We start from the raw sequence: 72,089 nt of genomic DNA, 5'->3' as shown, positions 1-72,089 counted from the left end.
CGCGCAATTAAAAAGTTGAACTCTCGCTATCATAAAAAGTGCTTAATTGAGTTGCCGCGGAGCGCACGAAGCGGTTACGGCATCTATGAATGCAGCGTAGACATATTAGCTGTACCAGTCGGTTTATGTCCAAAATTTGTGCATCTTTCTAGACATTCCAGATGCTGAATTTGCCATGTCAGAAAGGACGCTGTAACTGGAATAGAGAAAACTTGAAGTTCGTACAGCGTTGTAACACATGTACATCGTCTGCTTGTATACTTTTTTTTCTGTCTATCTACATATAGTTAAACTTGTATAAGCGACCTGCACCAAAAACGTTTGACTTTCTCTTGAGAATCTTTTGTTTTGTCCCCATTTTCACGGAATACGACCATGACCTCCAGAATAATTACTAATTTAGAGAATGCGACCTAATAGAGTACTCTCGACGTTTTTATTGACCACGATGTGGTGGTGATCCGGTATAAACATACTATCAATCGCGTGCACTCCACGCGTGCGCAAATCCGCTACCCTCTGATCAATGCCTCCAAACCTTTCTGAAATTACTTTCAATTTTTTTTACACGATGAACCACTTTAACCAAGTCAATGTCAGCTTCTGACCTCGACAATTAATGTAACTAATGAGAGCAAACGATATTCCGCTGTCATAGAAAGGTCAATCTGCAGAAAGCTTACCCCAGCAAGGTATTTAACAAAACATTTACCCAGTCTAAAATTAGCAGAGGCGGTATTTACTTAGTCATACATGTGCAGACAGTACGCGCTTCGATAACCTCAGTGCAAGCCATAAAAATACCTTTGCTGCTAAAAGGCAGGAATCGGTCCAAATGTGACCTTAAATCAAAATCGATGATGACACGTTAAGCCGATACACAGAACTGTTTATATTTTTATTCGAATAGACTATGTCAGAAACAACAGATGATTTACAGGTTTTTTTTTTATTTTCATGCTCCAATGCATGACGTAAACATTTACAAACACTGCGAGTCGACCAAGTGCATAAGACTGAAAATATCATTTGCTTTAATTGTGGATTGATCCCAGCTATTTCGTGTTGAAAACCGTAAATGGGTGCTTCTGGAGTAAAGATGCAATGGCATTCCTATAGGTGTTTGGCTGGAATGTGTTTCTGGTGACCTTCCTCGTATATCCAGTAGCTGTGGTAGATTTACCGTCCCTGGGCCTTGACAAAATGCATTATGTCGCCATGGTCTAAAATTGGAAAAGAACCGAAAAATAAAAATTAGCAAAAAGTGTAAAACTCACTGCCACATTTGATCACGGTTGATTAAGGAAATACTAATTATACTCCCTTTCAATGAAAAAAAAGCCTGACAAAGCGTTGCTTTGTAATCGAACGTACTTGTACTCAGGACCAGAATATCTACAGATGTTAAATATCACCCAACTACATATATACATTTATATCTACATTCTCAGATATTCAGATGGAAAATCGTTATATGACCGGTGTGCAAAAGTGTTTGGCGGCTGCTCTTCCGCCACGATTTGGAATAAAAGATCCGTTCCCATAACTTACAATTCCCCAACTCACCGCAAAACCTCTCCCAATCAGAAAATACTGACACATTCTCCATCTGTAAGCCTCTCGTCACATGATAGAGATTAACTCAATACCGGTCCGCAGGGCATTTTTATATTGACCGCTAGAAAAACAAATTTATGTGACTGCCTTGTGTTAAATCATTCACCCTTCCATATCGCGGTCGCAGGGACAAGCTGCCCCTCGACCTTAATACTATGCAGTACTGGTGTACGGACTTCTAATCTGCCATTTCTCTGTACTTCTTTACACCTCATTTAAACAAACAGCAAACGATCATCTCAGAAATCACCATGGAGACTATATGACTCCATGTACTTTATTACTGTCAAATATTATGTAGTGCCACTGGAGTGTGGCGCTAGATTCCTGTCACAAGAAAGTAAATCAACACTGAAGCGCAAGAAGGTTCAGTGATGTTGCTTGGCGACACATGGACACATTTGAAACAGTTCATTACTAATCGTTTTATACATGCTTTGTCTAACGAATATATGTTGGCGCAACTAGCGATTGTCAGATCTTCATAGCGCACACAGAGGCTTGGCTAGTCGATTCGCATATAGGTGATTCGCAAAGCGACTACACAGGCGACTGTGATGCATGGCGTGACTGCAGGGTTGCAAGAAGTAAGACATATTGGAAAATAGCTGGGCAGAGCGACCGAAAGCTGTTGAGTGCATGTTCTACCATGGCAAGTATTGCCCTTCATCCAGTCTGTAAACACAAACAGGTCGCGGTAAACAAATGAGCTAAACGATGATTAATAAGATAGCGCAAAGGGATACAAACAAAACTTATCAGTACTTGTCACAAGTTGAAGATTTATATGGCGACACATTGATGCTTAAAACTGTTTCAATGAAAACGCCCCGCTCCTTCAGATAAGGCTGACACATACTGGTTGTGTGTTCCGTTTATAACTGAGAAACAAAAACACGGTATTTTACCACTATATTAAAGAGAGTAGACGCGCGTCCGCCCAATTACATATACATATATTTTAGACTATTCATTTCCAGTTTGGGTGTGCGTCGTGTTGTACGCGCGTCAGCCCAATTACAACACGACGCACAGGCTAACTGGAAATGAATAGTCTAAAATATGATATTATTTTCATAATTTTCAAAATTGAAAAATGGAACTGTGAATCTTCTTTATATACGCTTAGTATACTGGACGCCCAGGCCGGCTGCCCATGCCATACACAACTCACATACCTACAGCGATTTTATCGACTATTGCTCCGTAGGAAGGAAGCTCAACCCGGATGATGTACTTATTGTATTTTAGTGATATAAATGTTATATAATTACGATTTATTATTTTTAGTAATTATGAAAATAACATAATATTTTAAACTTTCCATTCCAAGTTTGCCTGTGCACGACGTTGTGCGTTGCAAGGCGCCTCCGTCACTACTTAGTGTAAGCAGAGTAATATACTGTACACACTCATTTGACTCAGGGTTAACGATGGTGATGTTATTAAATCAGTCACTTATGACTACTGTGAGAATCAACAGTAAAAGCTCAAGCGGGCGTATGGTCAAATTATTAATCTAGTGTCTCATTTCATTAAATAGGTTTAGTCTCTAATTGAAATACTTGATTTTCTTTGTATTTCATTTTTTGGACTCAGAGACATGATAAATGAGATATTTATATTTTTATTTCACACATAGTTGTACAACTGATGTCCGAGAATGTAGGCATTAGACTTTTTAACACAAATCCATTGTGAGGATAATTTAAGTGTATTTTTATCTTTGACAGGTGAAATGTCACACTGCTTTGATCTCAGTGCAAATGCCTTTCCTATTCTTGCCATGTTGTCTTAGTAAAACAGACTATTGTGAAAAATTTGATGTCATTCAGCACACAATAGTCATCATAAAATCGGGAAAAAATGAAAATGGCATATAGATAGTACATGATTGACCTCATAGCTTATAATTATTTTAGGTCAAAGGATATTCTGCCATCGGTTATTCTGATGTAGATCACACTAATTTACAAGTTCTGTGCATTAGATGTTTAGGAGGTGATAAAATAACCTTGTACTTTGCCTTGCTTTTTTATTTTTTTATTTATTTTTTTAGTTTGAAATGAAATTCCAAAAGCTATTACGCTGAAGCTCTCATGAACGTGATTGGGTTTTCTTTCTATACTTGCTATTTTTTTTTTCTCGAGAAGGATAACTTTTCCAAATATCGCACACTATCTTAGTGTTCTCTGTTTCGATTAAACCTAGTCACAGGTTCCCTAAATCGTCCGCCTGGCTGTTCCTTAATACGAGCGTTGCTAGGTGCCATCCTATGTGTTTGCTATGCTAGTTTAGCGGTTGGTTAGATTAGCTGTAAACAGAATGTAATACCACGATACCAACACAAAATCTAATGTCAACATAATTTTTTTGTCCACAGTAACAGTGCAACAACGGTTAACATGCATTACATTTACTGCTAAGCCATAATTACTGCTGAAGACTTTTCAATAAATGCCGCTATATACATGTACTAGTCTGAGAATGGTTATTCACTACTGCATCAAGGTTTGATCAAGTGATCACAGATCTTTTTTTTTACTATAGGTAACTGCGACCCGATTCAAAATTGTAATTTTGCTAAATGCTGTATTGCTATTTTGTCTTGACATCTGTAGCATTGATGAAGATTAAACTCTATTGAGGGGCGTGTACATTATCAGATAGTCGTGTCAGCTTTTGACTCAATGATGGAGCATTGAGTAGTAAAGTGCCTTGCTCAGGGACACAACAGCGGGCTGAAATCGTGAACTCACCGTCCTCAGACAGTGAGACCGTTACTCTGGACCTACCGGGTCTTGAACCGGGTCTCGAACTCACCACCCCCTGATAGTCAGTTCGTTACCCTAACCACTGGGCCACGGTGCCTCCGAATTAAACTGATTAAAACACGGTGAGCTGAGCAGCGACCTATTTATCGCTTTTGTTTGTTCATTTTTTAGGTCGGCAAACTATGCCATAAGGTAAAGCTGTGTGGCGGTCTCGTAAATTATCACACTGTAATTATTTAGTTGTTTGTACTGCGGTTTGATAAAGTATAGGAATGTCATACATGGTAAAGTATAGTCATACACACCATTGCACAGCAACATGTATCATCAGTACACTTTAAAAATGGAGGACTCACTAAACACAACTCACAACTTTAGTTGTATCACAGCTACTCATGGAACTCGTAAATGTTATCAGGGGCCATTGTGTTACTAAAGCTAGTATTTATTAAACATGGCTCTTTCAATATAATTTTTAAAAGTACTTAAGATATTGTAACCTTAAATAGGATTCTCAAACTGGTAGAACACATTTTAAATCCACAACATGGGGGTTACTATTTAAAGAGCATGGAGTAAAGAAAGTTTTCGCTGCCTTAAATGTCGAAAATTTAGACTACCGAAAACATATTTTAAATATCAAATACAAGTAAATTTCATGCATTCTGTGTATCTGATATCAACATTATTCTCTTAGTGACCCTAATACATAGTTTTTTAAGAGAATGTTACTCGTTTCCGTTATAGAGTTGTAGCTATGCGCATTTAAACCGCTGCGCACTAACCAAGTTCCTCTAATTGAACGGGCCTTGATAGCCGTCTTTAGGTCATGAACTATACAACTGTAAAACGGCCTGCCTAATGTTCCACTAATGGGTTCAGGGCTATCAGTACGCCTGACACCGCTGATCCAAAATTGCCTTGGTCAATAGAGTCAGTTTAAGAGTGCCCTAACCCACGAATTTGAGAGAATGTGTCATTTGCACACTTGCCAAATAATAATTAACTGAGTACGATGACCTATATTGAGTATAATATCTCCGAAGAGGACAAGACAGGACCTAAACTTTGTGAACATCTTACAATACTAGGAAGTAAAAAAGGGAATGTAAGATTCCTTAAAAGAACACTAAACAAACTTTTTGTTTATGTGATTTGTTCAACAAGTAAAGAATTTCTCAAACAGCATGAAGTTGATCTAGCTGTGAACAAATATCATCAATTTTTCTGTCGAATGATTCATTTGATATCAAGTAATCTTGATGAGACAGAACTGGCATTGTTAGCAACAAACAAATAGAAGTACGAGCCTTTTATCATTTACAGTTTTGACCCGTGTTTAGCATTCTTTACGTGCCTTGCCAACGAACTTTAGTCTACAGTGATTGCAGCTAACTATTGTACAACGTATTTTATCGCGAAATTATTAACTAGGAGTCAACGCACTTACCTGGCTGATCGGTTGCCTTTTACAAAAGATTGAGTTACAAGACGCCCTCACAGTTTGAGGTAAATTTTTTTGTCAACGATCGTTATCGCAGCTATCCGGACAATATAAGCAACATTCTGACGTGAAACACTCTGTGCAAGGGAAGAAAAACATTAAAAACCTTAAAATGCAAATACCATATGCGTATATAGACTGTGCGTTGTGATAGCAAATACATTTAATGTTTTCTGTATGCACTCTGTCTGGTCAGGGTCGGATTAAACTCAAGTCGGCTCAGACTGAGTATCAAAAAATCCACTTATACATTTAACAATGAATAAACTTAAGAACTTGTCTGAAGAATATGACTCTACAAGGTGCTGATAAGAGGAGTCACACATCCGTGAGAAAGGCTGCGTAATACATGCTTATTTTTTCTACGCGTGAATAATTAAAACATGTATGCTGCTATATGAGGTTGGGGAGTTGAACAACTTTGATCATGTAGTAATCACAACAACATAAGAAATACCAGTCACCGAATTGGTGACAATGCTTGTAAAAACATGTAATAAAGCAGTAATCCATTTCTATATATTTTTTCCTCGATTTGTTCCATTGATATCAGCTGTAATTTGATGCTATAGTATTCCTCATGCTTGCAAAGCATAGACATCATAGCGACAACGGTTATCTATAGAGTACGATGTAGGCGTCTCTTGTCAGGTACTCGGGGGCATGTATAGACATGTTTAGCGTTGTTTATCTATCTTGTCAACGACATTGGATCAACATGTTGTTATAGGTAACCTTGATACAACGCACTGTGTTAGACTATCGATGCCTTAGTGAGTGTGAAATTATTTAGTAGATAGAGGAGTCCGACCAAAAGGCCCTCGGAGTTTCCGGTAAGATATTCATCAACGACAGATTTGACAACTTTCCTGACAACATGAGCCATATGTTTAAAGCCCCATTCGTCTTGCAAAGAAAATCATCATTTGTATTTAAAAACTCCACAAATGTACCATTTATGATAAGTAGTAATGCTGTACAACGATGAAACAGGCTTGTAATTGTTTTGCCTTTGGATTCCTGTATTTGCTTGGAGCCAATGTCACAATATACATATTGCCGATGTCTAGCTCCTTTGCTTTCCTTAGAAAGGTTACCGAGAAATGTTGTCTGATAGCATATACCATTTGTCCTCAAACGTGTACCTTTAACAATTGAAGTCTATTGATTAATATTTCTTATACACTCATAACATAAAGGTTAAAGTGCAGGATAAAACTACGGTGACAGTGGAAAATTAAAATTGCATCACCCGTTTTCCTACCGATGACTGTGAACTTAGAATTCTATTTACTGGGCATTATTGCAACATACTTTTAATTAATGGCGATACTGCCAACGTTGAACAGCACTGCATTTCTGCAATGCTAAAAATCGGTCCCGGGCGGCCGGTACAAGATTTAAACTTTGTCATTAAAACACACATTGTCTAAATTTTATCCATTTGTGTTGGTGAGTTATTTCAGGTACTCCGGTAATAAGGGTAACATGGCAATACCAGTCACTGTAATCAGGACAACGTTGATACAAAAACAACTTTGAGTTGATATGGAAGAAGACAAATGTTATTGATTTTTGACGACATGTACCTTAATATGACAGTACTACTCCATTGCAGCGTTACTAAATACTAACATAGGAATTGTGACCTTCAAAGTATGTTGCACGCGTCTATTATCAGTTACCGGGGACATGTCGGGGGCATGTAAAGACTGTTATCTATCTTGTCAACGAACTTTGGTTCACACAAGCTTTATATCTAACCATGGTACAACAAACTTTGTGAGAGAATAGAGGCGTTCATTTTGGCATTATAATGTCACGTAGCGTGGCTTGTGATGTGGCTATCTGAACGTCGGGGCAGGTAGGCGTATAAGAGACGGCAACGGTACACAGGAATTCTCTAAGTCGCAGTACTTTATTCAGCTGAGTAACACTAGTTACACGGTAAGCTTCTATGACCTACACTAGTTGTCAGGGTCACGGTTGAACGTCGTCTCGGGGCGTCGTCGGTAAAGTGCGTCTAACAAGTCAAAATGCACAGTTTATATTGGCTTTCAGAAACTGCAAAGTCATGGGTCTATAATTAACTAAAAACAATCGGGTCTCAGGATCTGCAAAGTCATGCGTCTATAATTAACTACGAACAATCGGCAAAGTCAAATCGCTCTTGGTTAAGTACAATGTCAAACAGGGGTAAAGGTCGTCCAGGCATTGATGATAACTTCAGGAGTTGAAACAATAAAAGGTCACGAAAACGAACACGGTGTTACTGTCGGTCATTACAGTCAAATTCAAAAGGTTAAATTCTAAGCATATGTATGGCTACGTTACACCTCCCAACCAAGATCGAAAAGCGTCCTCGCTCGATCTAAAAATCAAATAAAATCAAATCATATATCATAATAAAAGTTCTATGGAAAATGATGCAAAGTTCTAAGTTCACTAGTCTAGAGTTCGTTATGTCCGAGATTCATAATCAGTAATCAGTCCTTTGTCCAGTATATTATCAGGCGGTTCCCACGTGTCATCTTTAGGGCGGTAACCTTTCCATCTGACACGATAGCGGGTTTCATGACGACCGTCCGAATTAGTTACAGTTCGGTGATCGACAATTCTCAAGGCCTGATACACATCATCAGTTTCGTTGTCATCGCCATTACTTCCGGTAGTATCAAGTATGGGATTCTCATTAACATTATCACGGTCAATAATGTCATTAGTGTCTGTTACAGTGTCATTATTTTCCGTAGGGTCAATTACAGAGTCAGTATCGGTATTTCCATTGTCAGTGTCCGGCAATTCATGTGGTCTATTGTTAGGGTCCGTATATGGTTTCATTCGATTCACATGCACAACTTGTTGCTTGCGTCGCGAATCACACGTGGCGAGGCGATAGTTCACAGGTGTTACTTTTTCCACAACACGATAGGGACCATGCCATGGGTGAAGTAACTTCGGTGATAATCCTCGTTTCCTAACAGGTGTATACAACCATATTTTATCTCCAATGTCATAGTTAATGTCCTTAGCGCGCTTGTCATACTGCATCTTCTGCTTTTGCTGCGCTAACTGAATATTATCGTGGACAAGTGGCTGAATTTCACACAATCGTTGAACCACTGTCTCACCATAGTCCTTAGGGTCAGTGAAGGTCGTTGTCGGCTTAGTGAGGGTAACATCAATCGGTAATCTCGGTTCTCTTCCGTACAATGTATAGAAAGGCGACTCCTTAGTCGATTCCTGCTTACATGTCCGGTACGAAAACAATGCCATTGGCAAATAAGATCCCAATCAGTCTGATTATGATTGACGTACATACTTAATATCGTTAATAATACTCCATTAAATTTTTCAACTAATCCGTCACATTCGGGGTGATAAGCCGATGTGTTTACCTTTCTCGTGCTCATTAATTCACAAGTCTTTTGCACCAATGTCGACAGGAAGTTTCTACCACGATCAGACAACAATGTCCGAGGCGCAGAATGTCGGGCAATAATCTCATCGACTAACAGTCGGGCAACAACATCCGCAGTTGTCTTTTCAACGGCAAAGGCTTCAGGCCAACGTGTAAGATAATCCGAAAACACAATAATAAAGCGATTACCTCGTTCAGTAGTTGGAAGTGGTCCTAATACGTCGACAGCTACACGATCAAAGGGGCCATCAACAGGTATAGGCTGTAACGGTGCAACTGGTAAATTCTTTGGAGTCTTTTTCGTAGAGCAGTCAACACACGATTTACACCAGTGTTCAATGTCTTTAAACATTCCCAACCAATAGAATCGTTCTTGTATCTTACTGTACGTCTTGTGGAACCCTAGATGACCTGAGGTGACCTCGTCATGGCATGACGTCATCACTTCGTCCTGCAGGGCGCGAGGAATGACAAGCTGTTTACGCACGTCTCTTCGCCGTTTCCCTGGGGCGGGCATCCACAGATGATACAGTACACCATCGTCGATAACATACTGGTCAGCATACAAAACAACTTTCCTAGCTGTCTTCGTATCGATGGGAAGCTCATCATCGATCAAGTACGATATAAGCGGTTGCAAAGTCAAATCACGTCTTTGCAAGTCTCTAACTCGGTCTAATTGAAGTCCAGGGCTGTCGGTCGCTGCGATGATAAAGTCACGTGCACTTTTGTCTTCATCATCATCTTGCGGTCGTCTGGAAAGTCCATCTGCATTTCCATGTTTTGTCCCTGGGCGGTGTTGAATTTCAAAGTCATATTCTTGCAAGGTCAATGACCAGCGGGCGAGTCGTCCTGTAGGCTCCTTAATAGTCATTAACCATTTCAGTGGGTTGTGGTCAGTAATAACAGTGAAGCGTCTACCATATAAGTATGGTCGGAAATGCTTAATCGACCAAATTATGGCTAGAGCTTCTTTCTCAATCGTCGAATAGTGTTTCTCATGTTTTGTCAAAGTTCGGCTAGCATAAGAAATAACAACTTCTTTCTTATCACGTACCTGTACTAAGCAAGATCCAATGCCAGTGTCACACGCATCTGTATGCAGAACAAAGGGTTCATCAAAATCAGGGTATCCGAGTATTGGTGTTGAAATAAGCGCTAACTAAAGTGCAGAAAGCGTCTTCACATTCGGTACTCCAATTAAACACATTGTCCTTCATCAACAGTTTGTTTAGCGGTGACGTCACTTTGGCAAAGTTCTGCACAAATCGTCGATAATATGATGCTAATCCAAGGAAACTTCGTAGTTGACGAACATCCTTTGGGCGCGGATAGTTCTTTACTGCATCAATCTTCTTCGGATTCGGTTTAATTCCATCTCGGGTCACAACATGTCCCAAGTACTCGATTTCAGTCTTACAGAAGTGACATTTCCTACGTTTCAATTTCAGTCCGGCTTTTCGAAATCGATCGAAGACCTCACGCAAATGGCGGAGATGCTCATCGAATGTTTTCGAAAACACAATGACGTCATCAAGGTAAATCAGGCATATTTCCCATTGAAGTCCAGCAAGTATTAATTCCATTAAGCGTTGGAAGGTACTCGGCGCGTTACATAATCCAAAGGGCATAACATTAAATTCATAGAGTCCGTTGTATGAAACAAAGGCGGTCTTTTCTCTATCTTCCGGCGCGACCTCAATTTGCCAATATCCTGATGCTAAATCCATAGTCGAAAAATAACGTGCTTGCCCGAGGGCATCCAGACTATCGTCGATGCGCGGCAGCGGGTAAACATCCTTCTTCGTAACATGGTTAATCTTTCTAAAATCAACGCAGAAACGTTGTGATTGGTCCGCCTTGGAGACAAGAAGAATCGGGGCCGACCATGGGCTCGTCGAAGGTCGAATAATGTCATTGTCCAACATAGACTTAATATGTTCTCGTACAACAGGTCGTTGACTGGCGGGAACGCGATATGGGCGTTGCTTAATCGGAGGATGCTCACCAGTGTCAATACGATGTTGTACAATATTTGTCTTTCCCAAATCGTTGTCATTCTTCGCAAATACATCGTCATATTCCAATAACAGCTCGTCCAGCTGTCTTGTCTGCTCGGCAGACAAATCTGTCGTCTCGCACAGATTCACGCGGCTCCTCGAATTACCACCATCGGGCAACACCTCATCCGGGCCGGTTGCCGGTAATTCGCCTGGGTCGCAATTTCCTCGGTCCTCTTGAAGGCACGTCTGCCTAGAACCGGCATTCACTGGGTGATCATCATTATTACACACGTCGTCATTTTCAGCACCCATATTTGCAATACACGCAATAACATTATCGTCGTCAGCAGTTTCAAACACACCAAGGTTTGTACATCTGTATATCTTCACAGGCTTATCTCTTGGGTTTACAACTAGAACAGGGGCACGCCCATTATTTACAGTCACGAAGGCCCTTGCCAAGCCAACGCCCAACTTAACATGATCACGTGGGCGCGCTTCCACAAGGCCACAATGTCCATCGTCTACATCTATGGCTGCCATGAACCTCTTTTGTGAACGGGCAGGAACTACTAAAGTTTCTAAGGCGACTACCGAACAGTCTTTCACACGACTTTTACTACGGCCACCATTAACTTCCAGCGGGGTATCACATCCCTCTACGGTGGCTTGTTGTCTAGTGAACATGATGTCAAGTCCGATATCATTCATTAAATCAGCTCCGATCAAACAGTCATACATGGAATTTGCGATAACATAAGCAGGATAGGGAAATTTCTTACCGGCAATCTCGAAGTCGACTTCTATTCTTCCCACGATGTTTAGTTTGTTTCCTTCCAATGTTTTCACACAAATTCCAGATGTCTGCAACAGCGGCTTATTCCTCAAACTAGGCAAAGTTTGACGTAACTTTTCACTTATTATCGTAGTTCCGGATCCAGTGTCCGTTAACATCTTGACATCATCATCACCAATCTTTCCGTCAATACTACAGCTATGATTAATTGTTCCAATAACATAAGTCCGTATTTCGTCCTCATTATCATCATCGGTGTCTACTTCTTTTGTATCTATTAATCCGGGGACATCATCAAATTTAACATCTGCCATCCGGGTATCCCCTCGTCCGACGGCAGTTTCTAGTTTGACAAATTCTGCTGTTGTCGTGGTTGAAATTGACTTGCTTGCTGCTGTGCGGGAACCAGTCGGTGGGTTGAATTGTGCAGGCTGCTGTGGCTGAATAAATGGATATCCAGCGGTCGGCTGCATTTGCTGGGACATTTGCGGCTGTTGTCGCTGATGTTGGCGATCAGGACAATGACGCTGCACATGCCCAACACGGTGGCAAATATTACAGATCGGCAACCCATCGGTGGTTCGCTGGTTTCTGCCGGGCGCACCTCTATTACGTTGAAAACGTCTATCTCGATTGGCTGTGCGGTTAGCTGGGGCAGATTTATCAGCAGAGTCAGAATTCTTTTCTAACGGGGCATTAAATTTCTCCATCTTTTCGTCTATCACTGACTCCATTTTCTTCATCAAAGTCTCTAACATCGATTGCATTGTATTGTCGGAAGTGGGCGGTTGTACAGCAGCCACGGTCGTGTCTTCTTGGCTGGCTGATTTAGCACTGAAGGGGTCTAATGCGGAGAATAACAAAACATCACTCTTACCGTTGACAAGTTCTTCGTTGCATTCTTCGGCTTTGGCGACACGTACGGCCTTTTCAAATGTAGCAGGGTCTTTTGACATCACCATTCGCTTCAGAGACGGGCGCAATCCACGGATGAAATGTTCTCTCATGAGCTCAGACTGAAACTCACGGGGCATATCCATGTGAGCGCGCAGAGTCAGTCGCTGTATAATTCTAGCGAATTCCTCCACAGGCTCACCTGGTTTCTGATTGCGATTATACAGTTCGTTGTAGAAAAGTCTCTGAGTTTCTTTTGGCAGGAAATTTTCTCTCAGGGCCTCAGTAACACGGTCATAGTCGTACTGGATTTGATCGTCTAAGTCGTTCCAAAAGTCGGCTGCAAATTCTCGTAGATAGGCGGGCAAAATCTCGGCCTTGCGTTCGTCTGACCACCTATTAGCTCTGGCGGCTCGATCAAATTCTTTCAGAAAAGTTTCAACGTCGTCACCAAGTCTTCCATAAAATCTTGATGGAGTTACAACAGTTCGGGCTTCGGTATATCCGGCCATATCAGGATATCTTGAAGCAGGAGTGTCGATTGATCGTTGTCTACGGCCTGGCATTATAATACTAGCAATGTTCGAGCAACAGAAATGTACGTACCAATCCTTTGAACGATGAGCGGCACCAAAATATCACGTCGAGCAGAAGGCGCTGGCTTGAGTCGATCCCAACCGCTGCACACCAAATATGTCACGTAGCGTGGCTTGTGATGTGGCTATTATCGGGTTCGTACACTGAACGTCGGGGCAGGTAGGCGTATAAGAGACGGCAACGGTACACAGGAATTCTCTAAGTCGTAGTACTTTATTCAGCTGAGTAACACTAGTTACACGGTAAGCTTCTATGACCTACACTAGTCGTCAGGGTCACGGTTGAACGTCGTCTCGGGGCGTCGTCGGTAAAGTGCGTCTAACAAGTCAATATGCACAGTTTATATTGGCTTTCAGAAACTGCAAAGTCATGGGTCTATAATTAACTAAAAACAATCGGGTCTCAGGATCTGCAAAGTCATGCGTCTATAATTAACTACGAACAATCGGCAAAGTCAAATCGCTCTTGGTTAAGTACAATGTCAAACAGGGGTAAAGGTCGTCCAGGCATTGATGATAACTTCAGGAGTTGAAACAATAAAAGGTCACGAAAACGAACACGGGGTTACTGTCGGTCATTACAGTCCAATTCAAAAGGTTAAATTCTAAGCATATGTATGGCTACGTTACAATAATAAGTAGGGGCCAATGTACTTACCGGGCTGATCAATTGTCTCTTGTAAAATGTTGGACATCAGGGGCACGAACGCCCTCTGCGTATAAGGTAAAGTGCTTGTCAACGATCAATTTTACCGCATCGTCGTAAACCACGCGCTTCTTTACGGCAACAGCTTAGCGCTACTCGTTTAGATGCGTAGGTCAGCGGAGCGGAAATTATGCTCTGGCTCGCGAGAACTGATGTTTCACTGCCTCTCGAGCAACACGAATAAGCCAATGATGCCCCTTACCAGATGTTTTGCAAAGAAATTCATTATTTTTTTTTATTTCAATCACACAAAAAAATTTAAACTATATATCCGTAATGACATTGCTGTACAGCGTTCAAGCAGACATAAATGTAATTACACTTTTGTCCCAGTATTTGCATGGAGTCGACATCACACTGTAGATGTGTCCGATATTATCTTTGCCTTTCTTGTAAAAGTTACCGACGAACGCTGACTGCTGACATATACTGTGTGATTAAAAACTGTCACATGAAGCCATAGAAATCTATTAATTTCTAAATCTTACGCATTAATAAAATATCAATAAGTGGCAACATATTGGCTGCTATATCTTTGCGACAATATTTATTTTGATTACACTCTTCATATTCACCGAATACTTATCAATATACTCACATTTGATATGATCATTTCCTTTGAGTATTGGGACCATGTTGCGAAGTGTTAAATATCACCGTCATCAAAAACACATGTTTATATACTACAATTTCTAGGAGTTTGGAATCCAGGTAGTCTTTCAATAATCTATTTTGTATCGAATTGGTTGAATGTTGCTGTATTGAATACCTCGCTGTGCTGGTATACACAGGAAGGGGCAAACCATAACCTGCAATATATATGGGCGATGGCGTCCTTTACTGACAATTATATACATGTTACCATACGACATTTCAATATATATGCGCAAGTCGGTGACTTTATACGAATATTCCTGTGTTCCATTTTGTCGCCTTAGCGTCTTTCTCATTTTTTTAAATTTATTTCTTTGTGTTCTAAGAGCACCGAGCAGCTAGCATGACAGTGATAATGGGACAATAAATTGCATTGACTGTTTCTTTATTGATGACAGTGAACTTAGCAAGTTATTTAAATTGACGTTATCGATACACGACTTTAATATATCGTGATGCTCTCAACGTTCACGGGCTGCACATTTCTACAATGCTGCAAATAAATCTGGTCGGACGCATTAGACATTTCAACTGTATCATTTATACAGTGTAATCGATATGTATCCATTCGGGCCGTTAGCTTTTACAGGTATTGTAGCCATTTGAACTTTAAACAAAATAAGAACACCCATTACTGTAATCAGGACAGTGTTGAGAAAAAACTGCTCTTAGTTGATAAAGCAGTGAATAGATAGTATTGATTTTTGTCGATTGATTCACTTGATATCAGATGTACCTTTATGCGACAGTACTACTCAATTGTATCGTTAATACAGATAAATAGAATAATGATGACCATCAGAGTACGATGTACGAGTCCGTTATCAGCTACCCGGTGACATGGATTAAGATGTATTTAACATTGTTTATCCAGCTTGTCAACGAACTTTGGCTTACTTTAGGATTATAGCTAACCATGGTTCAATGGACTTTGTACGAGACTAGAGGCTGCATTCACTGTGAAATAATTAAGTAGGGGCTAACACACCTTGCCGATTAATAATTGCCTCTCGCAAAAATGCAAGAGACCGGGGACAAGAACGCCCCCAGTGTTTGAGGTGAAGCGCTCTGACAACGATTGTTTTATAGCCGTCGGAACAACATAAGCCAGCAATATGCGGTCCAGGTATTCGTGCAAATGTGCCCACTTTACATGCTTGAATAAAATAACTTATGCACTGTTTGAATTGATGTAATATATCGTGTGTCTGCATTCTGTTTTATCACTGAGTTCGTTTCCCAAAAATTAGCAATATCGTAATATTTTAATAATATCACTTAAAGGAAAACCTTTCAATCAATAGTAGCATAAGTGATAATCGTCATATGACACATAAACATGTTTATATACTTTGGTATTGAATCTAATTAATATTTGAATGCCTCCCCAATCTCCGGCCTTTTCTGCCCTCATTTCAAATATTTTCTGAATTTTGGTTTAACACGGTCTAGAGAGTAGATAAATCCCATTGTACACTGTAAAATAGCGGACGCCAGACGCGTCTTTACGCGTTCAAGATGTAGATGTCGGTGTTCGAATTTTAACGGATAGTGTTCATATTATTAACAATGATGTTCTAAACCTGAACTCGTAGGGTTAAGAACAATCTCCTTCAAGTGTTCAAAAACTCAGCATTACAGAAATTTTGCAATACTGTAAAACAATTAACAATCTTTAGTGGTTTTTACTTAACTATGGCTATAGTAAATTTACTACTGCATCGCTGTTAGGCAAAAGTACAGGATTTTTATATAACGAATTTCCCACTATGTGAAAAATATCTCCGGTCTAACATTACTGAAAGCATGTTTTTTCTAGAAAAGAAAGTATACAAAATAATTTTACACGTTTATTACGGGTTGAAATTTTGAAATTTGGAAAAGAAAATCAGAAAACCACCATGAACGTTTTAATTTTAACATCGGCGTGCAAGAGGCGTTCTACTCTTTAACACTTGGTGTTCAAGTTTGGTGCCTCTTCTTATTGCGTCATGCATCAAAACGGAAGTTGCGACATTTTTCTTGTAAACGCACGCTGAAGTCGTGATCGTGCGGAAGCAAGACCAGAAAGGGTAAGTTTTCTCTCCAAAATAGTAAAAGGTGTTGAATTTTGACGCATCTGTATTACTATCCTTCGAAATTATTTGTGTAGTACTTTGGAATAGCTAAAATACATAAAGAAACCTTTTTTTTCTTTCAGTGGCTGGTATACCATACACTAGCTGTCAATACGCAGCGGTGTTTTTGGCCATGGCGTATCGATTTCACTCGGGTCAAGGGTCACCACCGCAAAACTGTGGCGATGACCCTTGACTGGAGCGCGATCGATATGCCACACGCCGCTGCATAATCACAGCTAACACATGTCTTTTATTAATCCCGATCGCATATAAAACATTAGTTAAACATCGCAGAGTGTACACTCTATTGTTTCAGCATATGAGAGTTGGCCTTTCTTTTACTTTTCATCAGTTGATGACAAGAAGAAGCCAATATTTTGTAACAGTATCGAAAAGAGGCACTGTATACCAAAGTCACCCCTTTTCCTTAACCTAATAAGGCCACCTTGTCTTTCATTTAAAGTCTCATGTCGCCATATTACCTATTGTTGCATTATTTTCAGGATGTGAAAAGTTGGATTTACCTGGTAATCGAAGAGTTATTACAGAAACTGATGGGACAGAAATTGAAGAAGATGAGTGTACAAGTAGCTGCCTGGAAACAAGCTTGAAAACCTCAGTTCATCTCTAATGTAGATTTAAACTTCCGAGGGTCAGTAACTGAATTTTGATAAGTTTCTGTATTTTTGTTCTGAATTTATCTAAGCTTTGGTAGAACGCTATGATCAACTAAATGTTACTGGAGAATAAGTTTTAAAATACGTGTAGTCTCCCTTATCATATGCAATGGTGGAATGAAGAATTAAAGCAGAAAGCGACAGAAAATTCAGAGTCAAAAATGTACACTCTTCTGAATTTCTGAATTTTCTGAAATTTTCACTGTGAATTTTCTGTCGCTTTCTGCTTCAATTCTTCATTGCACCCTTGCATCTGATAAAGGAGACGTCACGTCTTTGAAGGCTTATGCTCCAGTAACATTTAGTTGATCATAGCCTGCTACCACTCTTAGATTATTTTGTACTGTAGATCAACACGTCTTTTGTTCTCGATTTTGTTACTTTTTTTAGCTTAGCTTTTAGCGACGCAGAGCTTATCTAATAGGTGAATGTGAGGCATCGTCCTCAAATTTTTACATCCCAAGCTTTTCAAGTTTTCTTCAAAACGGCTTGTACGATTCCTTTAATATTTGGAGTACAGGTTCCTATAGATTACCCTAATTCAAGTTATGATATAATACGCAAATTTGTATTTTTGAGGCGTATTTTGCTATTTTTTTGTAAAAATCTTCTTCTCTCTTACTGGTAGTTCGACGTCTTCAATATTTGGTAAACACGTCCCTTAGAATGACCTTCGTAAAATTTGTGCTAGTTGTGATGAAATATTCAAATTTTTATTTTTCATGGCAATTTTTTTCCTTTTTGGTCAAAAAATATTTAAAAATCTTCTTCAAAACTACTTACAGCTTTGATATTTTTGACATAAGTCTCTGCGGATAGCTTTTTCAGATTGTTCAAATGATTCAGAAATATGCAAATTTGTATTTTTTAGACACAAAAGACATTTCAGAGATTTTTAGGACATAGGGAATGTGATATATTCAGAATGTGATATATTCGAGTTATGATGAAATCTGCAAGTTTTTATTTTGGGGTCAATTTTTACGATTTTTGGTCAAAAATTTTTATCTTGAAAATTACCCGTCTGATAGCTTTGATATTTGCTACACATATATTTTGGGATGATCTCAATTTGATATGTCCAAATTATGGTGAAATCTTCAATTGTGTATTTTTTGCAGCTATTTTCTCATTTTTTGGTGAGGCCATCCCGAAGTGAGCTGTCAGAGATCCTTTACATAATACTGCGAGCTCTTTCGACGTCTAAGTTGCTTGTTGGATTGCTATATTGGTGTTGAACAGGCTAACATTTAGGTTGTTGCCATTGGTTTTAGACTGCAGTTTCCCTTTACAGGTGAATTTTAGTAAGGACTGAAATGTCCAGGTTCAATAGCAAATGCTTCTTGACATACAGAACAAAACTTATGAAAATAAGTAAAAATTAGTTAATGTGTTTTTAATTGTGTTATATCTCTGCTAACATGCTTTTGAAGAAAATTTTCTATGTGTTCTCAGAGTGTTAAATGTAATTACTCTTTAAAGCATATTGCTGTCAATTGTATGGTGGTAACTTATGGGTCAGCTATAATAAAAGCGCCCTGAAACAATTGAAAGTTGCTTACAATAATGCTGGTCGCATACTTCTACGATATGACAGACGCAGCAGTGCTAGTACTATGTTTGTATATAATAGGATTGACACTTTTGATGCTTTGCTTAGAAAGCAAATCAATAGTTTGATGAAAAGGGTTTCTATGAGTGAGAACCTAATTATACGTAAGGTGTATGATGTTGTGTACTTCACTTCTGACTTGAGGAAAAGATGGATAAATTCAGTCTTCTAATCTGTGTTCAGAAATATGTCTTTATGGTCTAACCCATAAATGAATATTTCTTTATGTAACCTTTTTTTGTATTATTCTTTTTGCCAATCCTGTAACCATTCATATATATGGACATGCTCATTGTCCGAAATAAAGAATCAATAAAAAAAACAATAATTTCTGAGAAGTAGAGTTTTGAAATGTCACTAAATTTATTTCAGAGTTTATTAAAAGGTATTACAAACAAACAAATCTTTTCGTTCATGGAGGACTTTGTTGGACAAGGAAATGCGGGTTTTACACCTCCAACGACTCCTTTACACACTTTCTGCATGTTGTGTCTTACTGTGATACTTTGTGACGATTTGACATGTTGTGTTTACTTTAGTGTAGACAACTTTGTACCATGTGCATCAGAGAAGCCGTGACTTACCTTTCTCCAAGTTTGCAATTGTCTATACAAGAGGAAATGTCTTAAACTATCTTACAAAAACGGAGTAAACGTTTCATACGAATACGTGTTTTCAACACTATAAGCCAAATTTTGAGCTTTTTCAAAACAGATATTTTTGTACGTTTTTCCAAGTATGAACATATAACGTAATCCACAATATTGAAGTTAAACCTGTTTTGTCATTACTTTGTTCATATATTTTGAAAACAATCGACAGTGTTTATAAAGATTTTCTTTTATTTATGTTTTGATAGGAAGGTTGTTTACACCGTTGGTGTTATCCTCTGACAAACTTTACAAAGTGGCCGTGTTTATTTTCCCATTTTACACTAAATAATTGTATTTTACTCAACTAATTTTTGTGTATTTTAGAATAAAATAATTTTACTGAATATCAGTGGTCCGTTATGTTATTTCCAGGCTTGAACACCCCCTGAACGCCAAATGTTAATGTGTTCAACAAGTGCATATCATGTGTTCAATCCTGTAACACACTCATCGTTGAACGGCGTCCATGCGTTCAAAAAGTGTTACAGGCCCTTTGAACGCGTAAATGCGTTCAATTTTTTGAACACATTTCATGTGCAACATGTGTTCAGATATGAAACACCATGTGTTCAAAATAATGTCTGATGACCACATAGTGTTCAAAATCTGCACACGTGTGTTCAAAAATTGAACGTTGTTGAACACGTAGTGTTACATTTTTGAACGTCTGGACGCGTTCAAAAAGTGTTACAAAAAGGCGTTTAATTGATGTTCTATCCTTGAACACTTAACTTTACAGTGTAGCTCAAGAGCATTCTAACATGATACATTTTAGTTTGCCTTTGGATTCCTATATTTGCTTAGCGACAATCATACTATCCATGTTACCTGATGCTCTCTTTGCCTTCCTTAGGAATATTACAGAGAGTGTTTCCATATTACTTTTTTGCGATTTCGGTTTGATTTCAAGTAATGACCACATTTATTTACATTATGAATTATGTATTCATATATTCTCCATATACCAATTGGTCTTTTTTTCTCAACGGGCTAACGTGCCCCTTCGTTGAAATTTCTCCTTCAACAGAGAATTGTGAAACGCACAAGACCTTCAGAGTCATAGATTATGTGACGGCATGGTAAACGTTTAGTTCATTCCAGAGAAGAACGAACTCACTAAATCTGGCGAAAAATATATTTCACGCTGCCTTTATTTCAAGGTGCATCAGTATTATCATGGCAAACTGCCCGAGGGGCAAAGACGTTTTCAAACCAAGCATAATGAATAATCAGACAGAAACATAAAAAAAACAATGTGCGCATAACAAAGGAAACAAACAACAGAAAAGAATGAAAATAAATGACACACAGTTGTCCGATACGTTTGTGGTGTAATGTGTGCAACGGCTATTTAGAACTACTTTCTTTTGCTACAACAGCATGATAAGTGGTATTATCAACAAGCATGTGCAGGGCCGATCTCCTTAACATGAGGTCCGACGAAGTCTTTTTGGAGGGCTTGCTGTATATTCTACGGGAGTGCTGGCACGAGTTATCAAGATTTGAGACAACAGAATGAACAGCAAACCCGAATGGAAATATTTCGAGTACGAAGTGCCAATACTCACCGTGTTGTTCTGTTATTACATACATTACAACTGAAACAACAAAACAAAGCAAAATAAAAAACAAAATAAAACAAAGACAAACATACTTTACCTTGAACGCCATATTTCGTCATCTAAAACGTTGACGGGATATCGATTTCTTATTCTTCTAATCAGGTTTGGCGTACGATGATTTCATTAAAATCTCATAGGCTGATTGCGCGACATCCCCGCTCATGGTTGGATAGTGTGTTGTTTGCTTGTTTACATGTCAAAGGCTAGTTCGGAACCGTTCTTACCGAAGTCTTTCGTTGCAATTGCAGTGTGAATGAACTACGCAAAAACATCATATGTTGCCATCACCGTCTCGCTAGGTATTAAGCTTTCCCTAGTTATCGTCTACTTTATAGTCCATGCACTTGTAGACGACAAATTTTGGTTTGCTTACAAAAATTATGTTTCCTCAATACGGAAAATATTTGCGGTTATGTGTGCTGATTACCACAAGGTCATGGCACAATGTTTTCGGTATTTGCACATCTGTACAATAGCATTATCACAAGTGAACTGTGGTACGTAAATACTAATTCAAGAATTGTACTCAGCATTCTAGTAACAACGACGCCGCTGCTGACACATACTTCAATAGATTCCAAAATAAACACAATAGCGTGTGCTCTTAATGTGTCAGTATTAACATTTAGTAAAGTGTGACATTCATTTATGGCAGATGTCAATAATGAAGACAAGAAAGAAGAAGAATAAACAAACAAGTCAAAACAAAAGAAAAAAAACAAAACAAAGCAAAACGTAACAACAATAATGATTGATGTACTGAAGTCCTGGTCTGTGAGGAGGAGACAATGAGATTAATTTCGGAATACACGTATATTTCGTTTAACACTGTATGACATAATGGAAATCGACATACAAGTGTTGCGGTTACGTGACAACGAAGAGCAAACATTGCACGAAAATAAAGGCTGGGTCAACATAGTCTTAGTATTGTGGTCCAGGTCTTCCCCTAACATAACATTTATCACACATAGTTGACTTCTCATTGTACCGACTTAAACCATTACTGGGTCCGTTGTGTTTCACTACCGGTCCCTTGGTTAACCAGTGAGCGCGATGAGTGACGATTATTGATTACAACTACTGTAGTTATACCACTCTCCGCCTCGTGCCCATTGTTCTAACCATGCTTTTTAATTTCCATAACCGAATATTTTATTATTACCACCTGGCTTTCTTTTGTTTAAAAAGTGTCCGATTGTTTAAAAGTGTCCGATTTACTCGTAAGTCGGACAGTTTTTTGTTAAAAACTCCGGTTTACTAGTAAATCGGACACTTTTAACAAAACTTGTAGAATGGACACTTTTTAAGTAAAAGAAAGTCACGTGGCGACGATTAAAACAAAACAATTGCGAAATATTAACCAGTAGAAATGTATTTCACCATCAAGTACAGAGTAAAGAACTTTAAAAGAATCACCGACTGAATTAATTTTGAACGACTGTACATCTCAAAATCAATTACAGGTCACCGTGAAATAACGGTATTGATTGCAAATATCACTTCTGTGTTAAAGTTATTGTTATCACGATCATTCGAAGCTGAAATTTAAGACTTCAAAGTCAGTTGTCAAACACTGAATGTGGAAATTTCACTCGCCTTTGGTAAAGTTACATCTAGCTACAGGCAAACACACACGCAGTCCCACAGTGATTGTGAATCTAGACACATTGTTTTTTTCGTACTTGCAGTTTCTGTTGCTCCTTTCTCTGACGTGGCTGTGTAGCTTGGTCTTCCGATTGTGGCCATTAGCACTGACGTGACAGGGGGACTTTTCTTTTCCATCTTTGGCTTTGGTAGTTGAAGTGCACCGGATACAGCTTTCATTTGTACTTCATCCGCTGCGCCATATCGAAATATTTATAGCGACTCGGCAATTGCGTGTATGCTGCTCAAAGTTTTCGACCCAAATGAGCAAAGAGTGACTCTAACGTCGATCTGCGAACACATTTTCGCTTTATTCAACCAACCAATCAAGCAAACATAATATTCATACAATTCAAATCAAACCAGGTGCTTAACCACGTCATCGCACTACAATAGCAACACATGTCAACTTTGTTTTATCCAATCATGGGTTATTTTTATTTTATACTTTCGTTCAACAAGGTGTCAAAACGCGTCAGTGTTTTCCTGCCAAAGTTTCAACTTGCACTGCACTAAATTACAAATAAAAACTTTCGGCGTGCAAACAAGCTTCTTAAACTCGTCAAATTCGTGGTATAACACGGTAAGCGAACTCGTTGTTGGCGGTTTACGGAATTTAACGGTACAGTTTGCCATAAACTCCTTGGCCCTGAGGGCCTCGGAGTTTAACTGGCAAACTGTACCGCTAATTCCGTAAACCGCCTCCTACTCGTCCGCTTACCTATAGGAAATCCTCTTTATTACTGATGACTCTTCAAGCTTGAGCATCTATGGCTCTCAATTGTTCATGATTGACATGTGCATGTCAACCTCAATGGCGCTGCGAAGCATTGGTTGTACGTCACACACGAACATGGACAGTTCGAGGAATATTCAGCAATGATAATATGGAACTATGCAAGTATATGGTGTGAACATTGCCCGTGAATGCCATCACCTTGTACGTGTAACAAATTCATGTTCACAATGAGGACAGCGTTGGTGAAGAGATATTTCTCTTAATTGTAATTTACAAGATGAATATTTTCAAAATAAATAAAACGATATAATTTTATTCCAACAAGCATTTAGATGTCAATTAGCATTGTCGACTGTAAACAGAAGTGATGGTTTAATACTTTCCACAGTGCTTTTACTTTTTCTTTAAACTTCCTTGTAATGTTTTTCCTTGATCAAAGCTTTTACTTCTCGATGTGAAATTCAAATCTGCTTGAGCTTTCTCTTCTGATATGCTGTTTAAATATGTTTGAAATATCTCAGCATAGAAAAGAATGTGTAAGTAAAAGTAAAACTTAAATTGATTGAATATTGTTGTAACTTAACCTAACAGTCTCCCTCTTTCTGTCTGCCCGCCTGCTTGCCTCTCTCACTTTCTCTCTCTCTTGTTCTCTCTCTCTCTCTCTCTCTCTCTCTCTCTCTCTCTCTCTCTCTCTCTCTCTCTCTCTCTCTCTCTCTCTCTCTCTCTCACACACACACACTAATATAATAGTATTTTGAATTTCACTTGCTTTTAGACACATCTATTGTAAATTCAGTATTCAACGCACACAATCGTTTGTAGTACACCATCGGATCGTTTTCATTCCATAGTGCAGTATAAAATATTGAAATTTTGGTAGCTCGCGAAGAAAAATGAATTGCTAGAGGTGGACCCTTGTATTTTATTTTAAACTCAAAGATTAGTTTTCAAAGTTAAGATTATCAAGTTTTTAAAACATGTGTTAGCTGTCTGTTCTCATGGGCAAGTAGGTGTCCCTTTGCTTGCCAGCTTTGTTATATTGATATAATTTTAAACGTTGGTATAACCGGTAATTTGTTTTCCTGCAATAACATGTTTCAAAAAAAGATTGGCATGTCAGTGTAATGAGTTATAACTGGGCACTTTATGCCCACATGCATAGTTAAAACCGATCTTGTGTCTCCGTTAATGTTGTCCTCTTTGCCAGCTAGCTACAGCTGAAACTGATTACTGTAAGCAGTTTTATTGTAGTTCACTGTAGCTTCGCTGTCCAATACTGGAAATGGATGTATTGCGTTGAAAGATTTGTTTTTAAAAAGAGTCATTGTTTTAAATGACTGGGAGGCGTCAGAGGTAATATCCCTCCATTCAGCCATTTCAAACAATAATTCTGTTTATTATAAAAACATCCATTGGGGGCTTTCAACTTCATTAAACCAGTGCTTTGCGCTTCGAAAAGAAAATACTGAAAAAATCAACTAAAACTTTCTCAAGCAAACTTTTAACCTTGCATTTTCTGTCCCAATCGGAAAAAAAGTAGGGATCACTTTTTAATTTTTGTAGAAGAAAAGAGAATTACCCAACATTAACTTATATTAGAATATTCAACATGGAAACCATTCCTGTGTTATGTGTAGAGGGATATAATTCCGATTTTCACAAACATTGGCTTGTCATCACATTATGAGACCCAATATTTTGAGAGGTGCATTCTACCTTCAAGGGGACATAGATGTAACTTCTATCTTTCTTTAATATTTTTGTTTTGTTTACGTACTGCATCTTATTTTCTACTCCAAAAATCAAGTTTGCTCTTTTTAAATTTCACTTTTTAACACTGACATGCTAGCATGCTAAAACACATATTGGAATATGACTGTTTAAACGTTTTTCATGTTCTTTCTAAAATATCGTCTCTGAAACTAAAATTGCAGTTTACACATTTCGAGATTGAGTTGCCGAGTAGAATGTTATGTATCCCATCATACTGTTGGTATGCAGAGCGATAAAAAGTAATGAACATTAACACCGAAATTATTGGCAATGACTCTTTAATTCCTTTTGAGTGGCCTTCATGCTGAAAGTGACAGCCTAACGGAAATTTGTGCTCATTGTTGCTCAGAAGCAGATGCAGCAATACCGCAAGCCGCTATTTCATGTGGACATAATATGCAAATTCCAACCTTTTGTTTATAATTTTTATTCATGTTTATCCATAAACAAATGATTGCTGTAAGTTTAACATTGGTACACAAGTATGCGACTTATATATTGCTTTTCACAAGGGCAGGGTGTTGAAAAGTTGAACATTTCCAGTTTTGATAAATAAAAAAACTTTAAATTATGTACATGTTCACCATTGAGTGTTTTTAAGTAACACAACTCACTTGTTGTTTTGTTGTCGTAAAGGTTTTATATTGCTACAGCTTTCAAAGCAGACAAATGAACGCATACATCGGTAGGCTCATCCTGTTGATAAAAAATTGCTCCGTACATATGTAGGGAAGAGAACGATAGAGGTGCTTCTATTGCACAATGAGAACAGAATGACAGATTTGACATTATTCGTCGTGGCGGGTAAAGCATGGTGAAATTTTGTGTCAACTTTGACTGGGTGCGGAGCATTATTGAATACTATGAACCTTCAACTGGGGTGAAAATCATACATAAATTTATGTTTTTGATATAAATTCCCATCCATTAAAATTCCAATCCCTATGCAAATGCTTGCACGGTTTCAATGCTCTTCACATAACTTACGTATTGAAAGTGATAGACAACATGGGATTGAAAGAGATCAACGATTGTGCACTTTCTGTGATTCAAACGAAGTAGAAGACGAATATCATTTCCTGTTAGTTTGCTCTCTTTTCCAGAATTTGCGGAGGAATAATTTACAAAAAAATATTATTTTGAATCGCCATCATCAGAAAAGTTCATTGAATTACCTTCCCAACAAAATGATCAAATCTTACAAAGTTTAGCTGCTTTTATATTTCATGCTATGAAATTACGTAACGAGTTAAATGATTTGAATAGTTAATTTATATACTTTGTTTAATTTATTATACTTTGTGACACAGATAACATATTTTGAATGTACCTTCCTTTATTTTTATTGTTGTATTATAGGTCAAAGGCCTTGGAATGCAGAATAAACCAACCTACCTGCCTAAAAATGTTTTCGATATAGGTACTTGTTCATAATAAGTTATGCAGATTAACATTCATCACTCGGTCTCCCTATAGACATAGTATGACCAAAGCTCTAGCGTTGATTACGATTGCACCCATTCGTGAAAGAAAATATTTTTGATTACAGTATCACCATGGTAAAGTGTTGAATTGTTCAATATTTTCTGTCGTGATAAAACACTCGTATTTGTGTACATATTCACCATTGAGTGACGGTCCTGTTTCTATTGTCATAATGATCATCTTTTACTAAAGGTTTCAGGATAGACATATGTGTGCATATATGGATAAGCTCATTCTGGTGCATGCACATACACGTAATCCCTTCATACATGTGTTTGGAAAGAAAATAATGAAGTTGCTGCCGATCCAGAGTGAATAATATATCACATTTACTTCATTTGGGGCAGGTTAACATGGTTAAATTTGGCCGAAAACTTTGACGCAAAAGAGGAACGTTGGTATGAAACAAAAACAACTAATTGCGCGGTGAGATCGTATGATCCAGTCTCAAAATACTAGAAAAGAATATGCTTTCATCAAAGTCTCTGTCCCAGTCTCGCCATTTGGTCAAACCCTGATATTAGATGATATTATACAAGCGAATTTGATAAAAAAACTATTTAGACATTGTAGGTTTATTGACGATTTCATCACCTTTTCATGCCGGGTCGACTTTAACTTGTTTGATACTCTCTTTCTTAGTGTGCTATAAATTGTTGTAATCGTTTCCTACCACCCTTCTCCATTTCCTACCAATTCATCTTTTGTGACTTTTGTGACTTTTCTGACACTTGGCTGACAACTTTGACCCAAAAGAGGAACGTTGGTATGAAACAAAAACAACTAATTGCGCGGTGAGATCGTATGATCCAGTCTCAAAATACTAGAAAAGAATATGCTTTCATCAAAGTCTCTGTTCTAGTCTCGCCATTTGCTCAAACCCTAATATTAGATTATATTATACAAGCAAATTTGATAAAAAAACTATTTAGACATTGTAGGTTTATTGACGATTTCATCACCTTTTCATGCCAGGTCGACTTTAACTTGTTTGATACTCTCTTTCTTAGTGTGCTATAAATTGTTGTATATCGTTTCCTACCACCCTTGTCCATTTCCTACCAATTCATCTTTTGTGACTCCCTCCCTCGGAGCTCGGCTTTTCTCAGCAGCAGTTATTGGCTGGCCTAGCCAACGCGTTAACCACACGGTCTACATAACAGCATAGCACTAACACCATGGCTGCAGTCTGCTGTAGATCATTCCTTCAACTGATTCTGTATTGATATTTATATGCCCACAGACTTGGATCAAGTCCATAGGGAACGGGGACTCCCTAACACATCTTCTGCATAGGTTCCTTGCCCTTTAACCTTCAGTGGAAATTCAGGATATGATGCCACCATGCAACAACTCTAAAATATATATTGTCTGTAGAAATTTGTGATTGTCTTATTTTCTGCATTTTTGTCAAAATTAACCAACATACAGACAGGTCATTGTAATAATTACTCTTAACTGCTGATTCTGGACTGATTTCGTATTACCCTTGACTTTACAAACGTGAAACATGTTGTTTGTACGGCAAGTACACTTGTACTGACGTGGTGGAGTCCTTGAATTAGAGATTGAGGAGACAAAGTGTATTTCTGTGTAGACGTATTAGAGTATATATCACTGAGTGTTAGAACTTGTTGGAACGTTGTCGTAGTTATAATCCCAGAGCAACACGTATGTTTGAGAAAGGTCTTCTGTTGGCGTATCCTAAGTGTTGCTAGTTCGATGAGAAAGGGCCGTTGACAGTTTTCAAGCCAGCATGAGCTGTGACAAGGATTTTGCGAAGTGAACTCAACAGTCTCATTCAAACCTTCGCGGCTGGAGTTCAAGAGGGAGTCAGCGTCGACGTGGGGGGGGGGGTCATATACGTACTTTGAGTGTCAAGGGTGAACAGCGTTCGTTCATGGGAGCGCCGCAAAATGATCTCGTAACGCTAAATAAGGGACTTTTTCGAATTTTTCGAAGTAGATAACCTCATGATTCATTGCACAATTTTGATTTCTATTTTGTTGTCTAAAAATGAAGGATTTTGCTCTATATGACGAACATAATCACCAAACGCTTAGGTTAGGATCGACAAAGTACTGTGGAGACTATTACGAATTCAAATGCCGTCAATTATGAGGAGTCACGTGAACTGTGAAAATTTATGAACGCTTGCCAAGCAAACATAACACTTTACTCAGTCAATATGTTCTTAGCATTACGTCTCTTCGCTATACGAAAGAATGAGGTACACCGATTGTAGCGGTACCGTGCACTTCTGATGAAGATCATGTGAGTAGAACTAGATATTGGTCTTTACTGTCATAAAGTATCGACTGTTGTTGGTGTATGTATTTTACGCACAGAAAAGACTTCGTTTAACGAATATTGTCGCCCTCTTAATTTGCCTATTTCTCAAAGGTATCATTCAACGTTTATAAAACTCTGATACTTCTCATTATTCTTGATATGAATAACAGTGAAATGTGTGTGACATGATAAAAGTTGTGACTCTGTTGTTAGGGTTCTAGGTAAGCTTAAACATAAGCCCCTCGTAGCATCTAAAATTTACTCCTTCTCAAGAGTGGGGTAAGCTTAAACGAGTGGGTAAGCTTAAACCTCGTACATAGAATTGTAATCTGCTACTGTATATTTCACGTTTGATTTCAAACGTAAAAAGTTCATATATTTTTCGCTTCACGCCACGTTCGATTTTATCAATTTGTGTTACTAGCCATGAAGACCATATAACACTGCAGTATTCCAGATGGCTTCTAACGTGACTCACATACAAAAGCTTCAGTGTAGAATATTTGACAGGTAGCAGAGGTACGCTTAAGGAAACCCATCATTATAAAAGCTTCCCTGACAATACTTTCAATATTAGTATTAAAACACATCAGTGAAGTGAAAAAAATACCAATATCTTTAACACTATGAACACTGGATAGTTGCCCATCAGCAATGCTGTAATGGTAGGTGGTCAGTTTCTTTTTGTCAGAAAATGTAACAATATTGCACCTCCCGATATTAAGCTTTAATTTGCACATACTGCACTGTTTGTAAACATTATCAATGTCGGCTTGAAGGGAAATACAATATCATTGCCTTAGTTGTTATAAAGTCAGGGCGGACGGTTGAAGCTACCAAATCAAGAGATATATGTCCCAGAGAGGAATTCTATCTCTACAATCCCTTGTATGTTCCGCAGCAGACGGGTCTGCCATTCAGTGATATCGCCATCGTTATCTCAGACCCCTTCCCCAGACGTAAGGTCAGCGTGAAATGATTATAAATGCCTTTCGTTTCAAGTTGATTGTTATCTTACTAAATCATTCTAAGCTTTGATAGCTAAGCATGTTTGATGGTCAGTGGGCGTGCAAAGAATTCAAAATTCAGATGGTGATTTCTATTGTTATGAAGCAACAATAAATAGTTTCACGTAATCAAGCTTTTTAAGTTTATCACTTTCGCTGTAAATGAAGAGTTTGTAGATTCATAAACGTTTTTAAGAGTCGCCATTCGCTGAAGATGGGTATTATTTGCGCAACCTTGACGCTGATGGCGCCCATCAAACATATTCGATTGTCTGAAACCTTGACTCAACTTACGGTTGTAGTGTTTTCAGCAACCATTACTTTGAGGGTCAAATTCATTTTCGTTTCAATCGAAATACAATCCGCACATGTTAAAATATAAATCGTACGTGTCATATTGAATGTTCGTGACCCACTGACTATAATTCTGTCAACGTCCTTTATCACTTCAATCTCCCCTCCAATTTATTGTAACTTGAAGTTTTCCTCCAGTCAGCACCTTAAATTTAGCCCTGTTATAGCTGACGATAATCTTACTGAATCAACGTTGAGCGTCAGTGAAGATACACGTGCCAGGAACATTATAACTCTCTGCAACGTCGCTACATACTCTGAACTGTTAATCTACCTAATTGGTAATTTATTTGAAGCATTCAAGAATCAAGAGTTCTGACGTATATGTCAGGGCAAACGCTAAAAACTGTTGGAAATATCATCACTTGTCAACCTTGCAAAGCAATTCATCATGTTTCTGATATGTGACGGCCCTAAAATCGGTTGACAAGGTTTCTGAACGTTTCGAAACTGAGCGGCCGTTGTGGCTAAAGTTGTTTCAGGTCAAAACTTTCTGGCTTTCACGATAATCACACAAACTAGGCGATCAAGCTACTACTTTAATCATGATCGCCCAAAAGCGAAACACATATGAATCGCCACGACAGTCGACATCTTTTTATCATAGACTAGATGGACAATCAATGTGTGTCGAGTGATTTTTTTTTAATGAATACGTATAGACATTAATGTTCAGCACACTCAGTTATCACTGTACCAGGTGTTGCAGCATGACATATTTTCTTCGACGATGAAGGAATTTGGTTTTGCTTGAGTTCGCAAACTTCTGCCTGTTGTAGCGGTCATGTCCTCTATCGCAGTCGTTGTTCATCAGGTTGACATTACCAGTGCATAGTTCAAAGGTTACGATGCCCATGATGACCATGATGCTTGCAATTCTGCATAGCACAATCCTGTCACTTTTAGTCACAACACGATTGGAACTAATGTTGGATAATTTGATTTTCATATTTTTCAAATTTCTCGAAAGTGTTATGTGCCCTATAGCTGAATTTTGCAATATGACAAATTACTCATAAAACAAGTGTGTAATTTAAAAAGAAAAGCAGATTAGTTTACATTTGCAGCTGAAACAGACATTACTTCACTATCCAATTATCCCAAATTAGTTTCAATCGTGTTACATACAAAGAAAACATACAGTTGCCATTTCGATGGAACAGTGAAATACGGCATAACTCATGTTTTATTAAAAAAACAGTTTTGATATATTTTGTTTAGTAATGTGAAATGCATCTTTTGTGAAAATTTGGAGTAAAAATGTCAATATGGCTCATATTGCCATCGGGACGTAACTTGAGTTACGCCCCTAATTGCAAGAGAAAGTCAGTACACAAAGGGCGAAACTCCGTACTTTTCGCCTGTTTTGCACAGGAAATATTTAAAAACATCTTATAATGAGGATGCTATTGATGAATATTTTATCAAAAAAAGGAAATCAAGCTTTGCATAAAGGAAGTAAAATATGATGAGTTACGTCCTATAAAGGCCGTAACTCATGATGAGTTTTATTGTTTTGTTTTTTTTTTTGTTTTTTGTTTTTAACACCGTGAGATTTATTTTTCGAAAAATGAGAGTTAGAGAAAATTAAGTATTTTCCAATTTAAATTTCATAAATCAGTACAATTGATCAGATTTCAAATATTTAATAAACAAATAATTTAATTGCAAATACACTCACTTGGTTTTCCAATATTTCCCTATAGAAATGGCATTTTTCAAAAAGTTGCAGTGAATGACTGCTGTGTGATTTTAAATTTTCCAAGAATGAAATCTACTGAATGTTTGGCTTGTCACTGAAAACTACCTTTTAGTTGACAGAAAAAACTGGAATAATTAAAATCCTTGAAAATTTGTCTTCAAACAAAGAAATTGAAATATTTTGTCTAAAAAAAACCACAAAGTGTACGCATACACTGAAATTGATATTTTCTTTTTATTATTCTTTACATATCAATGTGAGACCTATTTTAAACTTCTAATCCGGTTAGAAACAAATACTTTGGCAAATTTTGTTGGGAGGGGAGAATGAGGGCAAAGAATTTGTTGCCTGCATTCTTTTGAAAAGAGAAATGGGGGAAAGAATTCGTTGCCGTCATTTGTTGAAGGGGAGAAATGAGGGCAAAGAATTTGTTGCCTGCATTCTTTTGAAAAGAGAAATGGGGGCAAAGAATTTGTTGCCGTCATTTGTTGAAGGGGAGAAATGAGGGCAAAGAATTTGTTGCCTGCATTCTTTTGAAAAGAGAAATGGAGGCAAAGAATACTTTGCCGTCATTTGTTGAAGGGAGAAATGAGGGCAAAGAATTTGTTGCCTGCATTCTTTTGAAAAGAGAAATGGAGGCAAAGAATTCGTTGCTGTCATTTGTTGAAGGGGAGAAATGAGGCAAAGAATTTGTTGCCTGCATTCTTTTGAAAAGAGAAATGGAGGCAAAGAATTCGTTGCCGTCATTTGTTGAAGAAATGAGGGCAAAGAATTTGTTGCCTGCATTCTTTTGAAAAGAAAAATGGGGGCAAAGAATTCGTTGCCGTCATTTATCGGATGGGATAAATGAGGGCAAAGAATTTTTTGCCGGCATTCTTAGAAGGGGCGAAAATGGGGCAAAGAATTTGTTGCCGGCATTCTTAGGAAGGGACAAATGGGGCAAATAATTTGTTACTGGCATTTTGTGGGGCAGGAAGCATTGAGGGTAAAGAATTTATTGCCAGCAGTCTTGAAGAAATTAGGCTACATGAGTGTTCATGGAAAATTTCATACAATTATCAGTGATTTATCCAATTTGTCCATTCAGACTGGGCACCTCATGTCCTTACAAGGATACTATTACTATTTGAGGTCAGCATACTCAGTACGGTCCCTAAATTGCTATTTTGCCAGTTCCAAGGAGGTGATGGTTGAACTATTGAATACACAGGCAAGTCTGCATGTAAATGGCCACAGATTTTTTATTAATAACAGAAAAATTACACTATAACAAAATTGCCACTATGTGGCCATATTGGATCATTTTGTGAAACAAATCGATGTACATGTGTATAACATAAGTCAATGTTGTCATAAATGGTAACAAAATGGCCACCAGGCAGCCATTATATTGCATTGGACTGTGAAACCTATAGACATGCATTTAATGACGTGATAGGTCAATGTTCTTGTACCAACTTTGAAAAAATACCGTCAAGGACACTATGTGCTCACATTTGGTTTAAATTGGTCCATTCAAGAAATATTTAAACCAGGAAAATCAAGAATAACAAAAGCAAATAAGGTCTCCAACTTAGGTACTGGAGGTCATCTTTAGGAACATGCATTTGAACTTCTTTAGCAATGGGACAAGCAGATCCTGCAATGGCAAAAATTGCACCAAAAATACAAAATTGCAGATTTAGTTTATCTGTAGGAACCTGTATACCAAATATCAAAGTTGTCAGACGAGTGGTTTCGATGAAATAAATTTTTGACAAAAAATGACAAAAAATTCCTTAAAAATACATATTTGCATATGTCATCACAATTTGAACAATCCAAGTTAGGTTATCCCTAGGGACCTGTATATCATAATGCTGTCTGACCAGCGGTTATGAAGAAGAAGGTTTAACAGGTGCTGACTAATTGTTCATTGTGAGTCTGTCATACTTCTCTGTCAAAATGGTTTGTGTTCTTTTGCTTAAGATTTTCCTGCTGGTGAATTCAAAGTCCCACAAGATTGCCGCAGCCAGATCTTGCTTGTCTTCCCATGGTACTTTGGCTCTTCCCTTGGTGAGGTAGCATGGTTTCCATGCAGTATTCCATTTGCCTTGGTACCAGTGAATAGTAAACGAAGTACTATCCCTACTGACAACTTTTCCGATTTGGGGTACTTCTTCCGATTCTGGACAAAATACTGCAACAAACATCCCTACAGCCAGGGTTGAGTAATCATCAACAACTTCCGCTGTTTCAGCTCGCCTGCCTTGCCTGCCGATAGTCACCTAGAGTGAGATAAACAACTCCATTTAATCACATAGAAAAAATACACAGGTTATCTTTATTTGTGGAGAGTTCACAATTTACTTTCAAAGACTTCACCAGAACATGCTGAAATTTCAAGGCTTGAATTTTTTTTCGTTGGTAGCACAAGTTGGCCACCATGTTTGAAATTTGGTAGCTTGGAGTTACAGACTCAACCACAGCCATGTTTGCATTTTTTTCATCTTAACAAATACTACCACATGGTCCTCTGCTTAGTGTTTTTTTTCTGCTAAAATTTAACCTAATAATTAAGATGTGTTCACTTTAAAATTAATGTTCAGGGGACTTCTTCTTTTTAAGGTTTTTGACACTCTCATATTTGCAGTTTTGACAATAAAAAATTATATTACTATGGTCAAATTTCTCATGGTTTATTTTATGAGGTTTTGTGTCTGTCGAGGTATATCAAATGCAAAAGATAAATCATAATACCAATGACCACTGGAAGTGATCTGAGACAATACAAATGCAATGGCCTGTTCTCTTTGTGACTCTCATAAATTTCACTTCTGATCATTAATATTGCCCTAATTATTTAGGCTTTTCTATGAATACTGCTAAAAACAGGCTGAAAGTACCAAAAATCTGGAAGAAACTCCCTGCAAGCAAAACTTGCCAAAGCACTGTTTGTCATAAGCTAGCTGATTCCTTGAGATAAGTTACAATCAACAGCAGGGAGGGGGGGGGGGGTTCTTCACTAAAATATGGAAGTAATTAGCATATTGTGATCTTCTCATGCTCAATCTTCAGGCAGGGTCAATCCCTAGTCATATATGGCCATTTGAATGTCACTGAACACTTCAAAATTAGGAGAGCATACCACTTTGAAAGAACAGGATAGTTTTAAAGAAAAATTTTGAAGTTGCTGATGTTTTTAGGTGAAGTTATGAGCTTCCAGCACACTAAATGCACACATAGGCATCCATTATAGGTTTTGGTCCAAAGCTTTAAATTATGTCAGCTCTGTTCGGAGGGTACATCGATTCTCATTGGCCATTGTATGTTAACTTTCATTTTCAAGTTTGCGATAAATAAAGGTTGCTTCATTGTTTCACTCTCTACATTTTTGTAAAAAGTTAGACCTTTTAGTTCTAACAAAGTAACAGTGTTTTTGGTTTCCTTTCAGTGTGTGTGTGTAGTAATGAAAAAAATATCGAATTTGACATGTTTGCTTGTCTGAAAAAAAGCAGTAGCCCATAAAGGCTATTATACCATGTATGTACTTTGGTAGCCCTAGAACAATTTTTGGTAGTCTGTGGACGCGGGGCCAACAGGAATTTTTTAGCTCTGCATTTTAGTCATAGTCATATACAGACATGCAGAACTTCCTGATTTACAAGTAACTCCTCCTGTCATGTTACTGATGGAAAAAGAAAGGATAAAAATCCATCATGAAAGTGAACACCTTTAATAGTTTGTAAACTTCATAACCAGAGACATTGCGGACACTTACTGTAGGACACACCGATTCCATCTTTTGTTGTATTCGTTGCACATTTTCTGGATAAAGTCCGCAGTTTCAACTCTTGCAGTCCTTCTTCTTCTGGCAACTTCAACTAACTGCTGAAGAGGCCATTCATCAGCTTCTTCTACCTGTTATGTGACAACGAAAATCAACAAATGCAATTGATTATGCACCCTTATTGACCCTTATATCAATCTTGGAAATTACACAAAGTTTTTGTGACCCATGTTTTCTTGTTACGAATCCATTTTTAAAATATTTTCAACTTGCACCTCACTCTAATATTCAGTCAAAGTGTTGATTTACGAGTTCCTTCTCTTCATGATTTTTTCTCTGTATCATTCAAAGGAGAAATATTTCAATTGCAATCTAACTGAGGGTCAAAGACAAGCATAAAATATTATAAATACCACCAATATATAACGATAACTAAAACTCACCTGTTCATATTGCTCGATATCATTTACGAAATTTTGCAGATAATCCATGGCTGATTGTGGCATATAGTCAGCGTACTTGTTTGGAATGTCATTTCTTATCCTCTGGAGATCCAGTTTTAGAAGAGATGGTTCCACCATGCTGGGCACATCATTAACATCTGGCACAGTCTATGAAAATGATTTATTATTGCAAAATTAGATCATTGCATACTTTACAAATTTCAACTCTTTTGCTCAAAACAATGGTGTCACTTAATATGATCACAGAATATATGAATGGCATCTGTGAATCTTTGACTAAATTACTAATATGCAACAGTATATTGTAACTATGTTTGTAGTAGAGGCTGGTGAGACAATTCCACATTATTGCTAACATTGCAAGTCAACACCAGCAATGATGCAGCATAATATGTGAGCTATAAGATAACTAGTACATGAGCATCAACACAAGGTTGAACATACTTGTTCTCAATTCAACACGTGACTTTCTGTTGTAAACAGTGGTGTTTTAGACATACCCATTATGAGGGCCATAATGATGCCATATATATGGCACACAAAAGTTCGCCACATCAGCAGCTGTACATGCATCTTGCAAAGTCAGTGAGGCTACCCACAGTTCCCCTTGATTTGTGCACTCCGACATTGTTTGCCAAAGGCTTCTCCAATTTTTCAGTTTCTTAACAATTTGAAACTTTGCATTAAATTTGAGGATCTGATTAAGACACAAATGCACGAAATGAGGATGGTTTCATTTGTCGAAAACCGGAGTCATATATATGCATGGTCACCCATTCATTATCTTTCAACATGTCAAACAATATAGTGTCTGGCATCAAACAAATTGATGTAAAATGACCGGCTTTGTCATTTTAAAAACATTTTCCAAAATTATTATGTTTAAATTCAAGAGTAAATTAAATAAGTAGTTGATATTCGAAGGTGCAAAAAATTGTACACTTGTCAAGGTAAAGTTATCAGCAGCTGACCACCTGTCAGACATGCAAGTTTCCTTTGTCATGAACATTTAATTAATCAATACCCTTTCTTTTGCCAACACAGATGCAACTTCTTCCCTTAGTTTCCTTGAAAATATTGTGTATGGCTGTCAAACATCTATGTCGACAAAATTATAAAATTGTTACTGTATCTCCTATCGCCTACACAAATCTTGGTTTGAAATTGGAATGTGCATGAGAGTTGTCCAGTGTCGGTTCGATAGTTGGAAATGCTACTTTAAATTTTATAATGTGTGGATATAAAAGTTGTCACAAGTGATTTAAAAATTGTAAGCACTACTTTAATCATGGACAGTAGAGAGGGACTACTGTCTGTGTTTTAAGAAAGGCTGCTGGACCACCATGCACTTACCCAGGTGCATACTGTCTGATCTGGTGAATTCAGTACATTTTTATGTTTCCCCTGGCCATGATTAGAGGTGACTTACACACAGCTGAATTATACATGTAATGAAATAAAAGGACCGACTTGTGCAAAAAGTGCCATCCAATATTGGGTTCAGTACGTACACGATAAAATTTTCTCTATGCAGGGGCCTTTAATATACGGTATTAACAAAAAGAAACCATGTTAGATATGCCTGCACAAATTGCCAAGGGATTTAATCTGTAGTGCATTAGTATTACTTACTTCAAGACACACAAGCCCTTGTGTATCTTCATTGTCTTCATCATATGTTGGTTGCCAGGCATCGGTTGACCATAGTCTGTAGTGCATCCTCGCTCGTCCATTGACTTTCCGAAATCTGAAATTGTGTGGTTTTGAATGCCCACCAAATCTACCTGCCATATATGGTTCCAGCCATTCTTTAACATTAAAGAGGTACTTCACTTCTTCCACCTTAATTGATGGTGTATAACTCTCATGAATATTATGCATCAATTCTGAAATGAAGAAATCCGAGACATCACATTTCATGTTATTATATGTAGCAAACACAAGTCACATTACCACATCCAATATTTCAAGAAAAAACTATTCACAAACATGCTGATTAATACCAGGTAAAATATCAGAGGGTCCATGGCCCTGCTCAAGTAACATTAGTAATACTGTAGATTCTCCCATTAATCTGCATTTAGTTGCTCCCCTTTCCAAGCAAATTTACATATCGTTTGCACTTTTTCAACTCTTCCTCTCAATCTATACAGATATAGAAAATGCAACAATCAAAATCAAAGATACTTAGTTTTCATACCTGGCAGAGTGAAGGAATTTGCCTTTCTCAGTGCTGTAGACACTCGACTGAACATTTGGTCAACATCTGCAAAATAAATAAATTATACGTCTGGGTCGTTTGAATAAAAAATACAGATAATTGTAGGAATCTTGCATTCTGAGTTGGCATTTGCTAGTATTTACCTAATTTGAACAGTTAACATTCTCTTTCTGCTTTAAAAAGACGGTTTCAGAATAAATGAATTAAGCAAGAGTACATGGTATACTTTGATACAAATGCAAATATTAAAACCCCAAGACCTGTATCATTCTTTATTTGTTAACAAACATCCTTCAATATTTTTAGATATATTTTGGATTCCCATGAAGACTTTAAAAATGTTACTTTTGCAAGCATTGGCAATGAATGCATTGATTAAAACCAGATGCTTATGCAATATTTGAAATTTGCTGCCATTGTGAACTGCATTCGTGTGACAAAGAACAAAGATAAAGTACATGAGCTGACGTGAAGCAGTCACACAAGGTTGTTTACATTGTCAACTCATTTTTTGAAATAGGGGCAGAGGTGTGCCATCTTGATTTTGTGAACTTCGCTGGAAGTGTCAATGTGCAGACAAAGTTATTTGCAAGTGCGACATACTTATTTGATACAATCTGAGTTGTACATTCATCACCATTGTTTCAAAAAACTACTGTGATCGCATATCTGAGGATATGCTCTTTACTTCGAAGTATCATATCAAAAATACAGAAAAGGATAAAGCTCCAGGAGCTTTAAGTTTGAAAGACTGAAACGATAGATGTTTCATTACAGCTTTCAATTGTAAAGCTCCTGACATGTGAATCATCCAATTAGCATTTTTGGTTCAGTGATCTATGTTCATCACATGAAAAATGTATATTGTGAATACTAACAAGTCTAACAATACCTGAGAGACATCGGGTACTTTTAGGCACATCAAAAACTATTTGTGATGTGCATTCATGACAATGAAATTAAAGGGATACTATAGCTGTAATTTTGGGTAAATTTTTCAGTTTTTGGTTCTGTGTGTCGCTAATTTTCTTGTCCTACTCCCTTGTGGCAAGATAAAGCACCTTGTTTGCATATTCTATATATGTATAATAATAATTGTTGTTCACAAACTGAATTGTAGTCTGGACTTGAATTTTCAACAGTAACAATGTAGTTGTACACATATAGGCTGTGTTGATGAGCTAAGTGCTGAGTATTTCATTGTGCTTCAAGGTTTCGGACCTTAAAACTACATTTGTCAGACAAAACATGTCAAATATAATGGAAAAATAGACAAAAATTACAGTGGAACTTTAATAAAGAACTCACCCTCATGAGTGTGACCCACTGGCAGGAAGTTTATCATCACCTAAAAATTGAAGAATAATACAGATTCATGCTACATATAACAGAAATGCACATCTTGCACCAACTATTGTCCAGCCTTTAATTTATTTTCATATACCAGCTGTCTGTACTCTTGTAACATATATCACAAACAAAAATTTACTCTACGGTACTTTTAACAATTCCTTTGGCATGGTATCTTACCTGCTTTCACTGAAACAACTACTGTCTGCTTACAACATTTATCACTTGACTCAACATGGTACATGTACATAATTACAACCTTTTGGCCATGTCTAACTGCATGAGTGTGTGTGTGAGAGGGAGAGAGAGAGAGAGATTGAGAGAGAGAGAGAGAGAGAGAGAGTATATGTGTGTATGTAAATTTCTCTACATCCCGTGTATTCTTACCTCTTCAAACATGTCATACTCCACCAGCAGAGACGCAAAGGACAGGAGATACCGATTTTTGTTTTCTCTGTAGCAGTTATCTAATTGAACATGAAGCTTCTTTGAAAGCCTTTCTTTGTTATCAATCAAATTCCACATGATATTATTAATAGTCATATTTGAATCATGTGGAAAGTTGTGGATGTCCAGTCGCATAATTGCCAGTTTGCCTTCAGGGACATTGGTATGAATCAAACTTCCTGCAAAATAATTCAGGTGAATACTTTTTAGTATCCACTTATTGAAAATGCTTGTTTCCTAACCACAGTCAATTTAGTGAAAAAAAACCAAACTGCCACCTAATGTTAATGTCATGGACCATTACTGAACAAGAATACCTAAATGGATCAAAATATATTGACTATAAAACCACATCAGCATTCTAGCCAGTTCTTAACAAAATTTTGATTTTAATACTGAAAATTGTCTAAGCTCATTTTATATGTCTTTTTGTGCTTAAATATTCATTCTAATAAATTTCCAAAAAAACCCCATACATACTGTATGAGAAACAAGCTTCCATACGGAAACACACAAACAAGATCTGACAACCAAATACGTAACACAGAGGACTAAACTTGCTTACATGACAAGGAAAATGTACATGTACCTGTTGCGTGCATTGGGATCTTTCCTAGGTTTTCTGTGTCCTTCTTCTCTCTCGGATTAACCTTGGGAAATACGTCTTTTTCTGGTCCATCCCATCAATAATCATTACAAGTAAATCATCTGGCTGTCGAACTGCCTTTTCTCTTGCATCATGATAAACTGTCCTCTCTGTTCTGAAATTGCATTATGTCAAGATAATTCTGAGTGAGTATATTTTACAGATGTACACACTGAAACAAAGTTATACAGATATGAAATATTTTCAATGTATGTATTGATAAGTTACTAAGTTAGCTGTTCATGACACACGCGACATAGCTATGACTGGATAGGGACATCCTGGAAAACTGTGCACTGCAGAGAACATTCAATGTGCAGGTTATCATCATTGCCACTGCTGAAAATTTCAAATTTTCATGATGGCCATACCAGGGATACCATTATATGACTCATGCCGATTACCATTGGAGATTGCTCAATGAAGACTCTAACATGCCTTCCATGTATAAGGACACTTGTACAGTACACTACTTATCACGTACATGTTAGTTCATTTTCATTAAGGACAACCATACGTGTCAGAGCTTCCATTAGGATTTTCAAACCTGCGAAAGCCGTAAAATGTATCAAAAAACGTGTACAACTGCATGTAATAAAGTAGCTGTATACAGCATATTGAAAACTAGTTCAAAATCCAATGCATCACTGTTCGATATACATCAACATTGACAATGCTTTTCTTTGACAACTTTCACAATCTTTAATTATGTTCTGTTCTGTTCTGTTCTAAGTGGACAGTATTCATTTCTTACTAATCATTTCCACTTCCATTGATGTCTTAATTTGCCAACTCAACTCAATCATCGCTACTCTGAAGTCAGATTCACTAAGTTTTCGGCCTTTCATGGTTATTACCATCAGATCGTTTATAACATCTTCACTGAGATAACTGTGTTTCTATGTTTTAACGCTGTTTGGGTACTGAACCCACGTCCACATCGGACAGATGAGACTCAGGGGTCACGGCTGCAATTATGGCCAATTATATGCCAACTTTGCAATATTTGGGAAGACTTCACGAAACTCATTGTAAAGAAGTGTGTAGTCTACTATGCTAGACCGCCATAAATCTATTATTTCAAAGTCGGCATAACATTAGCTGAAATTCAACACAGGGTTTACAAGTATGCATCAGGCGCGGCGGAATTAAAGGCGGAGCCTCCCTTTAAAAGGGCGCCAACCTATGGCGGCGTTTACTGTGTAAGTGGACACCAAACAGGCAACATGAGGGCACAAGCTCCAGAAAATGCCACTTTTTATTTTTTTCCAACCGCAAAAACGCTGACAGACTGCCAAGCGGTCAGCACGAAGCGGCTGCTGATCGAACTCTGTGGTTATATTCCAATTCTAACGTGGCTGGAAGACGTTTTTACGGAAATTCGATTGTGGTGCTGAGGAATAAATGACCGTTGGCAATTTGAACCGACCGTCAATCAAACGGTTATATAAGCTCTACATGCAAGATTAGCAAAAGGTGACAAAAGATTGAAATCAGTTTGTGTAATTAATGTAATAGAAATCAAACATCGTACTGGCCAAGTGTTTGACTGGAGGAGAACTCCACTAATGCGAGAACCAGGGATTGAAAAGTGCGGCTTTAAGTAACGGCAATGTCTATTGATCATGTTACATTTTTAGTGGTACAGCCTTCAAGGAAACCATTGCCGCTACATAATTAACAGGATTAGGACATAATATTGCAAAATCATGAACGCTTTTTGTCAGCAAACATTTTACTTTAATAGTCATGGATAAATTACGCATTTGAGGGAAACCATGTGTGCTCATGTCTTTGTTACAGAGTCTGTGTTTTCTTCCATGCATATCAGATTACGCAAAAATCAATTTTCTTTGCGTACTTCAGAGTAATTATGTATGAGATATGCAGAATTTTCCGTTAACTGAAGCTCTGATGTGTAGTCAACACAAGGACAGAAATAAGGTATTCAAAATCATACATCGAAACATCCCAGTGTATAGAATTAACACTACAGGGTAAGAGTCCTTAATACGATATAAGACTACTTAGCCAACACAGACCAGAAATTGAAGTCCCAGCCACCTGTCCCTAAATTTTACTCATAGCACATAATTATATTCACAGGAATCATAGTTATTATGATTAGTGTATTTGCAGGTTAAAACATTATAACTTAAGTGAACAGTATCCAAAACTTAAGCAAACTCTTACATGACTTGTGCTTACTGCATTTCATAAGAGTATATGTAAAGGAAACTCTACAAGTGCTGATATCTATGAATGTATGGCCTTAGCTATGATGAAAGGCAATAAAAAAGTAACAATCAAAATTTCAACACATTTTTAAACTTTAAGACTTACAGTTATGGGCTATTCATAGGACACTAAATTAAATGAAGGAACTGTAACTTACTCAACTCTCTTCTCATGAATTTCTCGAACTTTGAGGACGTTTTGGCGTTCAGAGTCAGTGGCTGCTGTTGAGATAGCATTACGTATCTGTGCACAATCACCACATTCAGCAAAGTCTGAGGTCTGCAACAACAAAGATAAAATTTACACTCTTGTAATCAGCAGCATTTCATGATACCACAAGTGTCCCTCCCCTCCTCCCCGTATATTTTCAGACCCCTTTTTTGCAATAATATTAATTTCTCTGACATTTCATAATTTAAGGGATTGTCTGTAGTGAAACATGCAATTGGAAGTGATGAGATGCTCTGGGAAGGTACATTAAAGGGACATTTAGATGTAATTTGTGGCTATTTTTATCAGTTCTTAGGTTCTGTGTACATGAAAATACATCGAAATGAGTATCTTATCCTTACGTTAGTCTCTATAGATGCTAAAATACCCAGTATTGTGTTTATCAACATAGCCTATATGAGTGTTATGATCATCCACGTTGACAAAATTATGAATTCTACTCCAGACTTAATCATTTTTTAACAATTACGAGTCAAATGCAATCACACTGGGTATTACAGGCTTTGTACGCAAATCAAACACATGGTATTCCATCTTATTTCAGGCATTAAAACCAAACATAGTTAATACACAGAACAAAATACTGAAAACACTCTCAATGACACTCTGCTATCATTTGTTGAAATACATGTACTTCTAATACATGTACAGTATTATACAGAGGACATACTTTCTGAAAAAAAAAATTCAGAGAATGATAGGAGTGAAGATCCAACTGAGAGAAGCAATGTGACCAGTTGTAGCAACTTCATATGTACAAAATCCCATCTACGGCTTGCATGCATATGCATATTGTCAACACACCAAATTGCATGTTGATACATGCAGCAGTTCTCAAGTGTTTGCATGAATGAACATACATAGTATACATTCAAACAGACAGATACTACAGCTGACTAACCCCTATTGCTCACTCTGGTATGGGAGCTAAAAATTAAGGAAAAAGTTACAGCTGATCTAGCTTAATATTAGGACTCATTAGGAAATATATTATGGTTGTCATCTCAATGCAAGAAAAGTCTACAAGACAGCGAGGCACGGATTGCTACCAGTATTTGCAAACTTACATCGCCCACACCCAACGAGAATGAAAAATATTAGTAGTATGATAGTTTGACATTTACAGTAACAGTTGGGGCGTCATTTTTTACAAATGTTGACTGCACTGGTAACTGCCTAAAACATGACTGTAATAAATAAAATTTGATATAATAATGAAGAATTGTGTGATTTCATTAATAATTCTTTCAGTCATTCCTTTTAGGAATAATACCATCAGGTCAAGATGGCTATAATTAGTGAAACACAACATATTCCATGGTATATTTTAACATAATTCTATACATTTGAAGGCTGTTGAAAACATAAATACTGTAAAACTTGATTATTTTTTACTAAAGAGCTGTGACAGGCCAAGCCACGTGGGTGAAACTATGTTTTGGCTAAAAACCGCTTTTTACTGACTTGGCTGATGGGGAAGTGATACAGTCTGGCAGGAAAAGGGTTATTATAATACTGTCAGAATGAATGCTTACCACACCAGTACGAAATTCTGGCAAGTGCTTCCTCCATATATCACAGAAGTAGCCATATGATATGTGTGAGAAGAACAGTCGATCTCTCTGCCAACTGAGTCTTCATACGTGACCACAAATCAACCTTAATGTGAAATGTAGGAAGGTGTACAATATTCTTGTGCGGCATGTAATCCCCGATTCGTTCGAAGTGGAACCTCATCCATGCAATTGATCTTGATGTTTTCTCCCTCATCTTTGTTTTTCCTTTGTTGCCATGCTCAACATTGGTGACACCACTTTTCACTAGATTTTTATACTTTGTAAATCTTTGATAAGATGTGTCAAATACATTACACCAAGCTATTTCACACACAGATCTTCCACAGATTACCAAATTCAAATAAGTTTTGATTTTGTTTTCCCATAATGTGTGTATGAATGCTGTCGGATTTGTTTGAGGATATACTGGCCTTGCTGAATTTCATTGAGTGATGTCTTAAAGAACTGTTCTGAATTAACAATGTCATTTAGAGAAGAGAGAGTAGTCATACACTTATCCCCACAGCAGGCCATCTTTAAAACATCTGTTGGTTCTCTGAGATGTGCAGTAAAGCGTCGCCTCTTTGCAGGACTGGATGAGATGATAGCATTGTCTTCACAGTCACTGAAATTCCCCTGAGTTGTCATCAATGTCCAAAGAAGACTTGCTTGATGAGCAGGCCACTATGTCTTCTTGCGGGTCGAGAATACATTCATGGTCATCATTGTCACTTATAGAGGATACAGACTCATTCAGTCCTTCAACAACAGTCAATACGGATGAGTTTGCAGTGTTTTCTACGTATAGACTTTCTTCCACACCTGTCATCACTGCAGATGATGACAAGCTTCCTTCTACAACTGTTGAACATGAGAAATCCATGGCACCTACTGGGAGAGAAACATGGGTTATTATTGAGGTAATAAAAATTGATTGTTTCACAGTGTTTAGTCCTGATTTATTGAAAAAAAAGCTCCAAGACTCTTAACTTTGCATCTAAGATGATGCATGCAATATTTCAAACATAAAAGTACCTCAAAATAAATGTATTATCAGCTTTGAAAACACATTTGTTGTGGCACACATTCACACCTACAGCATGTGCATTACATAACACACTTCTCTCAGTTTCTTATTTGCCCCTGTTTCCCTGTCACTCAATCATGGATAACCAGAAGTCCATCATATTTCCACAACTGCACTGGACCATGTTCAAATGCAAGCTGTCTGTTCAGTGATAACTTATTCACTAAATCATGGTTTCTGAAACTTTGATACCCTGTAAACTTGGAAGGTATCAAAGTTTTAGGCGCCATGAATCATCAAGAAAATCCCTACACCAAACAACCCATACGTTGTCAAAATACCAACGAGAGACAAAGCAAATTCCAAAGGAACGCAAAGCCATGCATTATATACTCACATGTAAATGGACTGCTGACATTTTGGCCTTGTGGAAATAGGACTCGGGAGAAACTACGGCTCGCCCGGTCTACAACTACAAGTTTCAATATCTATGACCTACTTGGATGTTGCAAGTTGCATTTTCATTATTGTATGACAAAATTCCTGGCCGGGGTAGGGGAAACGGTATGCTTCATCTCATTTGAATGAGAAGAGGGTGATATCATTTTATCAGTATGAGAGAGGCAGCTCCGCATAAACAAACAAGCAAACGCGCGAAGTACAGAGTCTTCAGTATCGATGCACCAGCTGTGCCGCACGTGCAGCTACATTTTTGGGACTCTGAATTGCAGCCCAGTATACAAAATTCTGGATTTGGTAGCTATCCTAGCTAACGAGAGATAGCTCTCTGCAGGGCCATACTCACTCCTTCAACACAAATGTGCGCGCAATTTGAACGTACATATCACCCACCAGGCCAGCGCAAGCCGCTTGGGAATTTTAATAGCAATACCAATATTTACATTGAATTGATCATGGAGGTAGGATTAAAGTTTCTTTCTTCCTCCATGCATTGATGGGTCTGGGCAAAATTAAAAAATACAGTGACACAATGATATAAGTGAAATCAGGACAGTCAAGTACAACTCTTACCTGTTGTTTCGGGGAAAAAGTCGGTTCTTGGTCATTCACATCGCTCTGCTTCTAACTTTGAACAAGGAGCTTTCACAGTTCTTCACCTCTTCTCAGATAATCTGCGGGGAGGTCTGATACGTACGAATGCCGAACTTTGCCGAATTATCACGAGCAAATGTTGGGTGATCGCATTATTGTATGGGGTTGCACGGGTATTGTGACAAGGTTACACAAACTATTCAAAGGGTACTTTGCACTATATTTACGAATAACAGCGACTAAAGAAACATTTCACATATATTACTGAAATCAAATTGCATACAAGGGTTAGATATACGTTTTACTATCTACGAGCTGAGTGCTTACAAAGGTGTACATCGCTACGACAGATCGAGTGTTGAGTTCTACCGGTTCACGGACGTGATGACGCCAAGCGCGTGCTGACACCTTGACAAGCACTGGACAAGGGACCTGTGGGTTTCCGGTTGATCAGATTAGGTGTGAATGGGTAACCATCAGTCGCGTGAGTCTCGCAAACAACTTGTAAATGCCTTTTTTGTGCGAACTTTTGCCCGTACAAAGTGATTTATGTAATGCAGCCGACATTACAGATGTAGGAAGACGTTCCTCCAGGCCATTTTCAAAGATAAGTTGCGAGCTTTATGAAGTAAGTTGAACATAATTTTAGTTTTTAGTTGCATCAATCATAACAATGTCATCGATATGAAATCATGTACGCCATACTGCCCAAAGTTCATACGGGAGAGGAATCAGAATCAGAATCAGAAACTACATGACTTTGAAACCATGACATGCAGTTAACTACGGAGGATGGGTACTGTGAGTGAACAATTGCCTTCGGAGCATTCACGTGGCCGTACCCAGGACGTACAGACTACAGTTGCGAGGCTCACCACCCATTCACAGCCCATTCACACATACGTCATGGTCCACTCAAACCTCTTAGTGCTAGTGGACTGGCGTCATTTCATTTCTGCTTTGAGAGGAGAAACGTCACAGAACTATTCCGCAAAATGACATTGAAACGACATTGGTGGTTAGTGAAAGAAAATGGAGAAGGCGATACCAGCGTTTATGTTTACGTAACTGCAACAGGTAAGAAGAACAACAGTGGCGATCGAAGACGAGGTGTGAGGTTAACCAAATCTGGCCGAGCGAAAGGGGATTCAGACGTGAAAGAACCGGTGTCTGCAGTTAGGAAGGTGGTAGTCGATACCAACAGTAAAAATTCACTCGGGCATAATGGCATAAAGGTGTGTAACTTAGTTTTGTCACTGTTATGTTTCCTACTCTAGTCCGTTAACCCGGCCCGACTAGGGGCCGTACCATCGGTAATGACGAAAGTTATCTAGGCCAAAGTAATGAAATTCTTTGTTTTGCGTCCACGCGCGCTTAGGTTTTAACGTTTTCATGAAAAACACACAGTGCATTTGAATAGGAAATTTTAGGACATATCCGCTTTAGCTTTTCTGAACTAAAAATTTTAGTTCAATTTTTTTTATTTGCTGCTATCAAATTACTTTGTGTTAATTTTCTTGTGTGTTTCAGCTGCTTAGGCTCGTACCTTTACCCATTTGAGTGGACGCCAAACAAAGAATTTAATTACTTTGGCTCTTGGCATTTAGATTATACATGGGCGAAGAGCTTTTAGTTGTTCTGGAATATTAATATGAAGTGCGAAGAGTACTACTGTTTTGGCACTATTAACAGTAACACAACAAGCATTGTTGAGATTTTTCACGTTTGGCACTGTGACTATGTTTGCATGTGTAACAGCGATGGCAAGGTTTCATTCAGTAACTTTATTGTTTTTGTTATTATTTTCATTTCAGTTTTTCTTCGAAGGTTATAAACATACATTCTTTCGTCAAGAGTTCGAATGGCATCAGAATGACTTTTGCCGCAACTTCCGGGATATCACATTGGCTGTTGACTTTGTCTCAAAATTCAATGAGCTTGTTGACAAAGACAATGCATCCCAAGAAGATACATCAGTCGCAGATGAAAGCATGCAGTCTGCATATTCACAATCTGATTCCACGTCAGACGACGTTAATACATCAAGTGATACAGGATCATCATCGGAGTGTCACAGCCAATCTCCAGAGGTTGCTTACTCTCAAAAAGATAATGCTCGGTAAGTGTATAGTACATTCTGTACTTGTAGAACACATAGTTCTTGCTCAAGGCCAACTGCAACTGGACAACTCCTACCAAAGTAAGCCCCTATCCTGGTCAGCTCAACCACCACTATGGGAGCATTGCAGCGAGGACATTGTACATGTATCCCGAAGCACAGTCAAAGTCAGTTACAGTCAAAGAAAAAATTTGTGAAACTTGTTATTTAGCTATTACCCCATACAATTTTTGTGGTAGCCACAGATGGGCTCGGCAGATGTTGGTGGAACTGTGTATGGTACATGCGCAATGGTTTACACTGAATCTGACTATTTGATTATTTAAAATTTCATGTAGAATCATACATTGTGTCACTGCAAAAATAAATCCATGTACATGAATTTCCGATTGGGTCAAGTTTGCCAGGCTTGGGCTTGTCTGTTTTTAGCTTTATCACGGGAGGTGGGGGTGTTCGGGGAGTCAAGTTCAAGTTGTCTTAGAGAAATTAGGCCAACCACCCATTTTAGGCATGGTTGTTTTAGTCAAGAGAGTCATAACCAAATCATAGTTCAAATTTTCTCCTTGACTCTACTTTTTTTGTACCAGCACAGTCAACACCTGTACACACAATCAGTCAAATGTACAAGAAATTGCCATTATTTGTGGTACATGCTGGAAAATAAGTTAACATATACAGTACACCTTCGTGAGACAGTTTGCTTATGGATCTATGGTTTGTTGCTACCTTGGCTAATGCTGCAGTCTCAATTGTTAGAACTAGAAATTGAAAACTGTTCCTTTCACGAAGTGTGTAATATTATTGTGTCGGCTTTCTTTTTTAGGTGCCCTGGTGGTAAATCACAGAAAAAACGACTTTCTTCGGATGAACTGACAGTACCGGATTTGAAAAAAAAGAAAAGAAGAAATCACAAAGACTCATCAGTGAAGTCAGCAGAAGATGCAATGACTGAAATTGTCAATGACCATGCAATACCAGGTGAGATATTTGTTGGGTTGCTTTCAGGGTATCATTTTATTTTGCATGCTTGCAACTAAGTGTGTAGTTTTATGGGCAATATCCTGTCTGTCAAACATGGTTAGAGGCAGTATGCCCTCTGAGCTTCTTTTTGCGTCATGAATCATAAATATTCTCTGCGAGGCAAGAAATTTCAAGCTGAATAAGTAATAGTAGGTTATGACTAAGGGAAAAAATCCAAATTTAGAGGGCACACTGGTTAGAGAGATAGTGTGATGTATGCCAATTTTATGGTTGCGCGTTCATATGTGAAATACCTTCAGGTTCCTTCAGATATTACCGAATTCTACATGTACCTTCATTGTGATACACATGAGTGGCTCAATTCCAGCTTACTGTGGTACAGGGGAAGCAACCCAACAGCCATTTTACAGTGTTGGTGTTGTGCAATTTCAAGACTATAAAATATGTTTGAAGTATCAAGCCAAGCTACAGTAGCACCAGTCAGCACTATTCCTTGTCAATATATGACAAACACAAAGAACAAATGTACTGTCATCAGAATATAAGCATATGTGCACATTGCACACAGGCAGTGATCCTATTCAAAGCTTTTTTGATCCATTGTTGAGCTATTTTTGGCAGAGAAAAGCGTGTTAATTATGTTTAACCCGACTTTTGAGTTAGGCCCTTACTAAAGCTGTGGAAGTGTGGAAACTGATCACATCTAACCCAAGGGAAGACTGAAAGCCATGACCAGGTTCAGGGTCACTTAAACCCTCTGAGGTCATATGTTTTGTATTATGTTTTAGTCTTTTTCTGAACCGAAGACAATATACTTTGTCACTGTAAGCATCCAAGGTGGATAATAAGACTTGCACTTGCCACATGCTCATAAAGGTGGATTGTTTGTCGTGTTTTGTCTGTCAATATTTTCAGAAATAAGCCCATTTCTCTGCTACTGCTTGTCTGATTGCTGTGAAATTTGGTACACAACCTGGGTCAGTGTGGTAAATTTTTTGCATATTTTATTTTTGGGACAATTTTGCTATATTTGTAAAAACTATATTTCTTTACAAGCACTTGTCTTATTTATTGCTTTGAAATTTGGTATGCAGGTTCCAAAATATATTGGACAATGTTTTGTCTTTTTATTAAAAATATATTTTCTTGTCCAAATCTGCCTGTAAAATTTCGTGTAGTAACCTAAGGTTGACTGAAGTAACACGGTTTTGGATAAATTTTATGTGCATTACAGAAAAACTGCAAATGAAGCAGTTGTCCAACTGCTTAATTTGCATTTATCCAAAACAGTTGCCTTCTGACTGTATGTCAATATCACAGCAGGGCTCTAACAGCCACTAGGTCACTTGTTTTTAGCTCATATTTGGTTTTATATATAAATACCAAAAAGAGATTATATGATGAGTTGGTGGCGTCTGTATATTTGTGGGTATGTATGTGCGGATGTATGTCAGTCACATACAAAGGCTCCCATACCGCCAAAGCTACCGTCTCAGTATTTGGTGTACAGGTAGATGTAGGGGTTTAGATGTGAATTTGTTCAAATGAACACGCCAGTGTCAAAAATGTGCAAATGAGGTAAGAAAATGGAAATCATGCAAATGTGCAGGAGTGGTGGCAGTGAACTGAATCAGCCCACACATCTGAATTAGAGGATTTTGACCTTTAATCTATTTGTAGGCAGGGTACCTATTATATTTGGGAGTGGTAGCTGTAACTGAAACAGCTAATTGGTCATTTCCTGTCATTGTTTATGAACTGTGACATATTAACAGATCTACTGAAAACATGGATGTCTATTTTTGTACATCCATGGTTGAAAGATTCTCTGCTATGCATGTTGCTAAAGTTGACCTTCAGTACCTAAAGTTTCAGACCTTATTTACTTTTGTCATTCTTAATTTTCTGGTTTAAATATGTCTTGTTTCTCTGGTTGTACTGTGCAGAAATTGTCATAACATCAACGTATGATTTTCCTGCACTGAATAGATAGAAATAACACTTATTGTTGATCTTTGGTATGTACCAATTCTGATCAAATTTGAGCGACACCTTATAATTGCGGTATTTTTATTTTAAAGTTATCTTACTAGAAAAAATTATATAAAAGATACAGCCACTGGAGCTATAAAAATTCAAACTACACAGCTTATGTTGTGATACATTTTCCTTTCAGGTTTGTTTGGTATTCACACTTGTAATTTGAAGCTAGGAAAACAAGTGAGAAAAGTTGATGACTACTTTGTTCAGACTCTGGTCGACAGCATGGAGAAGTTTACAGATGAATCATACAGCCCATATGTTGTTATGGTGGACGTTAAAAAGATTACTTCAACAAGAATAACGTGAGTATCAAATATCTTAAAGTTCAGTATATAACTTATGTTTGGTGGTAAAACACACAGAAATAGCTTTAGATCTTTGTGGGTTTGCTGCCAGAATTTACCAGATTTCTACGAGGGTCTGCCAACTCACATTTGGGCAACTGTAACTGCAGCTGTGACTGTGTGTGTTTAATTGAATGGCAGCCTAGCAAGTATCTGTGACTGCCATTTTCAAAATCAGCCAAAGCAGTTTTAAGAAAATTGTTCCATTTATACCCTGCTTTATGTATTTCATTCAGGCAGACAATCAGAGATGACAGAATAGAGAAGAACTCTTCATCTCATAAAGCCAACTAATAAATCCCAACAATTGTCTTTATTACGTGTTTTCAATATCAGAGTAGAGGTCGCAATAATTATATTGACTTTCTCATCTGTCGCCCATGGTCTAGTAAAATTCAGCGTCATTTCTCCTATCTATCATCGTGTAGGTTAACGGATACAAATACACCATACTTGGTGGTCAGCATAATTACACAGCCACAAAGCAACTTGCTGAAAAGTACAAAGACAGGCAATTATTCAAGTCACGGCAGTGCAAAATATACTGTTCTCTGAATGAAGAACAGTCCATGTGGCTTGCTAACCGTCATAATGATATGCAGCACTTAGTCCATAAACTCAGTACCAAAGAAAAGGTAAGTTTAGTGCATTATTTGAGGATACATTATGTTTATTGTATCTGTCTCTTTATTCCAAACAGCCGTAGTACTAATATTGGTCATTTGTGGATTAGACCATTGCCTGGTTGCAAGGCAGCTCTGCATATGATATTGAAGTAACAGACGACGCGCAGACCATTAATGTTTATTTATGGGCAAGGACAAGGAAAGCCAAAATTAATGGACAAGGCTTGCCAAGCCCTTTCATTTTGGCTTTCCTTGAGCCTGCGCCCATAAATACAGAAATAACGGGCGACGCGCTGACCATTAACGTTTAGTTGTGGTCAAGGGCGAGAGAAAAGCCCAATATTAATGGGCGAGGCTTGTCGAGCCGGTTAATTCGGCTTTCCTTGAACCAGCGCCCACAAATAAACGTTAATGGTCAGAGCGGAGTCTGTTATTTCCATTATATTATCAGCAGGAAAAGGGTTAAAAGCACATTTCCATGGTAACAATCACTGTATAGCAGAGAATTTCATTTTCAAGGATATCTTATAAACTTTCACACTTTTCATGTGGGTAACATTGATTTTTGCCTTTAGTGAATTGAACTTGCTCCTCGTACCAAACAAGCAAAAACAATTGTATCAAGTGATCAATGCAATAATGACACGAGGTATTATGTTTTAATTTTATTTCATTTGAATGCTCATCTCAGGTTCAAATATGTCGGGACAGACTAGTTTCCATGAAATCTGCTTCTGAGGAATGGAAGAGGTCCTGTAAGAACATTTTACAACAAGTAAGTTTAATTTTGAAACTTTGTCAGTACAGTTCTTGTCAACACATGACATATGTGCTGGAAATTACAAACACATTGCACAGGAACAAAAACTGAGTTTTATGTCTTTTGTTAGGGACCAATGTCTAAGATCTAAATTTGTCCATGGAAATGTATGACTATCCTTCCTAGCATTCACAAATACACAGAAATGTTTAGTAGAAAGATACTGTGTGATATGATGTTAAACTATCAGTTAGGACTATCAAAATGCAAACCAAAACTTTTGGTATTATGCTTGGCATAAAGTGTATTGTGCATTGCAACTGGAACTTTAGCTTGGGAAATGCCACTGTACTGCCCTCAAAATGTCTAAGACATCTTGAAGTTCATGAACTGTATTATCGGTAATTTTTGTCACTTTACAGATAGTTTTTTTGTCATACCAGATTTTTTCCAGGTTTTCTTATGTTTAATTTTTCATAAGATTTGACTGCAACAGCTTGATGGGACTGCAACAGCTCGATGGTTTGATTAAGGTAGATCGCGCCTCTGAGACAGATTAAGAATTTTCACAGTCTTAGTTTTTGGAGAATCCAAAATTTATTTTTTTCATAGAGTTAACACAGGAGTGGCCGGTCATTTTGAATTTCAAACATCGCAATCACAGTGGGTTATTTGTTTCGCTAGTTAAAAAATTTGCACGGTGACTCCAGATTTTTATTGTTGATTTGGTAAGAGGAGGGTTGAATTTTGTTTAGGAAAGTCTGAGCAAAAGTTTAAGTCTTTCATCATAAAGGAGCATACCGCCTTTAGTCCTGCTTTTGATTGGCTTTGAGCATTTGCCAGACAAGCCTAAAACAAGCCTGAGACCCCGAGTCTAGCTTTCAACACGCAGTACTTGTATCTCCTACAATGTACAGGAAATCACATATAAATATCATTCAGTGGCAATGATAGTTATCACCTTTAGAATCAATGGCCCCAGACAAGGTGACAATGAGACATGTAGACTTGGCTGTCTATCTTAGCATGCTTTGAGCTTGCCTTAACCCTTTCACCACCATGGTTTGGCCCAATCCCATTGTTATCAATGGCGAATGTGGACCTGTTATACAGGGCATTGGGGTGAACAGGTTAAGGCAAGCCTTTGGCTTGTTTGGGCTTGTCTTTGACAGGCCTTTCTGAAAGGAAGTTTAGTGTGTACTGTACCTGCAACGAGGTTTCATAACATAGATACAGGAGCTGTTGCCTGATTGGTGTGTTGAAGGCCTGTGGTTGTACATTTAAAACTGCGAAGTCATATACAACAGGAATTATGTGAACAACTGTGCTTATTTGTGAGCACATATTATACTGCTGCATGACTTTCATTGTTTACCGGGCCTTTATCATGCATGTAACCAAAACCAATTAAGCTCTTGCTGAATATGTGGAAATTACCTAAATGGTAATTTTTATATTTGCAATAAAGTGTTTTGTGTTTCAAAATGTCTTATTTTAACAAAACTTGACCATTTTGCCTGGTTGCCCACAAAGACAAGTATAACATTTTCACAATAGTTTTCAAAAATGTACCCCATTAAAAATCCTAAAGAGCATATATTTATGAGAGTAAACTTTCCTGAATATGATTTCATCAATTTACATACTGCCACACAAGTGTTTTGATAGAGGTTATGGCAGGGGTTACGCCAACCCTTAGTTTTAGTAAGGTTGATTTTTGTGGGTACTGTACATAAAGGTAGCCATTGTACATACTGGCTCTCTTGCTGTTGATGTACGATACATAAGGCAGGGTTTATTGTGAGATGGCAGTATTAGGAAAACTCTCTCTGTAATAATATTTCTATTTATCTATTGCAGAATGATACTGATATGGATACAATTTTACATCTAGCGAAGCAAACTGAGACTGTCGCAGTGAAACTTGATGAAATCTTTGAAAACTATGGGAGAGGAGTACTGGCTGGTCAAAGAGTGACAAAGAAAAACCTGATGGCAAAGCCAGACATCCCAGTGTATTTATTTAGCAACCTGGTCCATATAAATTTAAACTCCATCTGTGAATATCTTCAGGAGGTCCTTGATGGTGACAACAGTTTGCAAAAAATGAACAGTGATGCCAAGGAGGTGCAGAAGATGAGAGTTGTACAGGAAAGCTTTGTGAAGGAATTGGGAATGCCTTGGCATGTTTTAGAAAAGAAGTTGCCAGCTTATGCAGACAGGGAATACCTATGCAGGTTTAAAGATCTTAAGTTCAGCAGAGGAACGCCACTAGAGCTTAAGCAAGAGTGTAAAAAGATTCGAGACATGTTGGACTCAGGTGAAGTTCCATTAGAATCAACCGCACTGAACATTTTCACAGCAGAAAACAACACAAGAGGATGTGTGGTTGATGTAAATATCACTTCCCTAACATTGGAAACAATAAGGGACACCTGTCCAGAATTCAACGGTGCCGAACTAAGCCTTATAAGTATTCCCGAGGTGAGTGTCTATATATGTGGCATATATAGTAATTTAGCAGGTAACACAAGCGATAGTGGTAAAATGTGGTCCAACTGATGCTCTCTTCATTTTGTGTTCAAAGCTTAAAAAAAATTACTGACTAAGCTGATCTCGTCATGTTTTTGGAAACGGGTTAGCCAATAGAAATAATTTTCACCAAGCTTAGTGGTGTGATTTTTCTAAAACAAGTGTGTTGCATAGCCTCTGAAGTCCAAACCAGGAGATACAACAGATGTGGCATTGAAATGATGTACATTGACACCTTTGCTGTACAAAACTCTCTTTTGTTTTACACACTGTGGTTACATGTATGGGTTATGATCAAAATAGCTTTGGTGACCCAATTTGATCAGTACCGGTATACACATATTTGAGAGTGACTAGCACACAAATACATGGTTCACTCAGTCCATGTTTTAGGATTCTATCTCTACACACAGTATAGAAAGGTGTTTGATTTGGAGAATACTGAGATCAGATTCAATAGTCTTTACACTTAACAATATAACATGCACAGATTTATTGAAAAAAGAGCCTGTTTATGTCACAAACAGACCACATTTGTGCCAGCACATCAATGAAAAACAACAATCCAATCACTGAAACAAGCCCATTGTTTCCAGACAGTTTAGAACTTCATATTTTAGGCCTTTGTTAAAACTTGAAAATGAACAAGTAGGAGGAAATGGTCACAAGAAATGAATGTACGCATGAGAAACTTAAAGCCCCAGTGCTGCTAACTTTCGATGGTTTTTTCATTATTTTTATTTTATAAATCAATTGCAACTTCTTATTCTACTCCCCAAAGAATGTTGAAACACCCACTATTTAGCTTGTCAACTTAGCGTCTGTATGTGTAAAATGCATGGTTATTGTTTACATTTGAATTCTAGTCCGGACCAGAAGTCAGTTTTCAACAATAACAATGCACTTTACAACCACAGGGGCTGAGTTGACAAGCTGGATACTGTGTATATCAACATTCTTTGGGGAGAAGAACAAGAAATTATGGTTCACATTCAAAATAGAAATGGTGAAATTATCATCAAAAGTTAGCAGCACTGGGGCTTTAATTTGTTTGTGTTTAAAAATTTTCCTGATGATTTTAGAAAGAAACAATTTAAGTGCCTGCATTGTTGATTGATTATATATAGTTGACTGCTTTTTTGGTCTCCAGATTTGTTGTTCAGTGTAACCATGTGAATGAAAAAACTGATGTTCTACGTTATCTGTTAACAGGACTGGAGTGAAGACTGTTTCACTGAACAAGTCAACAAAGTAAAGTCACTGAACCTGGACTGCAACATTCCATATTTCAATATTGTTGCCCTATGTGATGTAGAATCCATTAGCAGTGTGAAGAAGATTCTGGGACAAACATGTTGCAGGGTGGAAGAAGGCTATTATTTCCTGCAGTTTAACAAATCTTGTAAGTGCTGGTATTTTATGTGATTTTTTATCCTTTTAATCTATTTACATACAGAATCAACCAAATACTATAATATCCATCGTCGTACACCACGCCCTCTTCGGCGAGTCTTATCACCCAACGCCGAACAGGCCGTGGTATCACTGGCCACGTTTAGTGTTCACGCATTGCTGCAAGGCTCTATGATAGTCGAGGAAAACCTACGAGCCAATCAGATTGCCCGTTAAAGAGCTGATCTTGGTGCTTACCACCACACAGCGTTCACTGTCGACGAAGAGCGCGCAATGTGTAAATGTCTAATGTTTTTGGACTCAACCGCTCTATTCACACCAAAAAGACGCCATTGATAATTATTTTACAAGGAAAAGATGGCTTTCTTTGCACAAGGACCAGCGGTGGCAGAGTCTGTATGCTACCAGGCATGGCAGGTCGTCCGGCCCATCGTGTTTCACGGGCGTTATATCGAAGGGTATCGCATAACTGGAGCAGCTGGCCCCACCGCTCGCTATGCACAGTGTCCGACCCAGACGTAGAACAACACCGCTGTGTAAAACCCGTTGGTCAAAACTATTGATCATAAATTTACTTTACCACAAGTTATGTATAAACGTTTATGTATCGATCTCTTCATTAAGGTTCACACTGAAAGCTTTCTTATCGGATTATCGTGCTGTGGGTATACATGGAGCTAGAAACGTATGAATGGTATATTGGGCCCTTTCATTCGAGCTGGTGCTCCGCGATACAAATCACAAATGTACGCTAGGCTCCCGATCATCTCAACACTGCCGAAATCACAGATCTCGGGAAATTGCGTAGTTGTTCAAGTCCGATTATGTTTCATTAATTCATCACAAAAGTTACGCTTACAACGGAATCAAACCAAGAGAGGTTTAGTCTGTTCCATGGGTTTGCAGTTCAGCGGGGTGCGAACACGTATAAGCTTATGCGTACACTCGCTCAGTGTGACCTGGTGACAATTTTCGGACAGGGTATAGTGAATTTCGCCCAAAGCCGTTTCACAAATAACGAGCAGTACGAAATCTTATTACCATACCCTTCGAAACTTTATTGTGTTTATCCTAAAACTGTTAACAGGATGGAAGTGGTATTTGGGGGGTCAAAGTTGCCAAATTGTTGACTCCATAGTGAGTGCGTAGTAATCGGACGTCGTATTTGGAATGTGATTATAGGGGCTAAATATTGATATTTTGAAACTTCAAACCCTCGTTTTTCAATTTCGATGTGTTGAGAAAACTGTTTGTAAAAATTTTGTGATAAATTAGTTACGTTCAACCCATGGACGACGCAACTATATTTCGACGTGTATGGTGCTTACATCGGATATGGGCTGTCTCTGTGTGTTGCTTTAGATCGTACGGTGTGTTAACTTCGCGAAGTTTTATAGCGCCCGAAATAGCTTCTACCGAAAAAAACTAACTATTCAAAACGGGACAGCAGCGTCACCTGACTTATTATGCGGTATCCGGAATTGTAAAACGCTATCAATACGGAGCAAAGTGAGTACAACGAACAGCATGTCTTTGAATGTCCGAACTGAGATCGTCCGAAAATAGTCACACTGAGTGTACGGGGACGACCTTGCAGTGGGACCGGGTAGGGTTCGTTGATGGCCGTAGTCTGTGTACCTATCGAAGCCATAGTATTCACATGGTGTCGCCGTTGCTCTCGATCATGACAGAAAAACAGTCAAAATTTTGAAAGCTGTCGGATTTAATGCAACATATATCGGAAGATGTGCAACAGAACCAGAGAATCTCAGGCCTTGAAAGCTCGATTGTGTACACACAGACAATGAGGAGCTTACGACCCGACATGACTTTGTAAAACGTATTCGTGATTGGCTAATTCTGATGATATGTTCTCATGAATAATTAATTAACCCCATTCATACTTCCGCAGTTTCCCGGCGTAATCTGCCAGAGCTTGATTTTTGCGTAGGTCAGCGGAGCGGAAATTATTGCTCTGGCCTGCGAGAATGGATAATATCTAGAAGTTATTTTCACATGAGGTTGTTTCTACTGAAATGACACATGTATAGCAGGTGATTAGAGCCATTCTTCTCTGACCCTAGGATTCATTATGCACTGCCTATTCAGTACATTAAACCTTTAATTTCGAATCCCATGCACAGTTTTTGGTCACATGGTCTACATATGTCTATTGCCAAAGGTTTGATTAATTTTGTCCGTATACTACAACTGAATTTGCATGTATGTTACTGAAACAGCATTCGACTGATATTCATGGGTTCATAACACATGGAAACTTGTCGTACATATTTCTTTGTCAGTGCTGCTGGTGCAGTTTTCAAAAGCTCTTCCAGGATGTTAACCTTTTCTATCTAAATAAGATATCAGCTGTGTCCACCTTTTATAATCAAGGCCCAGGTTTTGACAAAGAAATGATCAAAAACAAATTGAGTTTTCTGCCACGGTCAGTGCACTCACTGTCACTCACATGGTCAATTCTGTTGTTTCTTGCAAACAATAGCATTATCTTATTTGTTTCAGATCATGTTGTTGTTTTGGTTTCCTGGGTATCTTTTGCCATCCATTGAATCTATATAAACTGGAAGTCAGATATTACTCTTAGAAATACAGATACATATAGATACATATACATTTTTAAGATTGTTTGTGTCTCATTTTCTTAACTTACAGCTTCAAAGACTTTGTGGAAGTCTGTGAAGGGTCTGGTTGTAGGCTACTGGTCTGAGACAGGTGCGGTCAATGCAGTCCAAGTGAATTTTGGAAATGACCCCCATCACAATCTGTGGATTGTGGAAGATGTAGAACAGATGAGTGATTTTTTGTCGAAAATCATAACCATGTTCTGTGCTGAGGGAAGATGGATACTAGATGCAACAAGGAAGCAAGGTAACTTTTTAGCTCACATTTGGTTATGCATTTGTGAGTTTATTTAAATATTGTTTTTTGTAATGTTTTTTTAATTTTTTTGTAGAGCTTCAAAATTGATTGCAAGGAAATATATCTTGTTATAGCATAATTGTCTTGCCATGTATGTTTATTGTGTCTCTGAAGGATTTTAACAAAAAAGATCTGAAACAACCACTTATAAAGAGACATTTTTCTCTGTGATTGCACTCTATCATAAAAAGTCTTTTGAACACAGGAAATGCTCTCTGTAAAGCTAGAAACACTTTATAATTGAAAACTTATGAAAGCAATGACTAAAGGTCATGTAATCTCAGGTAAAGATTAACATCCTCTTTAATTTAAAGAGAATATACTTTTCTATGTGTAGTGTGTTCTATATAGTTCACAGCATTGTTCACTCAGTATTTTCATTTGTGTTTGCAGGTAGCGTTTTCACCACAGCTCTGCAGTTGGGACGACCCTGTGTTTGCCTGGAGGCAGAAGCGGACCAACTGGAATGCATATATTCATCAGCAACACAAAAATTAAGTTGGAGTGGGGCTTCTGAAATGGAAGAGTTATCAGTTCCCGCCCAGGACTAAGTTAGGTGGGGACTTATAGATTAGGTCCCATCCATCCAACCATGCATCCATCACCAGCCTTTTCTAAGACACCTGCCAAGCAGCTTTAAAAACTTTGTATAGGTATAGTGACCTATAGTCCCTTGATACACAACATCTTTCACAAAGCAATCAAAATTGGCCCCCAAGGATTCACCTTTTTTTTGATATCAGAGCTGCTTCCCCCGAATCTGAATCCAAAATTATCCCTGGTGTCTGGTATTCAGACTCGTATTGTCTGAATCTGAACCTTAATTCGTGTCCATCCATGCATCTGTCATCACCAATTTCTCAGTCATTTTAGGCAATTTGTAAAAAACTTTGCTTAAGTACAGTATCCTATGGCCTCCTGATGTATGCCATTTGATTTCACAAAACAATCAAAGTTGGCCCCCACAGATTCTCTTTATTTTGGATATTAAGTGGTACATGCCATGAAGCTTAATCCAAAATACCTTGGGTGTCTGGTATCCAGACTCTTATTTTCTGAATCTGAATCCTATATTATCTTTGTATTTTCCCAGTGTAAATGTTTGGGACAATTGAATCATTTGTGATTTCTCGTCGAGTACTCACTCAAATCTCATGATACTTGGTAGAATGTTGATATATCAGAGCTGTAATAGTGTGCAGAGACATTTAGCTGTATCATTTCAATTATTGGTGATTTGCATTTTTTAATGAGATTTTATAATTAAGGTGATATGTCTAAAAATGATACAGCAAAGTCACAAAATTTGGTACAAATTTTAAACTCTTAGTACCATAATAGTGTGCAAATCCATTTAGTAGTAGAGCCATGTCAATCAAATGATAATTTGAATGTTTATATGTCTAGAAAAACTGCATCAACTTTTATAAACATGGTATAAATGTTGATTTCACAGTATAGTAACTGCATGCAAAGACATTTAGCAATTTGAAGTCAATTGACTGCTGATTTACATGTTTTATGAACTTTCTCCTTTAGTGATCTATCCAGAATTATATAATACCAGAATATTGATGGCGCAAATCAGCAATCTGATTGGTAAAAATGTGAAAAGAATCTTGGTATATTGGCAATATGGCTGGCATACGCATAAGTTCTCAGCTAGGGCAAAAATCCGTTTTTGACGTTTCACGCCAGAATTTCAATATACTGTTATGATATAATAGCAATAAATCACACCCAGCAAACAGCATACCACTCAATTTTGATCAGTTCACTTCATATATACACTCGCTATCGCTCGTGCATATATGTCATGAACTGGTCAAAATCTCATGGTGTACTGTGGTTGAGTCTGCCCTATTGCTTAAATAGTGCCTCAAATTTGATGAAAATTGGTAAATATGTTAATCTGACAGTGTTGTAATTGAATGCAATAATAGAACTCTATGAAATAACCTAATGCCATTCATACCAATGTCTGATTGTTTACAGTTCAATCCAATATGTGCATCAGTCGCAGATAGGTCAACTGTACTCTCATTCATGTTCGGATCATATTAATTTCAATGTAATTTTTTCCACTGACTAATTTCCAATTACAAGTGGGGATTATGTCATTGTCAGTAACTTGTTTCAGTATTGTCTTTTGCAGATAATGATGGACAGTGAAATTGATCTAAATATTATCACACTTGTGCCATTGTTTTGGAAAGTTGCTTCAAAATTTGGCTTCCACTGTAATTTAGTGTTTGTGTGTGTAGGGTAAAGATTTCCTGAATTTCCGTCCCAGTACATTTCGACAACTTTCTAACGTAAAGTTCTGGTGTATGTACACCTCTTTTCCAATGCATCATGATATTTTTGCCAAAGAACTTCATACAATGCAAAGGCAACACTAGGCTAATGACAACTGGACTCTGATTTGGCTGTGATACAATGTAACTCAAAGCAGCGGTATATAAGGAATGTAATATGAGTCTGTGTCTGTGAAGTGCAGTTCAAAGTTTACTCCCAGGTGTGTGTTTATTACGGGTCCATAAAAGCACTGGTTTTCACCACAGTTACAAGTCAGTGCAATTTTTAGAACATGCATCACAGTGACCCTTCTATTTTTTAACCAAGTGTAACTCTCATCTGTTAAGTTTGTACGACAGCAATTTTGTAGTTTCTGTTTTGCAATTTCAAAATAAAGTCTTTTTGAAAAGGAGAATTTAGTGTTCATTTTTATTTCTACAACATTTCCCAGGTTGGCTTGAATTTCACTTTGCATTTTAATCCTTGTAGATGCAAAATTGCATATTGCAGGATATAGATTTCCTAGCTGCATTTGATATATACCATAAAGGAATAAAGAAACATTTTCCCACACTTCTTGCCTCCTTTTTTTTCCCTTCCTAAGAATGCTGGCAACAAATTCTGTGCTCCAATTTTCTCCCCTCCTAAGAATGCAGGTAAAACATTTTTTGCCCTCATTTATCCCATCCGATAAATGACGGCAACAAATTCTTTGCCCCCATTTTTCTTTTCAAAAGAATGCAGGCAACAAATTCTTTGCCCTCATTTCTCCCCTTCAACAAATGACGGCAACAAATTCTTTGCCCCCATTTCTCTTTTCAAAAGAAGGCAACAAATTCTTTGCCCTCATTTCTCTTTTCAAAAGAATGCAGGCAACAAATTCTTTGCCTCATTTCTCCCCTTTAACAAATGACGGCAACGAATTCTTTGCCCCATTTCTCTTTTCAAAAGAATGCAGGCAACAAATTCTTTGCCCCCATTTCTCTTTTCAAAAGAATGCAGGCAACAAAGTCTTTGCCCTCATTTCTCCCCTTTAACAAATGACGGCAACAAATTCTTTGCCCATATTTCTCTTTTCAAAAAATTTAGGCAACAAAATCGTCTTCATTTCTCCCCTTCAACAAATGACGGCAACAAATTCTTTGCCCCCATTTCTCTTTTCAAAAAATTTAGGCAACAAATTCTTTGTCTTCATTTCTTCCCTTCTAAAGATGGTGGTAATAAAGTCTTTCCCCTTGTTTCTCCCAAATTCAGTATGCTGGTATTTCAAAACTTTGGGCAAAGAAAAGCTGAATGTACGAGACCGTACAGGAATATGCTAATTCAAGAATAAAAATTGTAGCATTTTGATTTCTATGACTAGTTGGTGGAGACAACAGATATTTTGTGGAATAAAATTGGCAAATTAAAATATCACATTGATTTTTGCTCTTTCCTATGGACATAATTCAAAAATCAGTAAATCTCATTTTACAAAAATACATCTCACGGTGTTTTTTGTTTTTGTTTTTGTTTTTGTTCTGCAAAAAATGCTTGTACAAGACAGTCGTAACTCCACTTTTCAATTGACATAAAAATGATTTCATAGTTATAATATTCATTTCTGACATATATCTTTGAAATTACCCGTTACCAATAAAACAATAAATAACAAACAAATTGTATCTAGAATTAGAGGATATTAAAAACCTCGATTCCCCTCTAATTCATTGGCAATAAAAAAGTGAGTTACGCCCCTTTGCACTGGGCCATCGATTTTTATGTTTGATTATAATTTGGGTTGATTAATAGTTTACAGCCATTATTAGTTTTATTTTTCTTAAATGAAGTAAAACATTTAATCAGTCACAAGTTATTTGCACATCACAATCGTTATTATCTGTCTATTCGTTATTCTCTTGTCAAATATGCTACGTCGTAAAAAATGTTATTTTGTACTGGAATTGGACGGACAATTCACAAAACTGAAATTGTTAACATTTATATGATAAATAAAATGTGTCTTTTACATTGAGTTCAATAACTAAGCCTCATTTTGTTTTCTATCTTCTGCTGTCAACCGACTTCTTTTGTTGTAGGATGACAAACTCTAGGCTACTCTGTTAACCTCTAAAACAACACGAGGCCAGAGAGTTACTTCGACAGGGTCGACCAGCGTCGCTGGGTCATGTTATAGCACTGTACCCAGGACTACGACATAAGAATCAAAGCGTCAATGAGATTCTCGCCAGAATCTAGTGTTGTTAGAATGTTCGTGAGGAAATTGACGTTGTAACCACTTTCGACATCCTATACAAAGGTCACATGACTACACGATTTGATACTTACTGAGTACGGATGCCAAGTCTGTCAGATGTACCATGATGTTTACCGGTCCAAACAACGGCAAACAGTTTTTACGAGTCCACTATTAGGGCAGAATATTGATCTGGTCCCTATTCGTCCTTCTGGAGAAGCATGTCTTCGTCGTTCGATGACACCAAGGTCATGTTACCAGCCGATGTAGTCAGATACCCGTGGTTAGGAAAATCGTAATTATCAAGTCGATTTATCTGACGTTGGTGAATACCGTGTATTGTGATACCGGCTGACAGAAGGTACACACGCCATCATTTACCTGTAAATTTGATTACCTATATGCGGACCATAGTGGTGATAATAATAATATTTTGGACAATAATTGAAAGTGATCTATTCTTTCAATAAAGGTTGAAATATTCGATGAGAAAAGTCCTAATAAACCCTTCAGGTTTATCGTTAATTACGCAGACTTCGATGAGAAACAGAAGATCGATATACTTTGTTTGCTCACGGATTGTATTCACAACTTTTATCTAAAACATCGATTTAAGCGAAAAGCGTAATTACGTTGCCGAATTTAGTAACTAAAATACAATTAAAAGGAAAAACGATGATTATGTAGGACGTTCAAGTTTGAGTTTCAGGTTTAAAAGAATACAATGCAATGCTGTGTCATGTGATGGTTAAAATATACAATATGGATGTTATATGTAATTACACAGTTGCATCATCAGAACAACATGGAAACCGATGCTCACACTGTTGTTCATATAGCAAACTTGACCGAGAATTCCATCGACTTATAGGCGTTGTCATTCCATCGTCGTTTGTTATTGGAAGCTGTGTGTATTTTTGCTTCGATAAAGCAGCATTAGCATTTGAACGAATTAAAACGCTTACTGGGTGCTATCATTCACTTTCCAATTGTCGAAAAACTCATCTCATTCTTTACGAGAATGAAGTCTGCATTGTACAATGCCTGTTAAACTTGTTTAGAGTTTACACTACAGTTGCCGGTTGTTTCACGCCGGCTTCGGCGCGTTTCAAAGCCGTTTGCTTCAAAGAAGTATGTTGCCATCTGAATACTGCCAGGGTACATATCTCCACTCGCTCTGAGTTTGTTGTCTGTACGCTGCACTTATTTACAGAGAGTTACCAGTACTGGCACCGGTTACACTTGTTGTGCCGAACACCCAAAGGCAAGTTAAAAAAAATCTTTGTTTGCCGTCCTTTAATTTTGAACAACCTAACAGCCAGCCAGGGAAAAGCAAACAGAGAAATAACAACAAGTGTATCAGTAACCTCATTTTTTATTGTGTTTCTTTTGAAAAAAAGTAATCTTTTATTTGTAAGGGTGTTAACATAGTTTGGGTTTCTTAATTTTCTGTGAAAACCTACCAGCACGCTGATAGAAAACAAGGAATTTCACTGTAAGCCCAACAAGCTCCATGCCAAAAGTATGGTGACCGTCTTATGTCAATTGGTCTTCGTTTATATGTGTTAAATTGACGTGTATAATGCACGGAGTTGCCAAAAAAGCCGACCACTGTACGCCCGTCCTTGATTGCTTCGGAATCAATCAATAGGGTTGCCTGTCATGAACTCAAAAATCTCTTGAGCTGCTCTGGGGCGTACATATGTATCTATCGAACCAAGTTTGTGCTAAGAGCCTTCCCCTTTTTTCCTCTTCTCTCGTCTGATGTTTCCTCACGTTGTAAGTCATGGGGTTCAGTGTTAATTTTGTGTACAGTATGCAAGGGCGCCCCCTTGCTGAACTTTTGGTATCGTAGATTCCGCGTTGACGTAAATACTGTTGTCATATTAACGGCTATCGTATAGCATGCCAACGTACTAGTTCACCAAGGGGGCGCACTGTATACTTAACTTCCACAGCAAACAACAAGATGATATTAGTTTCTCAAATTTGTCATTTTATCAGAACTTATCGTTATCATATCGGAAGTCATACAAAGTTAGCAAACACATTTAAGTTGGTTATATTGTTTTACGTATTCCTGTTTGGTACCTTTAACAATTCTGATTATTTGAGAACAACTTCATTGCTCAGAGCAAGGGAAACAAAATATTTGATTCATGCGTACACTTCAATTTATCAATTCCTGTGTTTCAAAGATTTAAACCCTACCCGATGAACAATAATGGACGCTGAAGGAGTTATATTAACATAGAGATTACGTGAATAGCTTCGGTCATTGGAACCAGTGAGTCCATTGTAAATCCATGAATATATATCGTGTTGTGTTCTTACATTGTCTAAACGCTATGTGCAATTACCACTAAGGGAAGAAGTATGGGTTTGTGTAAGGAGTGTGAAATTTAAATTGGAAACAAACTCAACTCAAACAACTCAACGTTTGTCAGATTATGTGCTCACAAGCACTCTTACCCGATAATGATACCGCATATTATAAGGGGAAAATTGATATTGATTTTGAATAATATTGATTTCATCTGAACACTCATTATGATATTCCCTGCGTAGGTTAAATCTTTAAACCTAAGATTTTTTTTTGAATTGTCAAGCTTATCTGAGTTGAGAACTGACTTGTTCTGAACAGGCGAATCCAGGACATATATCACTGTGACGGATAGTTCATAAAAGACGCAAAAAGTTGTAAATGATAACCGTTTTGTTTTGTTTTGTTTTGTTTTGTTTTGTTGTTGTTTTTGTTTTTTTTTGTATTTTTTTTACTGAAGTACGGTAGATGCGCATCAAGGACACGTATTTGGACCGGGATATTTTCACCCGGTTAATTTTGGTAAAATTTAAAGAAAGTCTATTTTCCAAAACCGTACTCAGCGATGTCGGTCGTTTTGCATTTAACATTCAATCGTAAGTATTTGGTAATTTCACTCTCAAGGCCGAGTTACGAGAGACAACTCTACAAGCCATACGACGAGCAATGCATTAGGCAAGCGAAGTTGCTTGCTGCATTGCCTTGTTCGTATGACATCTTCGTGTTGCCCACGGAAGTCAGGCAACGTCGCCTGCAAAACCATTAAATCGCTTTTTAACGGGACGAGTCGCCGGTCGCTTGGACGAGTTGCCTCGGGTACACACATAGTCAAGTCGTTTTAACCACTTCTTAGGCCAAGAACGGTGACTTTGATTGTGTTATCTGTCATAGATGTTATAAATGTAGCGATAAATGTTTATTGTAACTTCTTAAATATTAGATCAATTGCTGAATAGGAATCTATGCAAATGAACCACCGAACGTCTCCGTTGTCCTCATGTATGGAATGATATTTCATGGCATCGAAAACATCACTACAGTCTGGGTGACAGAAGCAGATATGCATCAGCCGGACGAATAACACAGTGTCAACGCAAACAACTGTGACAGATGTTTGTTTTCATCAAGTCATTTTCGAGGAACGGGGAAAGTGCTAATAGGTAATAGATAATAGTAAAACTGGAATGTAATCATATGTAGTACATCTTACAGTTGTGAAGTACAATGTAGTGTTATTCAGTGAAATGATATGTCATATAGTGCTTTGAAATGCTTAATTTTTCAGAAATTAAAGATGTCAAATTTTGGAACTTTTCTACGGAAAAAGATGCCTTTGTAAGTAAATCTTCGAAATATTCAACAATGTTATACCCCTTGTTTAAAGAAATGGAAATACAAGAAACTACTTAGGAGGAAACCATATCTCGGTGGTTGTAACTTTGAAGATATTATCATCTTATTTTTCACAGACAAATGTTCAAAAGAGTTATTCAAATTTTCATATGACGGACCTAGAAAAACGCAAATACCACTTTGGAGAAAATGAGAATACACATTTGTTAAGATTTCCTTTAAAAGCGCTCGAATGATTGCAGTTGTAATGTTTGAGGGCCGCACGCCATTCACAGCAATTGAAGGACCGGTGTAATGTTGAGAGTCGGGATTGTACACCATTCACAATGATTGATACTTTGTCCTGAGTTACAAAGTTATCCAGAAGAGAGGAACTTTATCACGTGACATTTACTGATTGTATACGACCGAATTCGCGAAATTATATGAAATGTTATGGCATTTTGCCTTTAAAACAGGTATATCTCACACTTTACTTGCTTGAAGGCAATTTGCTTCTAAGATTCATCATGGTTGTCGAAGTATGACTATCTTTTTTATCTGTGACATGTAATACTCTACGTCTACTCAAACGCTCTTCCACTGCAGCATACCCATCGAAGAACAAATCGGAAATAGTTTTTGATGTTGTTCTAGGCAAAATCTATAATTCCGACAAAAAACAGTGTTTAAAATATCTCGTTACAGATTGGCTTCCAGCGAATGAGCTCTAAAGAGAGAAAATACATGTATGTCTGCTACAAACATTTGAATGGCTGCTTGTCTTCTCGTAGTATTTCGTTGGAAAACGCACCTCGGGTCAGTTTTTTTAATGAACTGAAACAGATGTTCAACTATGCAAAGTATCTCATTCTGTGTTCTCAATATTAGTTGAGTTCGATTTTTGTCGAGAATCATCGTTTTTCCGAAAGCCGTTCATTTACACGTGCAGTTGTTGAAAATAGTTGGAGCCGTTGTCTGTGTCTCAAGCAACAAGGATAAGTATAATACTAGAAATTTCATTTGACATATTTTTCAAAAGGAACTAGTCACTTTGATTACATCAGTACTGCGTACTTTTTTATATTTTAAAGTTATCATAATATTATATATGTCTTAAAATGTGTGAAGAAGATGAACATTTGCTTGTTTTATTAACAAAAATGATACCCTTCGTGTTATATAGATCGCAATAAAAATCTCGAAATATCAAGCGATTGCATTTTTAAAGGCAAAGATCATCTTTGTGTAGACTTATTTTGTAGTCTCAAATCAAAATTGGTTGTGATTTCCAGAATGTTCAAGCGTCAGATCTCCATGCGTATTGCTATGAGGACAGTTGCGTTTATATTGTAGCCTTAAATGTCAGTGAGTATAGTTGCATTCATTTGAATATCAAAGTCTCTGATCTCATAGAATATGATGTACGTAATTGCTTGAATGAGAAACCCAGAAATCTAAATGCATGTATTCGTTTGTTTTTTCCAGGCTGATATCGGTTGGTGTAGAAGCATGGATGGCCATCTAACCGTACAAAGTGGACTTTAATCGATTACACGTTCAAGCATAGTCTCCATGCCCATACTCGTTTGGATGTTCTAGCCTCAGGGGGTCATTGAGTGGCCTGTAAATAGTTGAATGTTAATATCTCCATGCACTTACCCGTCTGTATGATCGAGACAGTAACCTCAAGGTATAGATATTCGAGTCTTTAAAGCCTTTGACACCATAGAGTGAACTGTAATTGCATGTTTTAATTAAAATTGTCACAAATCTCCAAACTCCTTTCAATCCCAACGTGTGTGGAGACGTGAACATTCAAGTCTCTGACATCACAGAGTGAAGTGTATTTACTTGTATGTCAAAACCACGTGTAAAGCCAACTGACAGCATGGACTGTACTTGAATGCCAACCCACATATCCCAATACATGCATTTGCTTGAATGAACAAGACAACTCACAGAGTGGACGGACTTGAATGTCAAAGCCACATATCTCAATACATGTATTCGATCAAATATTCAAGTCAGTCATCGCAACGTGTGTTGAGAATTGAATATTCAGGACTCTGACCTCGTACAGCGAAATATAGCTGCTAAAGCTTCATTTCACAAATCTAAATATGTGCAATTGCTTTGACACAACATAACAAATGATCAATGTGTGCACGTGAAATGTAACGTCTGTTTAAATTCAGCCAAAACAATGAAAAGACCCAATTTTGATCGGAAAATTTCGAACTTAAATGGAAACAGTTAACCAAGGTGCTTCAAGACGAACAAACTCATCTTCAAATACAGTTGAGGCAAAGACATTTCCTGTACTTGATCACTTAATCCTTCTAGTGACAACAGATGACCGCAACGCTATATCACTGCTGCCTCGCCGAAAGGTATCAATCATGCCATCACGATTGTCAAACATTTTAGAAAAAAAACATCCGTAGCTTTTCTATCTGTTCTCAGCAAAACAATATTTTTTGCACAAGTCT

The 72,089-nt window shown here is 37.7% G+C and overlaps 3 protein-coding genes across 3 annotated transcripts; 2 read left to right on the top strand and 1 right to left on the bottom strand.

The window, feature by feature from the left end:
- Nucleotides 1–33,432: 33,432 nt before the first annotated feature.
- Nucleotides 33,433–45,656, bottom strand: LOC139126572 (uncharacterized). Its single transcript, XM_070692639.1, has 10 exons — nucleotides 45,550–45,656; nucleotides 43,941–44,062; nucleotides 41,489–41,660; nucleotides 40,840–41,078; nucleotides 40,411–40,450; nucleotides 39,082–39,147; nucleotides 38,514–38,767; nucleotides 36,861–37,028; nucleotides 36,409–36,548; nucleotides 33,433–34,915 (listed from the first exon to the last, which is right to left on the bottom strand). Exons 3-10 carry the CDS (start codon nucleotides 41,499–41,501, stop codon nucleotides 34,912–34,914), a joined length of 924 nt encoding a protein of 307 aa, XP_070548740.1. The 5' UTR covers nucleotides 41,502–41,660; nucleotides 43,941–44,062; nucleotides 45,550–45,656; the 3' UTR covers nucleotides 33,433–34,911.
- A 2,372-nt stretch (nucleotides 45,657–48,028) lies between these two features.
- Nucleotides 48,029–56,517, top strand: LOC139126570 (uncharacterized). The gene is made up of 7 exons (XM_070692638.1): nucleotides 48,029–48,885; nucleotides 49,465–49,769; nucleotides 50,593–50,747; nucleotides 52,927–53,095; nucleotides 53,566–53,772; nucleotides 54,455–54,538; nucleotides 56,384–56,517. The coding sequence occupies exons 1-5, from the start codon at nucleotides 48,646–48,648 to the stop codon at nucleotides 53,690–53,692; spliced, it is 996 nt and encodes a 331-aa protein (XP_070548739.1). The 5' UTR covers nucleotides 48,029–48,645; the 3' UTR covers nucleotides 53,693–53,772; nucleotides 54,455–54,538; nucleotides 56,384–56,517.
- LOC139126573 (uncharacterized) lies at nucleotides 53,707–62,699 on the top strand. The gene is made up of 6 exons (XM_070692640.1): nucleotides 53,707–53,772; nucleotides 54,455–54,538; nucleotides 56,384–57,007; nucleotides 58,268–58,457; nucleotides 61,142–61,357; nucleotides 61,802–62,699. The coding sequence occupies exons 1-6, from the start codon at nucleotides 53,707–53,709 to the stop codon at nucleotides 61,957–61,959; spliced, it is 1,338 nt and encodes a 445-aa protein (XP_070548741.1). The 3' UTR covers nucleotides 61,960–62,699.
- Nucleotides 62,700–72,089: the final 9,390 nt, after the last annotated feature.

Source organism: Ptychodera flava, unplaced genomic scaffold, assembly GCF_041260155.1.
Source record: "Ptychodera flava strain L36383 unplaced genomic scaffold, AS_Pfla_20210202 Scaffold_102__1_contigs__length_287319_pilon, whole genome shotgun sequence".
NCBI lineage: Eukaryota > Metazoa > Hemichordata > Enteropneusta > Ptychoderidae > Ptychodera > Ptychodera flava.
Note: the sequence above shows the minus strand (reverse complement) of the source record. Positions and strands in the feature narration are given on the sequence as shown.

Excerpts from the sequence above, each read along its gene's own strand:
- LOC139126572 (XM_070692639.1), bottom strand. Across the intron at positions 39,148-40,410 it reads AGTGGGTCACACTCATGAGG|ATGTTGACCAAATGTTCAGT; the intron begins GTGAGTTCTTTA and ends TTTATTTTGCAG. Across the intron at positions 36,549-36,860 it reads ATATCGAGCAATATGAACAG|GTAGAAGAAGCTGATGAATG; the intron begins GTGAGTTTTAGT and ends GTCACATAACAG.
- LOC139126570 (XM_070692638.1), top strand. The coding sequence starts at position 48,646 with ATGACATTGAAACGACATTGGTGGTTAGTGAAAGAAAATGGAGAAGGC. Across the intron at positions 48,886-49,464 it reads TCGGGCATAATGGCATAAAG|TTTTTCTTCGAAGGTTATAA; the intron begins GTGTGTAACTTA and ends TTTTCATTTCAG. Across the intron at positions 50,748-52,926 it reads CAATGACCATGCAATACCAG|GTTTGTTTGGTATTCACACT; the intron begins GTGAGATATTTG and ends TTTTCCTTTCAG.
- LOC139126573 (XM_070692640.1), top strand. The coding sequence starts at position 53,707 with ATGTGGCTTGCTAACCGTCATAATGATATGCAGCACTTAGTCCATAAA. Across the intron at positions 57,008-58,267 it reads GCCTTATAAGTATTCCCGAG|GACTGGAGTGAAGACTGTTT; the intron begins GTGAGTGTCTAT and ends ATCTGTTAACAG. Across the intron at positions 61,358-61,801 it reads AGATGCAACAAGGAAGCAAG|GTAGCGTTTTCACCACAGCT; the intron begins GTAACTTTTTAG and ends TTGTGTTTGCAG.